The sequence below is a fragment of the Pogona vitticeps genome, chromosome 4 (genome assembly GCF_051106095.1).
Source record: "Pogona vitticeps strain Pit_001003342236 chromosome 4, PviZW2.1, whole genome shotgun sequence".
NCBI lineage: Eukaryota > Metazoa > Chordata > Lepidosauria > Squamata > Agamidae > Pogona > Pogona vitticeps.
The window spans coordinates 215,560,390-215,632,478 of record NC_135786.1 but is presented as its reverse complement, the minus strand read 5'-3'; the positions used below and the strand labels follow the sequence as shown (position 1 = coordinate 215,632,478).

Here is a 72,089-nt window from a genome sequence, read left to right as displayed (position 1 = left end):
TGTTTGGTTATCCTGATAGAGTATGTGAGATGTTCTAGGAGTAGTTTACCTTTGTCACCTTGCAGGGAGTTTTCATGACTGAGTGGGTGTCCTGAGCCCTAGTCTGATACTGTCCACCATATCACGTTAGCTCTACTTGTATGTACATCTCTCCAGTCATTTACTAATTTGTATCCATTACTTTTGAGATAGTCGAACTATATGTGTTAAAAATATGTGCAACATGGAATATTTTTCTTAGGGAAATGTGATAGCAATATTAATCTGAGAGACAACAGGATTCAGCAGGCATTCAAAACATGGTGGATGAATTAGCGTTTTGTCTTCCACCTTTTCAGTAAGGTATAAGCAGTGCTGGAAAGAAGAGGTCCGTATAATCCAGTGATGGCGAACCTATGGCACGCATGCCACAGCTGGCACGCAAAGCCCTTTCTTCTGGCACACAACAAACCTTTTGAAGTGGTTGCAGCTGGGATTCCCCCTTTCTCTTCCTGTTCTGGGTCCTTTAACTTCCTGTCCATCCCCATGATTCCCCCATTAACTTCCTATCCGTCCCCATGATTCCCCCCTTTAACTTCCTGTTCGTCCCGTGATTCCCCCTGAAACTGCCATTTCCTGTTCCAGTTCTGCTCTTCCGGGCAGCACGGCAGCCACTAGTTTCTTCCCCACCCCCTCATTTTGGGCACTCGAGCCAAAAAAGGTTTGCCTCCATCCATTCCATTTTCAAAGGAAACACTGGCCAACTTTAGCCAACTAATAGCAGACACTAATAACCAGAGCAGATCAAAGAGTTTATTCTTCCTGCTCTTGATTATGGTACATAAGGGGGCACAGTGATGGGGTTCAAAGCAATGCATGTTTTTTTTTCTCCATGTAGGGCTGTCAGCTAGTTAAATTATATCAAGGGCAGGAGGAGTAAATCAGATCTATAGGTAGCTGCCATCATTCTTCCTAAGCAAACTTCTTGGGGAAAAATGCCAATTTAGCCGGAATTTGCATCAAACGTCTCACCTAATAAATAAGCTTTCCAATGAAGAATGAGTTCATAATCTACTGTGATCTCTCATTCCCTATGGGAGCCATACTTTCAAGGTGAAAAGGGGACATATTGCATGTACCAAATATTTCTAGATCTGGAAATACTCTTGCATCTTCAGAGAAACAAGATACAGTGGTGCCTCGCAAGGCGGGTGCTCCATTTAACGACAAATCTGCATTACGACGAGGTTTTTACGATCGCAAAACGACGTTTTGAATGGGGGAATTTCGCTGCGCGATGATCGGTTCCGTTTCGGGAACCGATTTTCGCTTCCCGACAATCAAAACAGCTGAACGGTGGATTTTCAAAATGGCCACTGGGTGCTCAAAGTGGCTCCCCGCTGTGTTTAGGAGCCATTATTCGCTGCACAGGCACCCAAAAATGGCTGCCCCGTGGAGGATCTTCGCTGGATGGTGAGTTCTTAGCTGATTGGAACACATTAACCAGGTTTTAATGCGTTTCAATGGCTTTTTTTATTTTCGCTTTACAATGTTTTCGTTCTACAGCAATTTCGCTGGAACAAATTAACATCGTTAAGCAAGGCACCACTGTACAGTATATAAATCATTATGGAAGCATGTCAAAGCAAAGCCACTATGCTTGTACTTTTTTGAGTGAGCTGCTCTCATTAACAAAGAGAATGACAGATGCTGAATTTCAATTTCATCATACATCTCTTAGAGATTAAATATGCTGTAAAGCTTCTAATTATCTAGTCCACTGTTTTGTTAGAGCTTCTAAGCTGCATCATTGTATTTGTCTTCAGTGTGGAAGGGATTGTCACTCTCGAATTGGCCTTCTCAGCCACACTAGATGCTGTTCCAAGACCTCTATTCAGAGCACGTTACCATAGTCTCTTGAGACTAAAGGATGCCTACAGACTAACCTGCACCTTAATACTGCTCCCATAATTTAAGCTAAGTATTTAAGTCATTTTTCAGAGGAATAGAATTAATTTTTTCTAAGTTTATAGAACTTTTTCAGGTCCAGTTTTTTACTGTCCTTGCTTGGAAAGTAGACTAAGGTACCCTGGACACCTTTTTCTTTTTCTGCACGTGGTCAATTGATTGGTAAAAGAGGAAACAGAAACCTACTGATAGAAACGCAGTGAGAGGGAATGGAACTTCCCCTTTCTTCAAGTTTTTGTGTTAGCTTTCTTCCAATCATGGAAGAAGGCAGGAAGCATTTTGAAGCATCAAAAGCAGTAGGTACTTACCTATTGCTCTAAGTATGGGAGTTCCAAAATTGCAGTTTGTGTTCTGGAAAGGGATTTTGGTGCCCAGAAAAACAACTTCTAATGGTGAGGAAGCAGCTATGACCTCCCTGAGCTCCCCATGGGCTGTATCATACTGCTATAATAGGAATTATCAAGACAGCAGCAACAGCAGATACCATAAAAACAAGTAGATGTCTTGTATGTTGGCCACCTCTGCATGAATCCTACAGAAATTATCATGAATAGTGATCCCTCTACCTTGGAATCCTCCCTTACCTTAAGTGACCCAACAGAGCTTAAAACAAGGATTGGCACATTCCGAGGGCTGTATGCAGCTCCCTCACTCCCCCTTTCATTAACAATCTTTTTGAAAAAAGGTTTTGTGCCCTCTAGGGGTGTAGGAGGAATTTTGCCATGTATCGGGGAGGCTCAGTGTGGTACTATTATCGATAATAGTAATAATACAATGTTGTCAGGTCAATTCTGACTTATGGTAACCCTTCTCCAGGGTTTCTAGGTAGAGAATACACAAGTAATTTATCATTCCCTTCTTCTGGGGGCATCCAGCTTGCCCAAGGCCACACAGGCTGGCTCTTCCCTTAGAAGACACAGTGGGGAATCTGCCAACCTCTGGCTCAAGCTAGGCTGCTAGAGGGCACAAAGAGGCCTTTTCTGTTAAACTCATTTTTAAAAGCTAATTGTAGCACCTTTGCAAGAGAAAACCACGGGGTTTTTAAATATACATATGTGAACATTTTTCTCTTTGACCATGTCCTTCCTCTTGGCGAATTTGAAAAATGTTTTTGGCCCCACTGATAATTACCCTGTGCCTTAAAATTTTCTCAGTGGAAGATGGATGAGCCTTTGTTAGGGCCCTGAGCTAATGTCATGGGGAAGGGGAAGCGTGCAGACCTGAGAGCAGCACCCTTTTCTGTCCCCCAGTCACTCAGTGTCTTGTTTGTTTCCTATGTTGATCAAAGTTTTGCAAATGGAGAAGCTCTTCCCAAACTTCCATTTTTTTCTAAAGTTTTCTGTAAGTGTCCTGAGCCTGATTACAATGAGTCTTTTCCATAATTACAAGATTGAATGAGAAGATCCAATTTAGGTCAGATTTTCTACTAATTTTAGGATTAATTAATTCCCTGCTAATTCCTCTTAATAATCTAAGGAAGAAAAGAGATAAAGAATATTGGTTCCCTAGTGGTATCACTCACATGTCTTTTGTATTGAGGCTTTCTCAAACCCTGGAGGCTGTAAAAATGATATACTGCTTTGCAGACTTCATGAGGAGGATCTGCCTGGGCTGCTTTGGTAACTCTGTTCTGAGCAAAGCCTCTGTTTAAAGGTCAGATCTACAATCTGCTGTTTTGCTACGGACAAGCATCTCAGGAGCTCAAGTAAGTTGGCTTATATTCAGTTTGTGGCAGTTTATGTAGATGTGTTCATGGACTGCCCATGTTTTCCATCAAGTCAAGTTTATGCCTCAAATATCAGGGTATCGAGCAAGGATGGAAAGTCGATCTCTGTAGAGTTGAAGAGGGATAAGCTTTTGGGGAAGTCCTCTCCTTCGTGCAAAAGATGACCAAGGTTTTTGCTTCTAACCTAATTCAAAGTTAAGAAACCTTATTTGGGTGTTGGAAAGGAATCCACGCTATGGATTCATCACTGCCCAGAAAAGAGATAGGGATTTCAAAGTAGTATTCAGATTCCCTTCTCTCCTTCCAAGTCTCATAATTGAGGAACCAAACAGGTAAGCTCTCCTCATCGGATGCTTGCATTTCCACCTATTGAAAGTTCAGTGCAGTTTTTCTTTCATGAAGGAGAACTTGACCCAATAGAAGAGAAAGTTTTTTATGGGCATCCACGTGCTTCATCAGAACAATTTTTCCCCTCTTCAGTGTTTTAGAACCCAAAGAGGTGCCAAACGATGACAATAACCTCTCCTAAGCATATGTGCTCTAGTCTCATCTGCAGAAACGTCCTTAAGGTGTATTTAAAGGACAGTGCCAAAGAAAAATAAAAAGTGAAAAGCTGTATGTCAAGTTCAACTGATTTCTCAAAAATGTCAAAGTATGGAGATCAACATTCCCTCTAACTTTTTGCCCTGCTGTGCGGGAGTCTCACCCCGTGTAAGTGTGCGGTGGCGGGGTTCCAGCCAAAACCAGAATTAAATGGGCTCCAGCTCCAGATAGATGCCAGTGCACAACCCTGATGGAGCTCTGTGTGTGCGCGCATAGAGAGCTTAAAGGGAATGTTGATGGAGATTCTATAGGTCACAGAAACATTCCCACCATGAAACTTGACACCATGTCTGTTGACCCAACAGAAGCTTGCTTGCATGCCTCCTGTCCATGCACCTCTGATGAAGCAGTTCCAATTTCAGGCTTTTTTCCTTTGGTCTTCAGATTTCCCTCCTTTCAGTGAGGGAAAAGTATCTAGGACATTCTTCAAACTGACATTATTACTTCATCAAAAAGTCAAATGGTTCATTGCAACCTGTCCAATGAGAGCTGAGGATTGTCTCAGGCATAGCACAGGGCAGAACTATGTTTCAAGAATGCAGAAATTGTCAAAACTGCTCCAGACTCTTTCAAATCTTATGCCTCTGGACCAGCTGCAGCAAACAGCAGCACCAATGTCCCAGGAGGGAGGTCTGCCCTTCACCATTGCATCTAACATAAAACGTGTCGTTCATAAACTGGATGTCCAGGGAGTTCTGCATGTGTTACCAAAGATGACTGAAATCATAGGAAACCCAACAGCCTTTTTGTATTAAATAAATCACGAAGCTGGCTGGCAACTTAGTTTTTTCAGTACTTGGTTACAGGGCCAAAGGCTGGGAGTTCCTTTCCCCACACCTTCTAGAAAAGCCAGTTTGTGTTTCCTTTGGCAAGCTATACAGCCCTAGACTGCCCAGAAGGTGGCATTGGTCAACCACCTCTGTGTGTGCTGTACCTAGTCAATATACACAATGGTCACAAATTGGACATCAGAAACCACAATACACAGAAACCTGTCTCCAACCATTTCAATCTACCAGGATACTCTTGCAGAAGATTTAAAGTCACTTATTTAAGAACAGAATCATTACAAATCAAGAATACAGGGGGAAACCGCTGATATAAAATGTATATGCATGATAGATACTCATATAAATAGACTGAATATAAGCTGGCAGTGGAGGCAAACCTTTTTCGGCTGGAATGCCCAAAATGAGGGGGTGGGGAAGAAACCAGTGGCTGCCGTGCCGTCCGGAAGACCAGAACCAGAACAGGAAGTGGCAGTTTCAGGGGGAATCATGGGGATGGACAGGAAGTTAAAGGACCCAGAACGGGAAGAGAAAGGGGGAATCCCAGCTGCAGCCACTTCAAAAGGTTTGTTTCCACAAGGGTGGGTGGGGTGGCCGCTCACTCGCGTGCCAGAAGAAAGGGCTTTGCATGCCAGATGTGGCACGCGTACCATAGGTTCGCCATCACTGGCTTAGAGTGTTTAAATCATTACTAAATGCAGTGTTGTTTAGTCGTTAAGTCATGTCCGACTCCGTGACCCCATGGACCAGAGCACGCTAGGCCCGCCTCTCTTCCATTGCCTCCCAGAGTTTGGTCAAATTCTTGCTGGTAGCTTTGATGACACCATCTAACCATCTCATCCTCTGTCATCCCCTTCTCTTGCCCTCACACTTTCCCAACATCAGGAGCTTTTCCAGTGAGTCTTCTCATGAGATGTCCAAAGTACAGTATTGGAACCTCAGCTTCAAGATCTGTCCTTTCAGTGAGCACTCAGGGTTGATTTCCTTCAAAATGCATAGGTTTGTTCTCCTTGCAGTCCAGGGGACTCTCAAGAGTCTCCTCCAATGTCACAATTCAAAACCATCAATTCTTCAGTGGTCAGCCTTCTTTATGGTCCAGCTCTCACTTCCATACATCGCTACTGGAAAAACCATAGCTTCGACTATGCGGACCTAAATGCAGTACTTATACTTTTATCTAGTGCCACTTACTTCCTTCACAAACCCATCTCTCATTACAAGGCTCAAAGGTAAAAACTGTCAACATTCCCTACATTAACACATGTGGTTCCTGTGCTATCTTCTTTTATATATAGCTCTTCTTCCCCTCCCCCACTGCCGCCTTTCCCCCTCTTGAGTTTTTCACAGTCTTCACCTGCCACGGCTTCTCCCCACTCCTTTTTTGCTCACGCCTGGTTATCTGTTTTCTGTCTACTTGTAGGTATGTTTACAATAGAACCTAACATCAAATGTAGGTCATAAATTACTGCATGTGAGATGTAACCACACACCCAAGACTCTTAGAGCCAATGAATATTTAAAACATTTTACTCGTGCAATTGGTATTTCATCCAGTATTTCATCTTTTTCATATGCCTGACAAAGTGGACTTGTCCACAAAAGCCCAGATTAAAATATAATAGTCATTAAGGTACCACATGTTTTTGTTTTGTTTCTTTGGATTTTGCCTGTAGCCAGAAATTCCCAGAGATGGTTGCCATACATCAGAATCAATAACACATAATTACTATAAACCAAGGGTTTTGGGTGGGGAGAACAGTAAGTGCACAGAGTGCTTCTGTCTGACTTACTGCTCTAAGAGCAGTCCCTGCCAGTGGGCATGACAGATCATTATTTAAAGATGCAAATTCTGATCTAAATCATCAGTCACCTGATGATTTGCGGAGTAGGTATGTGAAATACAATTTCTGGCTGGACCAACATTCCTGCCTTCGGGGGAGTCTTCATCATCTGCCCTCCCTCCAGCGCTGAGTGAGAGACAACGTGGCTGTCCTGCTGCCAGTTGCCAGCCTTCCTGGGGGAGTTTGGTTTGGACTCCCTCGGCCTTGCAGGACTGGGCCTTCATTGCCTCTGGCTGCCCCACCCCCACCTCAACATCAGCCACCTGGCTCGGAGGGGAGAAGGGGCTTTAGAAGGGGTTTTTATTGTGATTATCAATTGCCATCAGGTTATGTAGGTAGAAACCCACAGTGGATCTGAAGTTACAGGAAGGGGGGAGGGCGTTGGAGGGGGCAGCCATTGAGGTGGTGCTGGGTAGGGGAAGGAATGGGGTAGAGTTGAACATGCCCACATAGAAGAGAGGTTAGATATCTTACATCTATCCCCTCTTCTAGTCCTAGCCCCAACCAGATGGTACCAGGTAACCATATCAGCAAATCCTCGAGCCACACGGTGCTGTTGATGAACGCCAGGTCAGTACAAAATAAAACTGTCCTCATCCATGATATAATTCTGGATGAGGGTGATGACCTGGCGTACATTACTGAGACCTGGGTGGGAGAGGAGGGTGGTGTCCCTCTCTCCCAGCTGTGTCCGCCTAGGCACTCGGTCCAGCACCAAGGTCGCTCGGAGGGTCGGGGAAGGGGAGTTGCTATATTCTATAGGAGTTCTATAGCCAATCTAAACCAAATCCCTTATGAATACACAGTGGAAGTAAAGAACAGATTTAAGGAACTAGATTTGGTGGACAGAGTGCCTGAAGAACTTTGGATAGAGGCTCGTAACATTGTCCAGGAGGCAGCAACGAAAACCATCCCAAAGAAAAGGAAATGCAAGAAAGCAAAGTGGCTGTCCAACGAGGCCTTAGAAATAGCAGAGAGGAGAAGGGAAGCAAAATGCAAGGGAGATAGAGAAAGTTACAGAAAATTGAATGCAGACTTCCAAAGAATAGCAAGGAGAGACAAGAGGGCCTTCTTAAATGAACAATGCAAAGAATTAGAGGAAGATAACAGAAAAGGAAAGACCAGAGATCTGTTCAGGAAAATTGGAGATATTAGAGGAACATTTTGCGCAAAGATGAACATGATAAAAGACAAAAATGGGAGGGACCTAACAGAAGCAGAAGACGTCAAGAAGAGGTGGCAAGAATACACAGAGGAATTATATCAGAAAGATTTGGATATCCCGTACAACCCAGTCAATGTAGTTGCTGACCTTGAGCCAGACATCCTGGAGAGCGAAGTCAAGTGGGCCTTAGAAAGCCTGGCTAACAACAAGGCCAGTGGAGGTGATGGCATTCCAGTTGAACTATTTAAAATCTTGACAGATGATGCTGTTAAGGTGCTACATTCAATATGCCAGCAAGTTTGGAAAACTCAGCAGTGGCCAGAGGATTGGAAAAGATCAGTCTACATCCCAATCCCAAAGAAAGGCAGTGCCAAAGAATGCTCCAACTACCGTACAATTGCACTCATTTCACACGCTAGCAAGGTTATGCTCAAAATCCTGCAAGGTAGGCTTCAGCAGTATGTGGACCGAGAACTCCCAGAAGTACAAGCTGGATTCCGAAGAGGCAGAGGAACTCGAGACCAAATTGCTAACTTGCGCTGGATTATGGAGAAAGCCAGAGAGTTCCAGAAAAATATCTACTTCTGCTTCATTGACTATGCGAAAGCCTTTGACTGTGTGGACCACAGCAAACTATGGCAAGTTCTTAAAGAAATGGGAGTGCCTGACCACCTTATCCGTCTCCTGAGAAACCTATATGTGGGACAGGAAGCAACAGTTAGAACTGGTCATGGAACAACTGAGTGGTTCAAAATTGGGAAAGGAGTACGGCAAGGCTGTATATTGTCCCCCAGCTTATTTAACTTATATGCAGAATACATCATGCGGAAGGCTGGACTGGAAGAAACCCAAGCCGGAATTAAGATTGCCGGAAGAAATATCAACAACCTCCGATATGCAGATGATACCACTCTGATGGCAGAAAGTGAGGAGGAATTAAAGAACCTTGTAATGAGAGTGAAAGAGGAAAGTGCAAAAAACGGTCTGAAACTCAACATAAAAAAAACTAAGATCATGGCCACTGGTCCCATCACCTCCTGGGAAATAGAAGGGGAAGATATGGAGGCAGTGTCAAATTTTATCTTCCTGGGCTCCATGATCACTGCAAATGGAGACAGCAGCCCTGAAATTAAAAGACGCCTTCTTCTTGGGAGGAAAGCGATGACAAATCTTGACAGCATCTTGAAAAGCAGAGACATCACCTTGCCAACAAAAGTCCGAATAGTCAAAGCTATGGTTTTTCCTGTCGTGATGTATGGAAGTGAGAGCTGGACCATAAAGAAAGCAGACCGCCGAAGAATTGATGCCTTTGAATTGTGGTGCTGGAGGAGACTCTTGAGAATCCCCTGGACTGCAAGGAGAACAAACCTATCAGTTCTAAAGGAAATCAACCCTGAGTGCTCACTGGAAGGACAGATCCTGAAGCTGAGGCTCCAGTACTTTGGCCATCTCATGAGAAGAAAAGAGTCCTTGGAAAAAACCTTGATGTTAGGAAGGTGTGATGGCAAGAGGAGAAGGGGACGACTGAGGATGAGATGGCTGGACAGTGTCTGCGAAGCAACCAACATGAACCTGACACAACTCCGGGAGGCAGTAGAAGACAGGAGGGCCTGGCGTGCTCTGGTCCATGGGGTCACGAAGAGTCGGACACGACTAAACGACTAAACACACATAGGAGTTCTATCTCCTTGACCAGGCTTCCTATCCCTTTGAGAGGAGGTCTTGAGAGCCTGGATTGTGTGTTGGGCTTATGAGACAGGCTGGGGATTCTGTTGGTGCACTGCCCACCCTGCTGCGTACCAACAGTTTCCCTGCCTGAGCTGACGGAGGTAGTCTCGGACCTGGTGTTGAGGACTCACAGGCTGTTGATGCTGGGGGACCTCAACATCCATGCTGAGACTGCCTTGACTGGGGCAGCTCAGGACTTCATGGCTGCCATGACAACCATGGGGCTGTCTCATTGTATCATCAGCCCAATACATGAGAAGGGCCATACCTTGGATCTGGTTTTCTCAACAGGACTGGAATATGGTGGTTTGGATGTGGAGGGGCTGGTTGTGACCCCATTGTCATGGTCAGACCACTTCCTGGTCAAGTTTAATTTATTAGCTTCTTTTCCACTCTGCAAGGGTGGGGGATCTATTAAGATGGTCCGCCCTTGGAGACTAAAGAAGTTGAATGGTTTCCTGAATGCTCTGGGGGATTATCTACATGATATGATCGGCGCTCCTGTCGAAGCTCAGGTCACCCTATAGAATAGGGAGAGGACCCGAGCTAAGCGCCCTCTCCCTGCACACAAAGCCCAAACAGCTCCTTGGTATACTTCTAAAATGTGGGCGATGAAGCGAGAGGGGAGACAGCTGGAGCACAAGTGGAGGAAATCCCACTGGGAGTCTGATCGAACACGACTTAAGAGCCCATTATTGGGCCTATTTCATGGCAATACGGCTGGTAAAATGGCAATATTTCTCCAGCTGTACCGCTTCCTCAGAACATACCGCTTCCTCCAGCAGACTTGTTTCGGGTGGCCTGGGATCTTTTTCAACCGGGAAATCTGATGGAGGTCCCAGACTGCTCATCAGCTCACTGTGATGAGTTTGCCATTCATTTTGAGGGGAAAATTGCTCAGATTCGCAGTGGGTTGGACTTCACCGTTACTGCGGAATCAGAGGATGTGTCCAGTGTGCCATGCTTAGGTCAAGTATTAATGGATGAGTTTCAATTGTTGAGACCTGAGGATGTGGACAGGGTGCTTGGATCTGTCCATTCTACCACCACTCCGATTGACTCTTGCCCATCTTGGCTGATTGGATGATCTGCCAGGGGGTTCGCATCTGGGTCCAGGAGGTTGTGAATGCCTCTTTGAGAGAGGGAGTGGTCCCTACCACCTTGAAAGAGGCAGTAATTTAGCCACTCCTAAAAAAGCCTAACCTGGACCCAAGGCTGGTGGCTAACTACCAACCAGTGGCGAAGTTCCCTTATTTGAGCAAAGTGTTGGAGCGGGTTGTGGTTGGGCAAGTCCAGGCACTGCTGAATGAAATGGATTTTCTGGATCCATTTCAATCAGGTTTCAGGCCGGGTTTTGGTACAGAGACTGCCTTGGTCGCCCTGTACGATGACCTTTGCCGGGAGAGAGACAGGGGGAGTGTGACCCTGTGGATACTCCTGGACCTCTCAGCGGCTTTTGACACCATCGACCATGGTGTCCTTCTGGATAGGCTGGCTGGGTTGGGAGTTGGAGGCACCGCTTTATGGTGGTTCCGCTCTTTCCTGGCTGACTGGTGCTGGGGGACAGTTGCTCTGTCCCATGGAATTTATGTCACGGGGTTCCTCAGGGCTCGATACTGTCCCCTATGTTGTATAACATCTTCATGGATCCACTGGGAGAGGTCATCAGGAGGTTTGGGCTGAGGAGTTGGCAATATGCTGACGACACTCAGCTTTATCTTTCGTTTGCCACCAATCCAGGTGAGGCGGTTTCTGTGCTGAACTCGTGTCTGGACCTGATAATGGACTGGATGAGGGTTAATAAATTGAAACTCAATCCAGACAAGACAGAAGTGCTGTTAGTGGGTGCCTCGCTGGACAGGCTGAAGGGCCATTTCCCTGCCCTGAATGGGGTTACACTCCCCCTAAGGGACAGGGTCCACAGCCTGGCGGTGCTCCTGGACCCCAGTCTAATTCTGGAAGCCCAGGTGGACTCGGGGGAGCCAGGGGGGCCTTCCTTTAGCTGCGGAAATTATACCAGATATGGCCCTACCTGGACGAGTGGAGTCTCATGACAGTTACACACGCACTGGTAGCATCTCATATAGATTATTGCAATGCACTCTACGTTAGTTAGTTAAATAAATAAATAAATAAATAAATAAATAAATACATACATACATACATACATACATACATACATACATACATACATACATACATACATACATACATACATACATACATACATACATACATACAATGTTAAGTTTCCTGAGCTATACAAATCTGTTTTGCCTCTAGAAGCTACCTCCTGTGGGACAGTTCTGCAGTAGAAGAGGTGACCTAACTGTAGATGAGTAATCCTGAGTAATATTCACAGCTCAGTGCTGTCTCCTCTATTGACAGAATGAATGTGGGGTTTCTGTTAAGTTCTTTTGTGCTCACCTTTCTCTGAAACCAGGTAGATCCATCCTAGATCCATCTTCAGTGTATAGGAGATATTTTTGTTGAGACAACCCAACTGATCAGATTAGATGAGAACTTCCTTAGGACCCCCATTTGTTCTCCAACACACTCTTTTGTTCCATTTCTTTACTATTTGTAACTTTTGATAACTGCCCCTTAGGTGTTGTTGATTTTTCTCCCTCCCTGCTTCCCTCCCTGCCTCCTTCCCTCTCTCTCTCTTTCTCTAAAAAGGGCCTCGTATCATCTTCAAGAACTATAATCCATCTCTTCAAATACCTGACATGGTCCCAATAAGCTTATTGAAATCTACAAAAGCTCACACTGGAATAAATGTGTTTATCTTAAAGGGCTACAGCAGCTTTATCTTGGTTTGTGTTGCTGAATCAGTAGCACAGCGACCTCTGACTAAAAGGATTTTCCTCTCTGATAGGTTGTCAAGCCTTTGATCTTTGACCTTGTCATTTGACTGAACTGTAGCTGAAACCGTTTGTGCCTGGCCTGCATCCTTGGTAGAAAGGAGTTACAGTTAATCCTTCATGTCTTTGGTAGAAAAATTGGTCTCTAACTCCTAGGCTTGCTTCAAATCACAAGTGATCATAAGTGATCAACCTCTAAATTCATTTTGGTGGTCTTATACCTCTCAGTTTCTGCCAATAGTACTGGGACTACCTTGTCATCCCTTCTGTGCTGAGATATGCGGGGAGAGGAGATAATGGGGATGTATAAGTGCATTTCCTAACTCAACAGTGTGTGTGGCTCTTGGGGCTTAAAGCTGGTCCATCCCTGTTCTTCCAGCAAGTGTTCTATTATGGGGGTAGACAACTTGTGGCCCAACATACATTGTTCAACCGAAAGTCCCATTAGCAGCACCTCTCATTAGCTTTATTGGCTAAGGCTGATGGGAGTTGAAGTCCAATAACATCCGGCTAGCCAAAAGTCACCCATCTTGGATTAAAAGAAGAAATCTGAGTTCATTCCAATTTAAATAAAGCATGCCAATCTAGCTAAGTCAAAAGTCACAGCACCTATCTTATTGTGAAGATGTATCTTAAACTTACATCACAGGTCAACAGGATTCACACCTATCTTTTCAAATAAAGGGGTTACACCCCATAAGGTAATTCCTAGATACTAAATAGCATCTAGGATTGAAAAACCTTCCATTATGGGGTTCACTGCGTAGAATGCTCTTACACTGTAGTAATGACAGGCCAGAAGGTGTCAAAATTAAAGCAGTGTTACACTGTGGCCACCTACTTTCTCCCACCCATGCTGATGTGTTCAAATCCAGGTTAGGTACAAGATACTGAAGTTGACAGGACTTTTGTGTATACAGATTGTTGGGGCCATTTTTATAAAACAGCAATTTACCCAAACTTTGATTTATCGTAAGTCTAGATGCTCAGTGAAAACCCTGCATTTCTCTAGTATTCAAACAGCAGGGTTTCCATACATGGGAAAATCTGATTTCTTCCCAGCCCCTCTGACTGCTAGATCCATTACAACAAAGTGCTATAGGGGAACATACAATGTCATAAGTGTTCATTACAACCTGCTGGCTTTGTTTTGTAAAAGGGCATATTTAAGAAGGAAGAAAAATTCTATAGCTTGTTGCTACTTTATGACATTGGGGGAGAGAACAATTCTTATAGCCCCAATAGTAGCAGGGGTGAGGTGAAGGTTTTTATTTGCCCCTTTGAATCTATATGTAGGTGATCCCTGCCCTTGTTGCTCCTAGGTTTCTTTCACATCATCACATTACTATGTTAACATCCCCAGGAATTTCCCTTCGAAATAAGGTGCATGCTTCCCACGTACATCAGTGAAGGGACATGTTCACCCAAGATCTAAACACCAACAAGGCTATCATGTTGTAGACTCCCCCCACCCCCAAGACGGATGCCCCATATATAGTATCAGTGGTGCTTTGGAATGGATGTGCACAGGCAACTTATTCTGCTGAATGTCTCCACAGTTATTTAGTTTTAAAAGCTGAATAAATGCTCATTTCTAGCAGCGTACTGAAAATAGTACTGTAGCTGGTTACAGCAATTAAATGTTACATAATTGTTCTTCAATAGCTCTGAGCCTGCTGTGGTATTTCCATCAAACCTCACAGACATTTCTGTTAGGTAATTTGACAAAGCTTGTCCAATCCCTACCTTTGCCACCCAGAGTAGACCTTTGGTCTAGATGGGCGGGGTAGAAGTCCAATAAAATAAATAAATAAATAAAATACCTCTGCTTTGGAAACTATGAGCTCAAAGTGAAGCTGGACTCAGAAGTGGGAAGGTATGGGATGGTGTCCTGCACCGGCTATTGTAAATTCCGTGGTGTTCCAAGGGCTGTGATTCATCCATCTTTTGACTATACACTTCAGAAGTAGTCTACATAAATAGCAAACGATACAGCTGCCCAGTCAAAGTGTTGCTTTCAACTTACAATGGCTTAAAGCATGGTTTTGACACCTTTGGCCCTCCCCATGTTTCAGACTTCAACCCACAGAATGACAAGGTTGAGAAACACTAATTAAGTCAACCTCCATATTGCCTAGCAATGAATTGTACTCCAACTCATCTGGAAGGTACCACTGGGATGAGAAGGTCTGCCCTAATTGACTTGAGGTGAAATTCATTGAAAGACTGCCTTTCTTTGTCTATTTCTACTAATGAACTGAGATCATCTACAGGAGCCCTTGCTCTCCCTCCTGGTACTCGTAAGGTTACAATATATGTGAGGGCTTTTTTTCTGTGGTATTCAAACCCCTCCTCTCCATGAGGACTATGTAATTCTGCTGCTGTTTAGGAGAGCAGTTAAAAATTAAAAATCTTTGTCCCCTCTTACGTAAATGTTTTGCTTGATGTCAGTTTTTCATTTTTTTTTCTCATTTATTTTGTTTAGTTGTTAAAGCCTCTTAGGAAGCCAGCTGGATAGCTCAGTGAGCTGGAGCACCTAATTGTGGAGCCAGGGTCAAGCATCTGATCCCTGCTCCGGCCAGTGTAGCTATCCTGTGGTCTCAGGTGAGTGACACAGACCAAGAATGCCCTCTTAGCCATCCTGTGTATTCTATTCCTAGAAAACCCCAAAAAGAGTTGGGGTCAGAACAGTCAGAATCAACTTGACAACACACAGTAAACATAATAATAATAACTAATCCTCTTAGAAAGGAAGAGAAGATTTATATATATAAAAAACCATCCAAGCCTACTCGACTTACTTAACCTCAACCACACCTCCCTTCACCGATTCTGGAAGAGTCTTCCAGAGAGGCTCTCAATTCTTTGTCGGAGGTGGAAGATCCACTCTCACTGCTACCTCCTGGCCAGGCTCCTGTTTCTGTGGTGAGCCTCTCACCTAATCTTAGCCTGTCAGTGGCTGATGTCCTCTCCAGCCTGGCCTTGGCCCATTCTAGCCCTGCATCTTCAGGGCAGGCAGTTATGGTTCAACTTTCCAACTCAGAGTCTTCTCCGCACCGGTCTCCTCCTCACAAACATGCGTCGAAAAGACGTCATCTCTTACTCGATTTCCAGGATCCTCCACATCGAGGGTTTTACTACCCCCAAGAGCCTTCTCGATATCAGCTTCAGGCAGACTACCGAGATCCTTATTATGTTGAGTATGACCGATACTGGAATCGCAGAGATGATATCAACCCGCATGCTGGACCATATTATTATGATAAACCAAAGATACTGTGATATGCATTCGCTTATCCACTGAGCCTTCTCCGTCTCCATCACCATCTCCACCCCGACATCAACATCAGGCTCATACATCCAAGCTTCACTCCTCTCTTCTGGCTCCTTTGCATGCCAAATCAGCTCTCAAGCGTACTTCTTTGCGTTCAGCAGAGCAACCTGTCTCCAAACGCTCCCATACATCTTCTGTGTCAGTTTCTACTTCTCACTCTCACTTGCATACCTCATCTATTCAGGTCACTACCACCTATAAGGGACCTCCCCCTCCTCCGCCTGACACTGACAGAGGGTTGTAGACTCTTCCAGTTACCACATCCAAAACCTCGGCATCTAGACTTCGACAACGGTCACCCTCTTCCGACTCCACCGTTTCCGAGACTCACGACCCTCCCTCGGAAATTTCTCAGGAGTCGCCCTCCAACTTGCCTACTCCCAATTCCGATGTGGTGGATAATCACTTTCCTTCACCTTCTGAGGACTTTACATCCTATTCTTAATTTATAGTCCACATGGCCAAATCCCTTAAGATTGAGGTTGAACAGCCTCCACCTCCAAAACAGGACCTAGTATTCGATGACATCAACTAGGAGATCGACATCGGGCTCAAGGTCAGTTTCACCAAATCTCAACTACAGCCCTCTCAAACCACGGACTATATAGGGGCTCGCCTTGACTCATCTCGGGCCAGGGGTTTTCTGCCCCAGGAGTGAATAACCAAACTAAAATCTGCAATAAATCTTTTTCATCCCCTCGCTCCAGTCTCAGCACATCGAGCCCAGCATCTTCTCGGCCCCGTGGCTTTGACTACATCAGTCATCCAACATGCCAGGCTCAAAATGAGATCCCTTCAAGCCTGGTACTTTTCCCTATTCGACCCGATGATCGACACACACCCCTTTAAACTGTTGACGGTTTCCAGGGATTAGCTCACCAACTTACCTAGTGGACCTTCCTCCCACATCTCACAGTCGGTCGTCCATTCGCTTCTCTCCAGCTCACGATTCAGGTCACCACCAACTCCAGCCCCACAGGACGGGGCGCTCTATTTACCTTTCTGACAGTGGTGGACTTTTTGGGAACTGAGGGGACTTCAGGTGGGTGGAGCATGCACACTATGGGGAAATGTCCTACTAATCGCATGTCTTTAAGCTCTAGATACTTCCGAGAGGTCCTGCGCAGGCGCAGAATAACCCATTTGTGTGGATTCACAGAGGACCACTTGAAGAACAATGGTTACAGGTAAGTAACCTCTCTATGTCTTCTACCAGAATTTGTATAAATACCTGTCTTTAGGAACTAAATCCTGAACTCCTAAAAACTTGGAAAATGGGGGGGGAGGAGTGTAAAGCCAGTCTAAGAAAGAATCCTCTTGAGTAGCTCACATCTAGCAAATGCACCAAGAAATGACCAGCATTCCTGCACATTTTAAGGGTCCACAATCCCTAGAGTGACAAGACTGTGGGTGTAAAGATGGAGATGGGGGACACTGTAGTTTCATAGGAAGAACACTGTCTGAATAATTGTGTCTTCCTTATCAATAAACACCCACACCCACACCTAGTTTGATATACTGTAAAGCTTAAATTATGAAATAGGCTCTGATGAGTCGTACATCTGAAGTAAATCAGTACTGATACATTTTTATGTATGTCACATCATTAGAGGGAAACAAGTTGTGTGGAACTTTTAGAATGTTATGAATAACTTCCACCAAAATTCTGGCAAGACCACAGAGTGAATGCCATTAAGATCACCTAGCATGTTTCCGACAGGGGTTGTCCACAGAGTAGTGTTGTCTCTTCTTGTTCTGGCGTTGTTCTGGTATGTTTTGTTTAAATCTGAATGGATTGTCCCTGTCCACATATAAGGACGGTATTTGTTACTGCATGTTCTGGGATCTATTGGGTTATCCCAGTACTGCCTGTCCATGCACATGCACATGCACAGCTGTTTTAGTCTGTCGCAACAAAAACATAAATGCTAAGAAATTTATTACGGCATATGGTCTCGATCCACAGCCCTTGCTGTAAGAAATCTGCTTGTGTTATTCAACACTTTCTTCCTTTGCTTTCTTGGCTTTGCATGTCCTTTTGAGCATTTCTTACCCTAAATCCAGTCCTAAATTACAGCTGCTAGAAAGGAATCTAGCAGTGCTATTCAGATTTGCCCCATGCTGTGACTGAACTATTAGCACGCCCATTTCTGTACTCTTGATGTGTGCCCTGCCGCGTCTGCAGCCTCCCCACTTCCAAAGTTTCAAAGCACTGCACAGTTTTAGGCACATGGCTCCCATTAAAGAAAATCAACAGGAGCCAGAAAAATAAAATTCCAGGTTCCTCTGCCCTTTACTGCCTAAGGAAAGCCCACGGGAAAATGGCAGGAAATTCTCCATACCTCACAAAAAACCAAAGTTGTCCAATCAGCTTTGCTCTTTCGTAGCCACGTCTTCTGAATTTTCTCCCATTTTTGTTTCCTTTAGGACATTTTTTCTGACATGGCAACCCACAAGAAATATATACCCTGTGGTAGAAAGAATGGGTCCTCCCAGATCCCTACCTCTCATTCTTCTGAGACCTTCCCCCATTCCAGGCCAAGCCAATATTGACCTCAGATTTAATTTTCAGCTGATATTTTTGCCACCTGTCCTCAAAATTGATGGGCCTTGTTTTTAACATTTTCCCTTTGGTTTGGAAATTTGTCTCCACATGCAGATGATGCGGTGCAGTCCTGAAGGGACAGAATGGACTGCACCGGTTTGGATCACAGGTGAAGGGAAAGGGTTAGGGTTTGTTTTTAAGTCCACTTTAAAAGCTTTTCATACATTGTGCTCTACCACACTGGGAAAGAAGATTCTAGCCTAGCCCTCTTCCCCCTACACCCCGTTTGCCATTTTTCAAAACTTATTTGAAACTGTACCCACCCACCCTGCCTAATGTGGCAGAGAATACAAAAATGGCATATATGCACACACTGACCTGGTACAACTCCAGATACAACTTCCATCCCAGCCCTAGTCAGTATAGCCAATGTTGAGAGACAAGAACTGCAGTTCAGCAGTGCCTAGAGGGCCACAAGGAGCCTCGTGGCTCAGTGGTTAGACGGCTGTACTGCAGCCAAAACTGTGCTCATGACCTGGGGTTCAATCCCAGTTTAGCCAGCTCAAGGTTGACTCAGCCTTCTATCCTTCCGAGGTCGGTAAAATGAGTACCCAGCTTGCTGGGGGGGGGCAATGTGTAGCCTGCATAATTAACTTGTAAACCGCCCAGAGAGTGCTTGAAGCACTATGGGGCGGTATATAAGCAGCACGCTTTGCTTTGCTAAACCTGTTTTAGACCCAAGATTTAATGGTCCAAGGGAATTGGCTTTTAGATGGCCATAAACATTATTTCCACTGTGATGCACAAAAGTAATATTTCTATTCCCCTCACAATGTCACTTTGTGCCATGCAACTGCTCATACATTTTCAATATAAACATTGGTTTGGCCACTCTGATCATTTCATGTCTTAAACTCACTCAAAGCCTGACACTACCACAACAAAAGGAATACTGTACAATGGCATTTGTGTTGCAGTTGTGATGCTAAACACACTCAAGTTGAAATTAGCTTTTTTTTTAACCTTGTAGAAATACATGTTTTACAAACAAATATAATAAAATGACTATCTGTAACCATGGAGATCACCAGCCAGCTACTCCCTGTTTTTTTTTAATGAAAAGATGCTGCAGTGAACAATCATTCCAACTAACTTCAGCATGCTAAAGTTGGGCCAGTTTACACTCATGATATGCCAGCCTGGATAAGATATACAGATGGAATTGGAATTGTTAAAGATTTTCCACACCAGGTTTCATCATTGATCAAAACAGAAACTGCAGCCAAGAAATCAGATGATAGAGACTTGGATGGGCAGCTGCGAAAGAACTAGGAAAGATCCTTAAAGTGTAAGGAGGTGTCACTGGAATCCAAGGCCAAAATCATGCAAACAATAATGCTTCCATTTATCTAATTCAACCTTTCAGTTTGTTTCTATATGTCTGACAAAATGGGCATGTCCATGAAAGCTTACATTAAAATATAGTAGTCTTTAAGGTGCCACATGTTTTTGTCTTGTTTTCTTTTCCCTTCGGATTTTGCCTAATATCTCATTTACAACGTACAGATGTGAGAGATAGACATGGGAGGAAAGCTGACAGGAGAAAAAAAATTACTCATTTGACATGTGGTGTTGGAAGAGAGGTATACAGATATTACACCAGAAAAACAAGGAAATAAGTTCTAGATTGAATTAAGCACTGTGTTCAGAATACCATTACAAGTGAAGGAAGCAGAATTAATTATTGAAAAGAGATTGTTAACACTGGTCTTCACAGAAACCTTAATTCTATGTGTGGGGAGATACACTAGAGTTTCTTAATGATGAAGGGAAAGCCCTCTATACATTCTTATTTGTTCTGTTTATTCATATTGGTTCCATTTATTCATATTGGATTCTTTAAAATCCATGACCATGCCAGCTGCAGGGTTCTGGAAGTTTTACTTGTCCAAAAGAGGAACTCTGCAGCAGCACATGTGGGTAAGATAAATTCTTTCCTACTCAAATAATTTCTTTTTCTCCCCACAAACCTCAAATACATTTCTTTGATGTGTCTTGGCCATCCCATCCCATAAGGATAATTCCAAGTGTGGTGTAGTGGATAAGAGTGACGGACTAAGACTCTGGAGACCAGGGTTCAAATCCCCACTCAGCCATGGAAACTCACTGAGGGAGTTGGAATTGGTAAAACCACTCCTTAAATATCTCAGTTACCTTGAAAGCCCTATTAGGGTTGCTATAGGTCGGTTCCGACTTGAGGGCACAGAACACACACATTCCATAAGGGGATCTCTGGCTGCTGAATTAGTGAATATCAACAATTCAAGAAAGGGCTTGTGTTTCTTTTGTTTTGTTTTTTGAAAAATAAATTGCCCATTCAAGACTATACAATGTTCAAATACTTTGCATTACAACAGAGATAGCTTGCAACAATAGATTGTTTCTGGAAAAAATGCATTTCTTTCCCAGCTGCTGAGAGGATTACAGCTGAACTCGGGCAGATAATGTCATAGTTCAGAAACTCCCAGAGCTTTGAAGCCATGAGCCCTGGTTCTACTGCATCATTGACTGCTGGGCTGAAAGGTCTGTCACCTCTCAGCAAGGGATATGGCACCTGGGGCTGACAAAAATGACAGTCCCACAACCTTTAGAGAAGGAAACATTCCTCACCTCAGTACGAATTAAGATCAGCATCTCTTTTTCCAAGGGGGAGAGGGAAGAGGAGAGGAAGAGGGGAGAGAGAGAGAGAGGTAGAAAGAGATAAACAAACACCCAATCCTATTATTTATTTATTTATTTATTTATTTATTTATTTATTTGTTTATTTGTTTGTTTGTTTGTTTGTTTGTTTGTTTGTTTATATCCTAGTCGTTTTTTTAGCAGTAAATGTTATATATGTATTCAACACAAAGGCATCTGAGAGACAATTAGAATACAGTAGGTTGCTGGGGGAAGGGAATATTAGCTTTGCATAGCTGAACAGTGATGCTATTATCTCATCAGCCTAGCACCGGCTGAGGCAGGACTATAAATAGCGACAGTAATGGCTGGGAGTTGCCACTTGGCACTGCTGTTGCTGGCCACTTTGCTCCAGCTCTGGTTCAAGAAGCTGGGGAAAAGGGCTGGGATTGCAGCCGCCAGCGACGGAAAATACCCATCAGCTCATTGATCCTCTCCTCCTGCACAACAGGAGGCCACAGAACATCACACTGAAGAGAACAATCTGATAACTGGGGATTAATGTCAATTAATACCAATCTACCAAAGGGGTAGAGAATGGTGCAGAACTTATTAACAGTGGAGAACCTAAAGCAGCTCAAAACAGGAATTAAACACAGAGCTATAACTCTCAGCAAGATGTAGCATTAAAATACAAGTAAGCTATTAAAAAATATTCAATTTGATGAATTTTAAAGTCAATGGGGGGGGGGGAATTACCATCCCTACCCAAGCCTGTCCATGCTAAATTTAAAAAGTAGTTGTCTTCCAGTGGAGAATAGCCGAGAAGGACCCGTCTGGACTTCCTCAGAATAAGGTTGCTACATCTCTCGGGGCAAATTGTAGTCTCCAGGAACAATATGTCCCTCCGGTTATCAGGCTGGGAACCAGATTACAGGGCAAACATTGCCAGAGGAGGGGATAGTTAGACTTTTGCGAAGGAGGTGTCTTTACATCTATACCCATTCTCAGCAGGCACCAGGGCTGGTCAGCTCAGGACATAAGATATCTGTACATGTCTTGGCCCTGCCCAACCTGGACATAGTAAAAGCCTGGAGGAAAGGGGGGGAGGGCTCAAGAGTTCACATACTTGGCCCCATCGTGCCATTTTCAGCCCGGCAAAGAGTGGAGGGCCGGTTTTGCAACTTGGAAGCTTTTTTGCTATTTCAGTCCTGGCAGAAACGATGCAAGGCCTGGGAAAGAACACTCCCTCTGGGCTGGTAATGAGCTTCCCACAGGCCCCAGCAGCACAGACACACTTTCCCATATGCTTGTGTGCTGTAGGTAAGGCAGCATCGGACGCCAGTCCTACTAGAAACGGAAGCAACCCTTGAAGCTGCTAGGACTATTTTGCCACCTGGCTGGTCACTGGTTGCGGGGGGGGGGGGGGACCATTTTTCTTCAGACTCTTGGTTGCCTAGTAAACTGGTTAGCCAGGTTTCCCTGCTGGACTACTACACTCTGGTTCCATTCTCACAATCAGCTGGCTTACCCTTGCCAACCCCGGTTTGGTGACAACCACGACATCCATCCTGATCTCAGGTTTTGGCCCTGCAGTCTCAGGGAAGGGGAGGACTCTGGCCTGGCACCCCAACCAGATGAGACCATACACTGAGAAGGTGCTTGCTCTCACTCTCGCTGTTAGAAACATAAGCTTACAAAGAGGCGCATGCGAGTGGTGGGACAGGATGCAAGTCCTCAGTGAAAGTGCTACTTCCATGGCACGACATCTTTACTGTCCATCTGCAGCAGCTGGGTGAGGATGTCTCTTTCACTTCGATCATCCCCTGTGCTACCAGCCTGCCACATATCCTTTTTGCTCATTCTGGAATCACTCCTTAACTGGATCACCAACTGTCAGGAAGCAGAAGAATCAATCACTTTGGAATAGATCTCATATTTGTGTCAATTTTAACTGTAAGCTGGCTTTGCAAGCAAGGCCATTCCAAGAAAACTTGCCGCGGAGACACAAGGACAAGCCCACACCCTGCCTCTCCCCTTTCCATTTACAAAAGCCAACTGGGCTGGCAGCGGACTCTTATCTCAGACGGTGCCACAAGACAACACCCTGCGCTGCTCTACCCAGCCAGTTGGAGGGTGCACACAGCTTTGTCCTCCAACTCACCTGCGTACCTCACATGCACCGTTCCGGGAGTCAATGCAGAATGAAAGCTATGCCAGTGACCTAAACTGAAATCCTATCTTCACCTCCGTCTATGTGTCTCTCAGATCTCAACAGGTCTTACATGTAAGCAGACAGGCACAGGTTTGCACTGTTAGTAGCTTTAAACGGTCTCTGGCTTGAAATGTGCTAACTTTCACAAAGCAATGGAGGAAATTGTAGGCCGACAGAGTATTTTTTGTGTATCTGTCCAGAGAGAGGACGTTTTCTAAAAAGCTATCAAAAAGCTCCATACCTTTAAGAGATAAATGAGATGACTATGGATAGATGTGGTACTGACAGGTCAATTTAAAAAATGGAAAATGTGCCGGATCGATTTTAAAAAAAACGTTTACAAGGAACTCAGTCCTGCTTTGGACAGTACCATTGAGAGCCTTGCTCTTCTCTGGAGCCAAGTACATGTGAAGTGTGATGCTTTGCATTTATAGGGAAAAGTTTAATGTACAAGGCGTTATGCAGTGAATTATGTAGTCCTCTTGGATCGTGGGACTTGCAACTAGAAAACCGTCTGAGAATTCTAGGAATGACAACATTTGGTTTTGCTGGACTCTCTTCTTTGTGTTCATGGGCTTTCAATTAAAAGGCTGCTCTCTGGTGGCAGAGAAGCAGAAGTGCGAAGCTGGGTATTGTCTGAGGACAAACAATGTTGTTATCCCTGTTTGTGAGCCTGGGAAAGTGTCTTCAAAGATGGTCCTACAGACAGCACCTCCCAGCAATCCAATCTGGAAAGCAGGGGTAAGAGAAGGGGAATATAGAAAAAAAATTTTGCAAAAGGAGGTAGAAAATAAAGATATTATCAGGGCTCATTCAGTCTGTCACAGGAGTAGGAAAGTTCCACAAACTACACAGCTAATTTTTACTCCTGGACCACAGCTAGGCTGCACATGCATAAGCCTGGAACACATTCCAGCTTTGCTGCACCTCCAAATTAACCACTGAAATTTGAACAACAATCCTCCTTCCCCCCCCTTTTTTTACAAAGAAAAAGTTGCAGAGGAATCAAGTACCTTGTTTACAAGCATACTTTCCAGGAAATCACAGCAACACAACTGTACTTGGATCTTGTTCTTGGAGAGGAGGTTGCCTACCTGTAACTGTGGTTCTTCAAAGGGTATTTTGTGAACAAGCATTTATGGGTTCTAAGTCTGCTCAGAGCAATCTTCGGAATGTTCCAGAGCTCTAAAGCCTTAAGGTTTTCCCTCCCACATCTTTGTCTGCACATGCTCAGCCACTCCCTAACAGCTCAGTTCTCCCTCATTAACCACTTATAATAATTTTAGGACATGACAGACTGGAAGGCAGAGGAGAGCATTGTATGAGTTCACAAATGACCACTCAAAGAACCACAGTTACAGGCAATCAACTTGTTCTTCTTCTTTGTGGTTTCTATTATTTACTGTACATATATGGCCAACTTACTAAAGCATAATTGATTGGTGAGCTGTCACACCAAAACTGAAGACAGGACAGCATGTCCAAAGCAGACATCATACCCCACCCTCATAACTAGTCTATAATGCATCAAAGCATTAAGGGCTGTGATTGGGTTGTTGCTCTAAAGTCATGCAGCTGTTTATCCTTAAGGAATTCTGCTGATGTGGATACTGCTCTAGTGCAATGGTTCCCATCCTTGAGTAACCCTAATGTTCTTGGACTGCAGTTCCAAGAAACCCTGGTCACCACAGCTAGTAGTGAAAGGTTCTGGGAATTGTAGTCTAGAATGCCTGGGTTACCCAAGGTTGGGAACCACAGCTCTAATGGAATGCCTTCTTGTCTGATAGCTCATATGACAACCTGACGGTGGATAACACCCATTTTGCAAATCTTCGAGTGGAAACCAGATACTGCTTATGAGGCCCATGGTAACAAATAGTCATTTTGACTGGCAACATCATTTGTCCAGGATACACAGAAAGCTAGAGCGCACCTTCATGTGTGCTGTGACATTGAGGGAGAGCTATTAGGGAGTGGCTGAGCATTGTGCAAATGAGGTTGGGCCATGGAAAGCTTTAGGGCTTTAGAAGATTGCTCTGCACAGTCACAGAAACCATGTGTGTGAGTCACAGAGGCCACAAAGAGGAAATGTGTTTCCACCATTGCTGTATCACTAAATGTTGGCAATCTCAGTAGCAACAAAATTAGATGGCTAGGTGGTTGTATATGGTTCATATATCCCTTCCCCTCCCCACCCCACAGTTTATTGGGACACAGAAGGTGTGGCTCCCCACACACATACAGTACTTTTATATATATATAAAAATAGGCAGTTCCAGTATTACTAATCCTCTGCCTTGAAGGCCACCCATCCTTCCACAATGCTTCACTTGGAGCACAACTACTCACCTTTAATACTCTACAACAGTGGTTCTTAACCTTGGGTAACCTAGGTGTTCTTGGACTGCAATTCCCAGAAGCCTTCACCACCAGCTATGCTAGTTGGGGCTTTTGGGATTTGCAGTCCAAGAACACCTGGGTTACCCAAGGTTAAGAACCACTGCTCTACAAGAAGAAAGAGAAAAGCAAATTGAAGGTTTCCCCAATTTAGCAATTCCAGGCAGAATCAGCACAATGCTGCAATATCTATAGTTCCAGTAAGTTGCATCATGACATGAACTTATACATGTCACAGACAAAACAAATACAGTGAGTCAGACTGTTGATGCACCTAACTCAGATTTTGAGAAAGTTACTTTCCTAGACTCCAGCACCCTGGTCTCTAACCAACTGAAGATTAAGAATTGTGACAAATGCTCAAGTTCTCACCTTTTATTATCAGCAAGTTGTATGTGTTGTTTTTCATGGGCAAATGGGTCAGTTATGGGAGCATATTCATGATTGCCCATGCTGCAAAACAGTTACAGTAGTACCTTGGTTTACGAAATCAATGCGTTCTCCGGGTCGTTATGTAAAGCGAAAATTACGTTAACCAAAATGCGGATTGCCATAGGAATGGGGGTGGTGCTATAAACCTCCAGGCACAATGGGTCCTGGGGAAACTTCCTTCGCAAGCAGAAAAAAAAGGGGGGAAGGGATGTAAACCGAGGCATTATTTTCTATGGATTTCCGCTCGTAAATCAAAAATTAAGTTAACCAAAGCATTCATAAACCAAGTCACTACTGTATTCCTTTGGATCAGGGGTCTCAAACATGCAGCCCGGGGGCCATTTGCAGCTCGCCAGATGATAGTTTGTGGCCCCTGCCTTGCTTGCCCCCCCTGAAGCACCCACGCATCCTCTGCTGTCAAGAGTCAAAAAAGCCTCGCCTCACTCACCAGCTTCTCCTTTGGCAAAGCGATTCTGTGAGGGTTTTTTTTTTTTTAATTTTATGTCCTCCTCCCCCCCCCGGCTAGGCGGTTGCTAGCACTCCCTCCCTTCTCCGCTTCTTCGGCCTCCTGCTGCTGCTGGTAGTGAAGAAGGAGCCGCAGGGGGTCGCAACCCTCACGCAACCCTCCTCCTCCTCCTCGGAGCCCCAGCCGGGCTAAGGAAACTCCTGGGTGGCTTCCTCGGGCTCTTGCTCTGCTTGGTGCAAAATCTGATGCAGCCCAGCCTCACCCAGACTCTGCCTCCAGCGGCCCCCAGGTAAATTGAGTTTGAGACCCCTTTGGATGAAGATGTGGCACGCAAAAATTTATTTTGTAACACTGAAACTAGACTTAATGATAAAATGATGATGCCCAGATATTTCAAGAACATCACTGGATGCAGAAACTTGACACTGGTTAGATTTAAAAGACATATTTTTTAAATGGGAAAATAAGAAATTTCAAAGAAAGAATGCTCAAAACCTTTCTCCTCTGCAGCCTCCAGGCAGCTAGAAAAGATGCCAACATTTCACCCTGCAGCTTACTTATTATTTTAAATGAAAAAAAAGAGTGAAATTTTAAATTAAAAAGAAGTTCAAGACTTTCTTCCATACAGCTGGCTGGTAAATGCACTCCCATACTGCTCATCTTCCCGTTATGTTACAGCACAGTGAGTTGTGATAAGGCACAGCCTGTTAAAAACAGCTCATTTTAATAACAGATTGATGCCTGAGTCCCTGAATGCCTTTCTAAAGCTAAGTTAGTTTTTAATGCTTACTTGCTTTTAATTATTTATTTGTACTTTAATTAGTGTATAGTTTACTTGCTTTTTAATGTTTATCTTATTATGTTTTTAATTCTATTCTTTTTAATATTGTGAGCCACCTTGGATCCCCTTATCAGGAGAAAGACAGCCTATAGATAAAAGAAACAAATATTAGAGGAGGTTTTTGGAACAGAGCTGTTTAGTAAACCACCCCTTCTGTGACAGAGTCTAAAGGGATTGTGGAGGGGGGGAGAGGGCAGGAAGGTCAGCAGCAATCCCCGCAGCACAGTGGTTGCCAGCCTTGGGTCTCCAGATGTTCTCAGATTAAAACTCTCTGAAGCCTTCACCGCTAGCTGTGCTGGCCAGGATTTCTAGAAGATGCAGTCCAAGAACGCCTAGGTTACCCAAGTTTGGGAACAACTGAATTGGGCACCACTTACATTTCTCACAATGCCTTGATACAACAACACATTGTGGGCACAAAAGTGCATTAGACGGAACAAAGTAATATGGCATTCACCAAACTGCTGCAATAGTCCTACTTCATTAGGAAGGGGTGAACTGTGGGCCACAGCAGCTGTCCAACCATGCCAGCTTTAAATGAAATGTCCTGTATTTTTGCGCCTTGGTCTGGCATGGCAGATAAATTAATCCTATCCTCCGGGAATGGGGACTGGTGGCTCCCTTACTTTGCACTGGCGACTTGACTTGGACTTGACTTGGGGGTTTTGTGGGGGGACTTGAGACTTGATTTGCAACGGAGGCCCATTTGTCTGACTTGCACTGTCAACTCCCTATGGGCCCGCTGCCCCTCCCCAATGCTACCTGCCACCGCCCCATTCAGAGACAGTGGGCTGACTTCGGTTCCTGGAGCTAGCCCCGCTGCCTCTGCCCATGCATGTGCTGACCAGCTGATATGCTGGCACATGCCCAGAGACAACGGGCCAGCTTCAGGAATGGACGTTGGCCTGCTGTCTCTGCGGATGCTGCCCCTGGGACTTCCATTCCCAGAGCTGGCCCACTGCCTCTGTCCATGCAAGTGCCAGTCCCCTGACAGGCGGCAGCAAGAGCCCAAGTCTTTGGTAGCAGCAAGTTCCGAGTCCCAAGCCTTGGGGGATGGGGCAAGCAACTAGAGGCTCGAGACTCGGGACTTGGTACCAAGGTCCTGGACTTGGGGACTCAGGCCCCAAGACTTGCTAATGTCCTTACTATCTTCACCCAGTCCTGACTCAACTGCTTCCAATCAATGTGGATAACAGAAAAGAGGCTTAGTCTATTCTTCCCCAAGAGAAGCACCAGTGGGAGCTTACCTTGAAATGCACGGTTCTGATAAGTGATTTATTTATTTAATCTACCCCAGAGTCCCAAAAATGCTCAGAGTGCTGTTTACATAATAAAAAAAAAAAACATGTAGCAGTTGCATTCACCCAGGACTGGTTTGGCCCTTTGCTTTATTCAGGAAGAAGCTCTGTTGGTGCTACGCTGATTCAACTGTTTATACAAGGTGTCTGTGGTATTATTACTTCCCCTTTTGTTTTATGAGCCACTGAAAATTAGTTAATGTTGCAGAAACAAAGTGGGAATTCGCCAACTTGCAAAATACTTCCTTGCATTCTTTCTCAGGTCAGCTGAAGAACTGAAAAACAAACGATAGACATTTTTACAATAGACAAGTGTAATTACTTGCAATTAGTAAAAAAGAAAAAGAGTTTCCTCTATATCCCTAGCTTTGCGCCCCACCAACAGTTTTACTTAGAACTGGCAGCGCCTCGCAGATCAATACGAAACAGTACGTCCAGACTGAATAAGCCATAGAGTGCTATCGAGAACACACTGTATCAGCTTAAAGAAGTTGGCACTCCCTTTAAAAAAGCAACGTGTACCTTTCTTATCTTGCTCGCACAGATCTGAGGTCTTTTAGTTTTCACAATAGCATTTCGGTACATGACACAGCATTACTGACAATTTAAACGGCAGGAAAAAAGAAGAGAAATTCTGTGGCACTAGAACCAACAATGTGGCAATGTGGCCACAAATGAAGAGCAAAATAAGCTATTTCCAAAGTATGTGGATATGTTATGGGTGGGGGGGGGGAATCTCTTGCACCCATTTTAAATTATTTTTAATCTTGATTAATGTTTAATTATGTTTTAATATAGCTTTGTATAATTTTTTTAAACCTGTTATTGTCTAGTTTTAATTGTGAGCCACTTTGAGTCTCCTTTGGAGAGAAAGTCAGCATATAAATAAAATAAAATAAACTGATTTGTCAAATCACTGTACCATCTCTTTTAATGTGCCCCCACAGCCACTGTATGTCAGCCTGACAATGCCTCCACAAGATACTCAAGGTACTACGACTTTGACAAGATAAGGAAACTCCATAGTTGTCAGGCCGCCCTCAAGGGCACTTCTCTAAGTTAGCTCAACATTCAGACAGTTCACAAAATGAAGAATTTGGCACTAAAGGCCCCGTCCTGGAGGGTTCCCTGATCCTCAAGAGAAGTTGCCTGAGGAGCTGTCAGAAGAACAACATGGGATACCTTGCTACCTGTCTAAGCGCTTCTCCCTCAGAATGATCACTTGTCCCACTTGCACTTCATATACTGTACTGGGATGTTAGAGGTTGCCACCGCAAGGGAAGCCTGAAAATCAACCATGGCAAAACCAGGCTTTCCCTGTGATGGTTGCATTGTTATGGAATTCACCTCTTGATAGAAGGTGTGACTGGTCCCTTTCCTTCTCGGCTTCAGAAGATAACTCAAAATGTGGCTGTCCACGCAGGCCTTTCAGTGGCTTACCCCAGACTAATTCGGTTTTTTGATCACCTATACTTAAAGTCATACCTTTTGTTTAATTGTACAGCTGGATTTCAGCTGTTATTTTCTTTAAAGATGGAAAATTCAACTACCTGAACTCTTATTTTAATTTGCTAGCAACGTCACAGAAATTATACCTTTTGAGAGAGTGTAATATCCAAACTCCTACCCTTTAAACATCCTCCATTTTAAGTACAGAAGTAACTAAAAGCAAACACCATTATCACAGGGCTTCCACAGACAGTATACAGTGTTCATTCCAATTATTCCCCCCCCACCTCATGCAATTAGTTCCCTGTACAGTATTCTTGTGGTAGGGCTGTGACAAAAGTCTTACAGAAAAACTGACGAGGATGAAAATGCTGCTGAACCTTTGAAGGTGATACAAAAGCAGTTTATGGCCCATATCTTCAAGACCTTTTTCAAAGCTGTGCTATATGATGATAATGAAAACTCAGTAGGATACAACAGTCAAAATAGGATTAATAGCAGACACATTGAATAAACTGGGTAAAAAGTGAGTGTGATCCAGCAAATTCTCCAACTATAGCAAAAGCTTGCTTTGCTTTTAGACAAAAAGCTGCTATCCAACTGGTTTTTGGACAATAATATCAAACTTCCAAAAAACAAGGCAAGATTCTAACTTTAAGAACAAAACATAGAATGTACATATAGACCTAAAGTAAGTCTAATAATAATTTCCTTTAAACTTAATAGCTTTGTTTAATAAAGCCAAATAAGTATTTCAGCCCAGTTCTGTTATTTCTGTAATAACTAGAGACGGGCACAAATCAGAAAAATTGTGATTCATGATTTGTCAAGGTTGATGAAGCACAAATTACAATTCTTTTTCTGCTGAATCGATGATTTGTCAATTTGGGTTTTTTTTTAAAAAAAATTAAACCCTTCTAAAAAGCATATTTTATACTTTCTTCTACCATCCCTCCAAGTTTGGTTTCAGACATCCAAGTTATATATCCACAAAGTGGGTCCCCACCAAAAAAAAGTGTCATTTAGCAACTGGCTTGGGGAAACCCAATCTTCAGCAGACTTGGAGGACTGTAGAGGAGAGTCATGGGAAGCTTCCCTGTGATTCTGGTGTCTCTAAGTGCCTGGAGGGGGGAATTTTATAACCAAACAAATAAATCAATTTTTTTAAAAAATTAAAAATTGATTTGTATTTGTCGGGGCATTGATTTGTACTAATACAAACTGAGGAATTAGCAATTTTTGAATGAAGCTTAGGGTCTCGATGTGTTTTACTTTATTTATTATCCAATATGTTCATTTGTTGGCTTTCATCAAAGGAGCATACGCTGCTCCCCTTCTTCCCAGGTTGCTCATCCACAATGCACATCAAGACAACACATTGATCAGGTATCCAGGAAGTAATCCAGCTTTGGCTGGACAAAATGTCTTTTATTTCCTCCCACATGCCTGGGAACTCTATACTTTGAAACACACCCTATTTTTTTTTCATTCTTCTCCCAGTATTTTCTCTCCTCCTCCTCCCAGTACTCCCCCATTCATCTTACTAAGCTGTGGCATTTTAGCCTTCCTTCTCAAAGTGCCAGGCACACTTTTCCAGAAGCTGGAATCCCACCCAGCATCTTTGTTTTTGAACAGAGTTCTAAGCCCAAGCAAGGAAGCAAGGCTGCCTGGAGGCCATTTGGAGAAAAGAAGAGTGTTCCTTGCAGTTTGTGTCCCCTCCACGAAACTTCATATCTTCCAAAACAATTATCACATGATAACTCACAATTTGAAGGCCCTCCAGGCACAGAAGGAAACCATAGGTGTGAATCACAGAGACCACAAAGAAGAACTACAAATAAGCACACACTTATTAATACAATTGGGCCTCTCTTTTTCTGGTGGTAGGTTTCTTTCTTTTTAAGAAGCTTATTAAGTATCACTAAGTTTGACTCACAGTTACAGCAGCAAGGGAACTTCAGTGTACATTGACTCCATGATGGCCCCCAAAGCATCCAGTAAAACAGGCAGGCAGGGGCACTGAAAAGAGTGCCAGTAATGCTTAGCAGCCACAGAGACAGAGCTACGCAGAAAACATGGCAGGGGAGTAAAGTAACCAATGCAAAGGGGATGCCAATAAGATTGGTGAAGGCACTTCTAGCATGCTCTGCAGTTTTTCTCATGCCTGCCACAGGCTTAGTGCTGCTCGTCCACACTTCGCCGAACCTCAGAAGTTGAAGAGTGGTATTTCCTAATTCTCATTAACTTGGAATACCACATCACAGAGTCATGGCTCAAAACTTACCTCATACAAAAAATAATAACATTGATTTACAGTTGTGGCAGTGATCAACGAAATAAGTGAGAGCCAATATGGTCTAATGGATGATGTGTTGATCTATATTCAAGTCCCCAGTGAGTCATGAAATCGCCTGGAACAACCTTGAGCCAGTTCATTCATTCATATTCCAAAGTTAAGGATAGTCGATTGCTTAAATTAGAAGACCTCTAAAATATCACAAAGAGAAGCTACCTTTTAACTTCTGAAGGCATCTTCATCAAGCTAGGCATTACAGAGCTGGGGGTGAGGTAGAAGAAACATTAAATTTTAATACTCATGACTAAATAGATATGTCAGGTTCTTCTGTTTAAAGCAGTGGTTCTTAACCTTTTTGAAAGAAATGCCCCCTTGAGCCATTGAGGAAGTTATCATCGCCCCCCTCTTATTTCTTATTATATCTTATTTATTTATTTGTTTGTTTGTTTGTTTGTTTAAGACACTTAAATCCAATGACCCCTGAAAACAAAATTCAATTCCAAGAAAATGAAATGCCCCCAAAAAGTAACATTTAATGATTTAGTTGCAAGCGAATTTTAAGACTCAAAAAGAAATATAAAAAGGGCATAAAATGCAGGAACTAAAAATTTCAAGACGAAAACTCTGAAACTAAATTAAGATAGGAGGAAAATATATATTCATGCACATTGTAAAAAGGCTGCAGCCATCTTCACAGGTTTGGCTTGCTCCAGTGCCCTCTACCGCCCCCCTTCTGCTCCAGTGCCCCCACGCCGCCCCTTTTCGTTCTACCGCCCCCCTGAAAAATGAAATCGCCCCCTGGGGGGCATTATCGCCCAGGTTAAGAACCACTGGTTTAAAGCACATTTCAAAAATGGAATTTTCTTAGCTTGACCTACCTCACGGGGCTACTGTCAGAATAAACGGAGAAGGTAGGACATAATACACCTGATAAATAAAGATTAACAATGAATCAAATACATTTTCAACCTGCAAAAAGCTATAATAATTAGTATTTATTTACTTTAAGGATTTTATTTTAAAAAACAAAAAATTATAAAGCATAAGGTACATGGACCGTGCTTTATAAACAATTACTTGCAGGAAGACAGAAGATTTCCATGGCAGAGTTATTCAGTGTAAATTTTTGACATCTTGCCAAATCCACAGGGTCACACAAAATCAATGGACACCAAGGTAAAGCAACATTTTTATTAGCCAGTGGGCAGCTCCCTCCCTTTTCATCAAACCTGTATCCAACAGAAAAAGGCAGAACCTTTTCCTTCCACAGCCCAGCAAGGAAAACTCAGCATGTGCTGTAAAGATGTAAAACTGTCAGGCTAAGTAAAGTTAGGCAACTAAATAAATTGACTAATTTCCAAAGGTGCATGGAGATTTTTAGTGTTTCAGGAAAAATAGCCCACATTTAAAAGTACTGTTTTATGGGCATTGTCACTGCAGTGCCTTTGATCTCAAGTTATAGATGTATTTGAGCTTAAAAAGAAACTGGAAGCATTCAGACCATTGCTTGAGATAAATTTCCAAACGTTATAAACCAATTCAGGCCTCCCTCGAGTCTCAAAGAGATTGGTTGTCCTAACATTTAGGACTTGAACTCTGTAACAGTTTTAACACACAGCTCATTTGTATCGTAAAAGGGTTTTGTGTACTAGCCTTTTAAGATAATTTTAAAACCCTTTTTATTTTTTAAATGTCTTGCTTCTCTCGTTAGAAAATACATGGCATCTATTCCAAAAATTGAGTCTATTCTTTCTATCTCTATTCTAAAACTGCTCTCTTTTCATGCCTGAACGCAGTTTTCAGTTCTGAATTCTCTGTGGGGTTTTTTTTTCTGGATAGTGTTTAATGCTTGGGTGGCCAGCCTGCAGTGTGGGTACCCCAAATGGCCCCAACAGCAGGAATTTGCGGTATGCTGGGACAGAAGCAGGAGGCCCCCAAGAAGGGTTGCTATGACATAGTATTAAGCCAGCATTCCTACTTCCCTTTCTCACACACTATCCGAATCTCTGCTCATGTACAAAATTACAATAAACCATGGGGAAAAAGTCGTACATTTATACATTTGCTACATTACATCGTGTTTTGCTTCTAGCGAACTCATGACAGTGTACACAACTCTCTTCCTGCAGCCACCTTATCTTCACAACAAGCTTGTGAGGTAGATCAGATTGAGAGAGCACAGTTAAAGATCATCCAGCAAGTTTTGTGGCTCTTTGAGAATTTGAACTCAGATCTCCCAAAGATGACTTCACCATACTCATCAAAAAGACTGGCCAGTGATTCAGCAAAAGGCTCAAACACTTTAGATTTCAAACATATCTTTTTGTCCCTTCTCTGAAAAGAAAATAGTGTAAAATTAGGGAACCTGTGCCAATTCAAATGCTGTTGGACCATAAACCCACTAACTTCATGCAAGCATGGCTCATAGCTTGGGATTATGGGAATCGTAGTTCAACAATATCTAAAGGGCTGCAGAATCCTCATCTCAGCCACAGAACTTTCATCCACAGTTTTCCTCTTCAAACTAGGCAACACTGCAGTATCATGTGTTTCAGGAACTGGGCTTTTATCCATGAAAGCATATGCCTTAATCAAAACATGAAGTATTTAAGGAAGTATTTATTAGTATAATAAGACTAATGTGGCTACCCTCTGCAAACTATATCTTGCTATTTACCTCTTAGGAAGCCACAGCATTGACTTTATTACATGTATACCTTACCCCCACAAGAGCTCACGAGCCCTATAAAGTAGATTAGCTTGAGAGAGTATGATTAACTGAAAGTCACCCAGTGTGTGTTGGGCTGATTAGTAATTTAATCTTGGGTCTCCCTTCCCATATCCAACATTCTAACCACCATATCACACTGACTCAGAGTTTAATTGAAAAAAAAAAGCCCAAATGGCATCTGAATTGGGTAGGAAACAGTGCTGGTACAACATCCATTCAGTTGAAACCCTATGGTTATGTGGTATACCACAGGCCTCATTCTTCTACTCCCTGCTGTGTATTTTGCTAACTTTTTGAAAAATTAAATATACAAATATTTGCTTAGCTTCACCTGAAGGCGAGATATAAAGCTAAGCAAATAGGCTTACTCTCCAGGCATTCATTTACACTATGTTTAAGGCCTTGTTCTGTGTTATATTTAGCTTCATGTTTTATTAAGCTACGGACAGAACAGAAGACCTATTCAGATATTATTTAGCCCAGCACTGTGAACATGTCCCGCCCTCTCCATTGTCCCATTCTTCAATGTACAACAGTGAGTCTGCAGAGAAGATGTTCCTTCTCATGTGAAGGCTCTACATGCAAGGAAGGAAAAACTGGATCCTTGCTCAAAAGTAGAGCCTACCTTTGAACAGCAGTATTTTCATCTTACAGACTCATCAAAGCAGTGGGCAGGGCTAGGTGCTTCCCTCTATATAAGGACACAGTAAGAGGCTGAATAATGGCTGAACAAAGCTAGAGATATATTGTTACACCATTGACTTGGCTGCTTAACAATGCAATTGTAATGCATTAGCCTAATCCAGTGATGGCTAACCTATGGCACACGTGCCACATCTGGCACGCAGAGCCCTTTCTGCGGGCATGCAAGCCATAAATCGCCAGATGGCTACTCCTCCCACCGCGGCCAAGCTTCAGGAGGCAGCTGCAGCCGTGGTGCTGGTGCTTCGACAGGTGGATTTTGTCTGTTTGTTTGTATGTATGTATGTTTGTTTTTCGAGTTTGGGCACCAGGCCCAAAAAAGTTGTTGCCACTGGCCTAACCATACTTCGAATATCTGTCAATTATTATTTTGGACCAGAATTCCAAAAAGCACTTTTTCCTAGTACTTGATCTTTAGCCCTTATAAAATGGAACTCTCCCATGAATTCTGAATGTATTTATTTATTTATTTATTTATTTATTTATTTATTTATTTATTTATTTAATTTCTATCCCGCCTATCTGATCATATTAGACCACTCTAGGCGGCTATGTATGTATGTATGCCTTAGGCTGCTAGCCCATCTAGTCCTGTATTATTTTCTCTGTCTGGCAAAGATCTCCAAAACCTCAGCTTGCCAGCACTGCTATATGCTCTTCTTCAAGAAGATGATGTGGGAGTGAATCTAAGTCCTTAAACACTCAGTATGTTCCATCACTGAAGTCCAAGTCCTCAGTTCCCTCTCCCTGTGCCACTTCACTGCATCACCTCTTTAGCTTTTGGCTCTGTCCTCCTGTTAAAATGCCAGTTAAAACACACACTTTATCTTTCTGCCATTTTGAAGCAGATCTCTCTCCTGCATCTTTTCCATTTCACTCCCCTTCACTTCCCTGCTTAATTTTGACTGTAAACATGAAGGAAGAACCTTTGTCTTCAACTTGTTCTAATACATATGGTCTAGCTGTCATGTAAGTGTGCACATATTTTTCTGCATCTTTTGCCCACTGCATCCTCACGAAGTGCCTCCCTGGTATCCTCCCAATGGAACCCCAAACTCAACGATCTGGCAGAGGTTCAAAGGAGACAACAAGATGGGAAAGTTACATTGCATTTCGTTCATCCAGTGTCTGGATGCAACCCACAGTATATGAATTACAACCGATTCCAGGATCCATTCTAACAGACTCTCTGCACAACCACAGGAACCTGTTTATGCTTGTTATCCACAATGTATTCTCTTCTAAATACTAAACCAAATTCCTGATTTTGCTTAATTTCCAACTTCCTTGCTATCTCCTACATACTTTGAGCCTAGTTGTACCTTAGGCCTACTTCTACTGCCATTCAGATGGGTTCCCTCACAAACCAGAATTTGCAAGGACTTCGCTACAGTTTCAGTACTTAACATCCACTTGCAAAATCCAATTAAAAACAGCAACATGATTATTTTCCTTCTGTTAATTTTCCAGAGCTGCATTGCTGGTTGCCATGGAAAAGACTTATCATTAGCAGAAACAAGAAGAATTGGGGTTTGCTAAGATAATGAGAAACTCCGGAGTTCATTGCTCCATTGAATAGGATCTATCTGAATCAAAGCATGAACAATAGCTGGTTATTTTTTACTTTTGACAAACCCAGATAAAAGGAAAACCCTGCTTTGAGGTTACAGCAGAGAGCTAAACATACAGGACTAAAATATTCTATTAGTATCCCAACATCATATCATGTTCTCATGCTACTGGCAATGACACCAGACAGACTCCAGATAGTGGCAAACTGGGGATAATGAGAGATCTAAGCAAGAGAAGAAGACGACAAGAGAATCTGGAGGAAAACAGGTGGGGAGGGACTATTAGATTTATCACAGCTCTTCTGCACAAGAATAACAGTTAATAGCATTGTTACAGTATGTGTTATGTTATATGCTATATATGCTAGAAGGGGAATATAGAGGCAGTGACAGATTTTACTTTCTTGGCCTCCATGATCATTGCAGATGGTGACAGCAGCCACGAAATTAAAAGGCACCTGCTTCTTGGGAGGAAAGTGATGACAAACCTAGACAGCATCTTTAAAAACAGAGACATCACCTTGCCAACAAAAGTCCGAATAGTCAAAGCTATGGTTTTTCCTGTAGCGATGTATGGAAGTGAGAGCTGGACCATAAAGAAAGCTGACCACCGAAGAACTGATGCTTTTGAATTGTGGTGTTGGAGGAGGCTCTTGAGAGTCCCCTGGACTGCAAGGAGAACAAACCTATCAATTCTGAAGGAAATCAACCCTGAGTGCTCACTGGAATGACAGATCCTGAAGCTGAGGCTCCAATACTTTGACCAAGGAGAAGACTCCTTGGAAAAGACCCTGATGTTGGGAAAGTGTGAAGGCAAGAGAAGAATGGACAACAGAGGACGAGATGGTTGGACAGTGTCATCGAAGCTACCAGCATGAATTTGACCGAACTCCGGGAGGCAGTGGAAGACAGGAGGGCCTGGCGTGCTCTGGTCCATGGGGTCACAAAGAGTCGAATACGATTTAACGACTAAACCACAAAATATGCTATGAAGTCTCATCTAACCTATGGCAACTTGAATAGGGTTTTCAAATTGCGTGGAATATCGAAGGGTTGTTTTGTCAGTGCCACTCCTTCTAGTGAATTTTTATGACCAAGAAGGGATTTGAACCCTTGTCCTGAATCCTTATCCATCATTCCATCGACTATACCATGCTAGCTCTTTTCGTTACTTTTCCCACTTCCAAGAGATAGGACGTTATGTGAGTTCATTGGCAAGTGTCCAGTTTCCCACAGGGGCAGGTAAAGAGCTTAAACATTCCTATAGGCAGCAATCCTCTGCCCACATCTAATATCCAAAAGGCATTAATGTGATCTTACACCTGCCGCCCTGATCTCTTTTTCAAAATACAGATTCTATGCTTCTTTATTCTAAAAGCTTCTTTTGAATTGTTTATTAATATATGGAATTCAAGATGCAACCACTAACAGAACAGCAATCCTAGAGCTGGGTTCAACTCAAGAACCTGTGGCAGGCAACACCACTTCTATGTAGCCACTTTGGCGTACAATGCTACATTGCTGATATGTCAGTCCCACAGAATAAGATAGTACAGTATGTGCAATAGAGTTGCTGTTTTCCAGCTCTCCAAATCTGAACACCCTGGTTTGCATCTTGTGTAAATTATGCAATCTTCTTTGAATAATATGAAAACTAAGGGGTTTTCCATATTATGCAAATAAAGCACATTAATTGATGCATTGTTTTTCTATCAATATGTTCCAACCATGGTATAATTGATCTCAGAAAGCTAGTATGCATACAAGAGTGTTGGATATGGAAAAAGGGAAACAGATGGGGTTCTGGTGAAATTCTCATGAGATGGCTAGATGTTTTTGTTTTGTTTTGGTTAATTCTCTGCTCCTATTAATGGCATGAACCGTTACAGCTCCACAATAATACCACAGGACTCCCTATTCATGACACGGTGATACAGTATATAATTTACAGGAAGGGGGGAATGCAAGGAAAAGTGAGGGCAAACAGCATAATTCACACCATTGTTTTCTTTTTAATATTTTATCATGACTAGAAAATATCCTGAGACCCAGTGTGGTATACTGTTTGAACTGTTGAACTAGGAGACCTGGATTAAAATCTGAAGTTGGCCAACTTGGAAACTCCCTGGGCAGGTGACATGGACAAACTACAGTGGTGCCTCGCACAACGAGCGCCCCGTAGAGCGATGAATTCGCTCTATGGGGACGTTTTTTCGATCGCTAATGCGATCGCAGAGCGACGGCCCCAATGGGTGAAAATTGCAGAGCGAAGGTCAGTAAGCGGTTCGCTTACCGACCTTCGCTTTGCGACCCGCCAATCAGCTGTTCCGCGGCTACTAAATAGCCGCCGGAAGCCCCAAAATGGCCACACGCAGCGTTTTCGCGCCCTCGTTAAGCGAGGGGAGGGTGCGAAAATGGCTGCCGGCCATAGAGGAACATCGCTGTACGGTGAGTAAATCAGCTGATTGGAACGCATTAAACTAAGTTTAATGCATTCCAATGGCTTTTTTCTTTCCGTACAGCGATGTTTCACACAGTGAGGGTTAATCTGGAACGGATTAACCTCGCTGTGCGAGGCACCACTGTACAGTCAACCCTTGACTTACGAATGGCCTGAGTTACAAACATTTTGACTTACGAACCGCTCTCATAGGACAATATTGACTTGACTTACGAACTTAGATTTGAGTTACGAACTGAAAAATGCACGGGAGGCAGGGAAAGTGCAAAATTTGAACTTTCAGTTAACCGTTGGCCAGTGAAGAGGGTGCCTGTCTGCTTCCTCGCTCTTCCCAGCGTTTAGAGAGTGGAATGGGAGACTTCAGACTGCCTGGTATTGCCTGGACTATATTTTTATTTTTAGCTATTTTTGGATTTTTTACATTCTTTTTTTAAGCAGAGCAACTGCCTGTTCTGGGTGAATACACTGTATGTTTTTACTTTACTGTATGTACTGTATAGGGTTTTTGCAGCTTGGTGGGGGGGTAGGGCTAGGTGGGGGTGTCTTGCAGTGTTTTAAAGTATCTGTGCCTGTGGTTAAAATATTCTTTGAGTGTGTGTGCTGTTTGTTCAGGAAGGCAGGCATTTTTGTGCTGGAGGAATGGTTGCTGGATTTCTATACCTTGCTGTTGGGGGGTTATGTTTCTGTGCTCTTCTGGGCCTTGCAGTGTGTATGTGGATTTAAGAGTCTTTAAAAATCAGAAAATATTCTTTGAGTGCATTTTTGTGCTGGAGGAATGGTTGCTGGATTGCTATGCCTTGCTGGGGGGTTTATGTTTCTGTGCTCTTATGGGCCTTGCAGTGTGGATGTGGATCCAGTCTTTTAAAATCAGAAAATATTCTTTGAGTGCATTTTTGTGCTTGGAAGAATGGTTGCTGGATTGCTATGCCTTGCTGGGGGGGGGGGTTATGTTTCTGTCTCTTATGGGTCTTGCAATGTTTTAAAATGTCTGTGCCTGTGCTTAAAATGTGGATCCAGAGTATTTTTGTGCTGGAGGAATGGTTGCTGGGTTCTGTGCCATTCTGTGGGGGGAGGGGAAGTTACCGCCCCTTGACCTAAGAACCAAAAACAGACGGAACGGATTAATTAGTTTTCAGTGCATTCCTATGGGAAATGTTGATTTGACTTACAAACTTCCTTCCGGAACAGATTAAATTTCTAAGTCAAGGGTTGACTGTACTCCTTGAACATACCTTTGTGATCAGGTTCAGTATCATTTTTTAACAACTCCTCATTTTGCACAGGAAATATCACAGGAGACGTCTTTTTAACTTTCACAACTTCATATTTATTGATTACATGTTGATCAATATTGTTCATAATTGGATCAAAGAAGCTTAACTCGGGCAACAGGCCATAATTGTCCAACACAAATTCCCGTCCCCCATCCATGGAACTTACGGGGGTGCTGGGCCAAACTTCTCCATGTCGGTGGGTTTCTGGAGAGCAACGCTCCGCACTGCACAAATGGTGCCACAGTATGGGTGCCTAGCCCAGTCTCCTTCAGGGGGAGGTGTGTTGTATCTGGAATCTGGGCAAATCACTTGACATCCTCTACCTTTGTTCTTGGGGAAGACTATGACTGACCATTCTAGCATCTCTTGTCTCACCTCTCCTGTTTCTTTGGTTGTAGGCTCCGGCAGCAATCCTCCTAACTTGAGATTCAGAAAATCCCTCAATAACTCCTGCGTCTTAACTCTTTCAGACTCCCGCAACCTCTCTAGTTCTCTCTTGCGCTTCGATAATTTCAGTTCGACCTCAAACCGTCGCTCTCCCTGATTACTTATACTGTACGCTCCTCCCAGACTGACAGCTCTTGCTCCTACCTCTTCTGACTCTGCCACTCCTCCACCAGACATATTTCAAACTTCCCGCCTCGCTCTGTTTTCACCTCCTCCTTAGCTAGGTTCTCCTTCAAGTCCACTTCTACAAAGGCACCTTCTGGCTTCCTTACTCCCTTTTCTTTCTCTTGCGACGGCACACACTCTCCAAGACCTCCTTCACAACCTTGGAAATCCTATTATGGTCACCATAACTCAAAAGCAACTTGATGGCACACAACAATGGAAAATATCCTAGCTTAATTTTCTTTGTTGTATTCTATATTTCATGCAATTAAATCCACCTATGTACTTTCTCTCTCAGACACAAACACTCATGTCAACCTAATTCCAAAGTTCTCAACCCCACTAACAGTGTTTTTGTTTCACTGCTATGAGTTACATGGTTTTAGAGCATGAGGATCTATAGCAGAGTTTAAAATATTGGACTATGCCATTCAAAATAACTCAGCCAAAAGTCATTGATCATGTTGGCTAGGAAATTCTGAAAGTTGTGGTCCAGCTTTGCTAATCCCTGTTTTCTAATGAATTACAAATACATCAATTTCCTGTGCATTAAACCATTTAAGTAGGGTAGCTATCTAATAAGTAGTTCAAAGAGCCAGAGCAAGACAAATACATGTAAAATTATCTAATAAAAAAGAACAATTTCTTTATCATTGTTTGAAACCTATTTTTAGATATCGAAGACTCACAGAATACATAAGCTCCAGAAGAACAATAATAAGCACAAGCATCTATTTATTTAGATTTCTCCTCTTTGTCTTCTTTCTTACTTGTTTATGTCAAATCTTGAGGGCAGCACTTAGCTAGACTCCCATAAGTTTTTGAAAAATAAAGGCCATGGAATAATACACTCACAGAATTATAAACTGTAGATCTAGATAGGACCCTTAGAGCTGTCAAGTCAACCCACTGCCAAAGCAGAAAATTTAGCAAGGTACTGTACATAAGAGTTTGTAAAAATTCCTTTTTGGACTACAGCTCCCATAATCACTCAGTATTAGCAGATGTCATAGATTCCAGGATGCCACAGGTCTCCTGAATCACTTACCTCAGAAGCTTGATCTGGCTGTTTCACCAGAAGAACCAGTTTTTCCTCTGTTTATACTGGAATGCCATCTAAATGTGTTGGCCTGACAATAAACGTAAATTTAATGTGCACACATTGAAGCAATGAAGGAAGTACAGTAGTCAAACCCCAAAAGACACCCTAACATCTGGGGGCTAACTTCAGCATGAATCTTAATTAGAATGGCCCATTGAAATCAATGGGACTCTTGTAAATAGAGACAAAGTCTCACTAATTGCAATGGATTTTGCCTGTAGTCAACCACCAAACTAGCAGTACATGAGCCACAATGAAGAATAAAACAAGATAAGGAACAAATAGGTGACAGCAATTTCTTAGTGAACAGAATTTTAAAAATTGAAATAATAAGAGTTATGCAAAAAAACCCCACAAAGTTTAAGACATAGTGAAAAAAGATTCAGTGACAGCACTAATTCATGATTTAAGGAAAATGTTGGAAAGCTAAAGAGGAGACATCAAAACAGATAAAACTCCCTATGGAGAAGTTATAGAAAAGCTATACATCTCCATGGGGCACAGCAGAGATCTAATTTATACTGTACTAGGAACAGCTCTTTTTTATCCATACCTGCTGCAAGCCACTTTGGTAACCCACCCTAGTTCAAGAGAGGATTAAGACCATTTTAACCTGATAAAAGTTTATGACAAATATCAACAAGATTAAAGTTTTCTTTTTTTTAACCTGTATCAACAAGGCTAAACTTTAAAAAAAATCCAAGGCAAAACTCTCATTCTTCACTTCTCAGTCCCAACACATTAAACAATGACTTTCCACCTCCCTGCTCTAATCTCAAATTCCTTTTATACTATAATTGCCAGATTGAAAAAATAACTGCGCGTGCGCCAATGCAGCCTAATGTCACATGCTTTCGCCAATTTTCATGAAATCACGTTCTTTAGCAGAAAAGCTTACACTCGCTGCCTATTATCACGAAGTTGTAATAGGTCCCTGCGCATGCGTCTCTTACAAAAGCTCGCTGGATATTTTTCAAATCTGGTAATAAACCTGGCGTGTCTCCCTTCATTTCAGGCTTGCCCTTCTCCCCCTTCCTCCACAATAGCCTTACAATTCTGCAGACCACTGTTTTACAGCCATCAACTGCCCATGCGCGGTCTATTGCCCTAATTAGGGCAGCCGCGTCTTCCCAGAAAGCGTGGCGTCAGACGCAAACGGCACGTGACGCTGCGCCGCCTCATTCTTCCTCTCTCTCGCCCTACCATTTTTTGTATTTTGGGGCGACGCTTGCGCACTGAAGCCTTTCCGTCCGTGGCGTGCTGTACGGTGGAGGCGGCTGGGGGCGGGGCGGCTATATATAGTGCGCGGCCGGGGCGGTGGCCTCCCCCTTGTCCCCCGGCCGCTGACGGTGCTGTGTGCGCAGTGTGTGTGCTCCGGCTTTCCCCGGACACACCAGCTCCGCCGCACCATTTATTACTAAAAGAAAAAAAAACCTTTAAAAATCCAAAAAAAATCTTAAAAACCCGAAAAATCATTTAAAAAAAATCCCTCGCCTATCACCCGTCCCCACCTGAAACCGGCCGGTTTGGTATAAAATAACCCGGTGAAGCGAAGCGAAGTCCCGGACCCGGCTCAGCCGAGAGGAGACCCGCCCGAAAGACCATCCCCAACGGCAGAAGCAGCAGCAAGAGGAGCCCACCGCCGAAGCAACAGCCGCCACCCGCTTCTCTTCCCGCCCGCGGCAGCAGCAGCAGCGGCCTCACTACCGCCGCCGCCGCCACCAGCGAGCGCTTGAGCCAGCCGCCAACCGCCGCCGCGCAGCCGTTGAGTTTCGAACCCTCCGGCTCGTCGCGGCCTCCTCGGCGCTCGCGAGTCTGCTCTGCCTCCTCATCCCCCCCTCCCCGTTCCCCCGCCAGCATCATGAACCCCAGCGCCCCCAGCTACCCGATGGCCTCGCTCTACGTGGGGGACCTGCACCCCGATGTCACCGAGGCCATGCTCTACGAGAAGTTCAGCCCCGCCGGGCCCATCCTTTCCATCCGCGTTTGCAGGGACATGATCACCCGGCGCTCTCTAGGCTACGCCTATGTCAACTTCCAGCAGCCGGCCGACGGTGAGAAGCCGGGCGTGGGTCTCGGATATTGGGGGGGGGGGGCTTTGAGGTAGGCGGCTGGGGTGTGTATGTCGGGGGGAGAGTAAATATGAGCGGCGGCGTAGAGAAAACTTTAGGATTGTTTTTCCTATTGCCCCTTCCCTGCCTCCTGATCTATGGTGGGCCTACCTTGATGATCGGCCACATGGTGTGGGGAGAGAGCTGTGGGGCCGGTGGGGGGGCATGAGAGCAGAAAAGCAAAGCAGTGGGGCAACCGAGACCAAGGGAAGCCGTGTAGTGTGTGTGGGGTTTTTTTTTTTTCTGATTTGGGGAGGGGGCGATTCGGGCCAGGGCGCTTGTCGAGGGGGGGAGTTTTCGAGGTGTTTTCCTCCGCGTCCGTCCCACCTCGAACTGCTTCCTGTTCCCGGAGCCATGTTCTCGCCCCCCACGAGGGCTGGCAGCCGCACATGCCTCGCCTTCCGTTCCCTTTCTCCTCCTCTCCCCCCCCCCTCACGCGAGTCATCCCCGGAGCATCCATTTTACGGAGAGAAGCCGACCTCCCGCACTCTCGGGCCTGCCTCGCGGCGGCCCATCCTATAATAAAGGCCTTCGGTTTCTCCCCACCACCACCCCGCCCGGGCCGCTCCTTCCTGAGGTGACATTCAAAGTCTGAAGGGAAAATGCCTGAAAAGGGACGGGGCGCGGTGGGGAACAGGCAGACAGGCGCCGAAGACCAACTTTTTGCGCCTCTTTGGAGGCGGTGGGACTGACGCCCGACACCCTCGAGGCTGGCGGGCGCCGGCGAAGGGCGGTATTCCGCCAGGCCTGTTTGCCTCGTGGCGGAGGGATGACTCCACGCCGTCGACACTGAAGGCGAGGATGGCCTCGTCAACCCAAGCCGGGCCTTCCCCCTTTGCTTCCTCCTCAAGGGCCTCCGCGGCTTTCTCGGAACCAGCGCGGTCACGAGGCCCAGCCTTGGACAGTCGGTGGCAAAGGCGTGTCCCGCACTCTTTTTTTTTACCCAGTCAAATCGCAGAAGGTTGAAGTGGAGATGAAAGGCCTCTTAGAGGAAATGCCAGAGTAATGAATACTTTCAAATGGTGAGGGAGGAAGTAGAACGAATTAATGTGATCCATGCTAATTATGTGTTCCAGAATGGTCTATTTTTGCCTCTTAATTTGTTTATATTTATACACCACATTTCTTCCCTTCGGAGGACTTCAGGTGGCTCACTACAACATCAAAATCCTACAATAATAAGTTAAAAATACCACACAAAACTGTATATTAAACAATTGGACTTTGATCACACTACCCAAAGGTCTCCGCCCAGAGACCTTTGGGTAGTGTGGGCAGCATATAAAATAAATAAATAAATAAAGATTCACAACAATTACACGTTTTAAATCTACAATTTTAAAAAAACCTAACCACCATTTATTGCTTAACCCCCTGTGTTAAAAGGAAGTTCTCCCTTAGGACAGAAGGACAAGAGGGAGGGGGGCAATCTGGCTTGTGCAGCAGAGCATTTCAAAGCCTGGGAGCAGCCCCTGAGAAGGCCCTCTTGTGTGCTCAACAAAACAAAGGTGGTGGAAACAAGAGAAAGGCCTCAAAAGATTTGAAAAGCCTTGTAGGTTCATGGCGGTGATTCAGTCCTTCGAATAGCCTGGACACAAGATATTTAGGTCTTATGGGTAATAACCTGCACTTTAAATTGAGTCCAGAAACAATCTGGCAGCTAGTGAAGCTCTTTTAATAAAGGTCTTATATGCTCACTGTAACCATCGCTAGTAGGCAGTCTGGTTGCAGCATTTTGAACTAGCTGAAGTTTTCAAGCACTCTGCAAAGGTAGCTCCACCCAGAGCACATTGCAGTAATCCAGATGAGATTGGCTGCCCAGAACGATGGTATAGGTTGTAAATTTATAGTCTTTGTGCAAATGTTTGGAGAGGAGAGGCTTTTTCAGACATTTTAACAGTTCCAGTTTCTTGATCCCTCCCGCAGGTCTTACTTTTCATGTTCATCAGATTTGTTAGCCCATGGTCAGAGATTATGTTCTTAATCTATTGTTTGTACAGTACCTAGAAAGCATGAGGCACTTATGTGTAGCACCACCAGCTATGTCACATAGTTGTAGTAAGTTTCCATAGCTATCTTGTTCCCACAAATTCACCAGTGCCAACTAAACAAAGAAAAAACTTTTACTTGGATCAAATAATACTTTTTCAGCTTGCATGTTTTCATGTGATTTTTAAGAATGAAGATGAAAAAAATCTGTCTTCATTGATTCTAATCCTATATACTTTAAAAGTATTAATTAGTTTGTGTACATGTGTCCAAATTTACCCCAAAGTGGGCTTATTTCTGTATCAGTTTCTCTTCAAGGATTCTCCTGCTTTCTTTCTGCTAGCTGCAATCTCTTAAATGAACTGGTCTGTTCAGCAGGTGATTCATTCAAGTAAACCTTTGAAAAATTTGATAAAAGAAGCATTTAGTTTGTACTTTTAGATGTTTTTACACTTTTCCATAATCCCTGACCCATTGGCAATGCTGGCTAGAGCCACTGAGAGGTGAAGTCCAAAACATCTAGAGCCCCAGATATATCTATCCCAATAGAGGCAGCAATTAATAAGTAAATGGCCACCTTAGAAAGGCCAGTCACTGAATTAGATATACTATTTGTGCTTTGGAAAATAAATCCAACTTGTTAAATTTTATAATCACAAAAATTTAAAGATGTTAGCTTTAAATCTTTGTGATTATACCTTCGCTAGGAAACTATATACAGTGGTGCCTCAACTTACGAATGCCCCTACTTACGACCAATTCAACTTACAAACAGCTCCAGCTGCAAAAATTTTACTTGCAGCCAGAGCTTTGATTTGCGACTAGTAAAGGCAGGGGGAAAAGGCGGGAAATTCAGACCGTTGGTGACGAAGAGGCTGCTGCTTTGTAGCCCTTTCGCCCCAACGGTTAGGTAAAGGGATGTGGTGGTGGTGGCCCAGCGCCAGGAGGCTGAGCCTGGCTGGGATGCTCCAGCCACTTGCCTCCCGACGGGCTCCAATGAGGCCAGGGGCAGCGCTCCTCTCTGCCCTCCGCGGGCTGGTGCCCGACGCCGCCTCCAGCTCCAGAACCAGCGCCAGCAGCTGTTCGCCGGGGTGGCTGGGTTGCTCCTTGCCACCCCTCCGCGGGCCATCAGTACATTTGAATTTCCCACCATTGGCCCGGCCACCCCAGCAAGCAGCCGCTGGTTCTGGAGCTGGAGGCAGCAGCATCGGCCTGCGGAGGCCATCGGAGGAGGCATGGGACTGCCTGGTAAGGTAAGGTACAGTGCCGGTTTTTGGTTTTTAAAAACTCTTCTGGGTCGGTTTTTCAGGGCCGGGGGGTGGGTGGGTTACGTTTATGTGTTTGTTTGTTTTTTGGCTTGTTTTTTGTATTCCCAGCGTGGGGCTTGCAGTGTTGTGTTTTTCTTCCGGCTGGAACGGATTAATCGTGTTCCCATGCGTTCTTACGGGAATGCATGCCTCGACTTATGACCATTTCGGCTTACATTCCATCTTCCAGAACGGATTATGGTCGTAAGTTGAGGCACCACTGTAGCATCATGCGTTATACAGATAATGTCACATACAGATATTGGGGGAAACACTTATTCAAATGATTGGAGGACTCCTGTGTGTGATAATACTGAAATAACGGAAAATTTTTCTCAGCCAAATGTTGTATTATTTGAAGCAAAGAACTTTTCAGAGTTTTAAAAATAACTTTATTAACAGATTCTTGAAAGTACATTCCAGTGGAAATTGTTTGTCTTTTTGTTAGGGTAACTGCATTTAAAGCAGCATTGCAAATGGAGCCTTTTTGAGCCCTGCCACAATCTTTCTCCATCCCTATCCCCTTCAGTACTGATTCAGTAGGCATGAAAGGGGGGCTGTTACAGCAATGCTGTGCTGAAGTGACATTTCCTACTGTACATTCAGTGCTTGGAAGAGGCAGGCAGAGGCAACAAAATTCTGAAAAGCTTAGTTTTGGGAGAATGAAGAGAGGATTTAGTGACTGGAAGGGAAGAAGTGATGTCAATTAAATGTCTGTCTTGCTTGCTTGATCTTGTTCTTTTATACTTAGCTTTCAATTGTGGGGTTTTTGAGGAAGTAGCTATGTTAGTTTGTGCAAGCATATCAGAAAAAACAAAAAAGACACCTTAAAGGCCACTTACTGTCTTTTAATGTGAATTTTCTTGGATCAAGTCCACTTCCTCAGACATACGAGTGAGATTATATACCTATTCTAGTTATACATGGCTCCATGACCAGGTCACTTAGTTCATTATCTGCATCCCCACCTGGACATGGAGCCATGTATACATAGGACAGGCATATAAATTCACTTTTATATAAAAAAGGTGGGCTTGATCCACAAAAGTTCACATTAAACTACAGCAGTTAGTCTTTAAAGTGCCACAATGTTTCTCTGTGTGTGTGTGTGTGTTTTAGTTTGTTTTTATACTGAGTTTTTGGATAACTGTAACAAGAAATTGTTTAGAAAAGTAGGATTTCCTACAAGATAGTGAGAAAGTGTACTGTAGAACTAAATTAAAAGAACATGTCTGTGGTATATGTTGTGAATAAGTTGGGGTTTTACTTCTGGTTCCTAGCCTGCGTTTGATGCAGCCTGACAAATGTTTCCCTCCGTGTTTTACTTTGTCATGTAGGACAGTGTAGTCTTCTGAGAATGCAGCAAATTGAAATAATATAAAATTTTGTACAGTTAAGGAGGCCAAGAGCAAACTTGATTTTTTAGCTTAAGATGCAGGCAGGAATAATGAATTTTCTTTGCATTCACTTATGATTAAAATAATCTAACACAAATTCATTGTTTTTGCAGCTGAGAGAGCTTTAGACACTATGAATTTCGATGTTATTAAAGGCAAGCCAGTCCGTATCATGTGGTCTCAGCGTGATCCATCTCTACGTAAGAGTGGTGTTGGAAATATCTTCATTAAAAACTTGGACAAATCAATTGACAATAAGGCTTTGTATGATACATTTTCTGCTTTTGGAAATATCCTCTCTTGTAAGGTGAGTTGGAAGGGAAATGGAACAGTGCTTTGTTACTCAAATTAGAATAGTTGTATTAAGATAGCCTCACAAACCTGTAATGCTTGTCTTAGGTTGTATGTGATGAAAATGGATCCAAAGGCTATGGCTTTGTACACTTTGAGACACAAGAAGCTGCAGAAAGAGCTATTGAAAAAATGAATGGAATGCTGCTTAATGATCGCAAAGTGTGAGTATGCAAGTTATCTCCTGGGAATTAATTCCCAGGGTTGGTTTTGGACTAATGAGTTCCACTGCATACAAAACTAGAGCATCTAGTTTTCGGCCAAATCTAATTATTCAATTTCTCTTTGACAGCTCAAAACTGTTTTCGAGAACCTTCAGACCAGTATGGGATATGATGTGGAGCTCTCTGTAGTCAATAGAGAGTCAAAGAAAATAAGTTGTTCCAATTTGTGTGAGAGAAAGTATTTTTCTGCTAATGTACAACCACCACTGGATATGGTTAAATGTTGAAATGCCAGGTTACCAAAGTCTGTATATAGAGTGTTGGTTTAGATCAAGTTGGGCAATCTCATGCTTCAAAAATATTTTGGACTGTCTTTCCTATTAGCTCCAGACAGCATGTTCAGTCGTCTGGGATTATGGGAGTTGGCATCATAAGAGCCTGTTCCTGTTTTTAGGTTGTTGGAAATATACATGAATGATAAGGGTAGTACTTGTGTTGCACAGGAGCTGTGAGAGAGACAGTTATGTCACAATTGGGAGCAGTCATGTTTCCATGTATGAGGAAGCATAATGGAGTAGTATGGGTGCCCCATTGTGAGCTGTTTGTCTCTCAAGACAGGCACAAAACAGGAGGCTAAGTATTCTGTTTCACCATCTGGAGGTATGTGCTATGGCAGCCACCTTCATGCAGGGAACGGGCATAGGGCATGGGTGAGCATCCTTAAGCTTTTTACTGCATAAACTACTTGTTCATAGAAAGTGATCAGTTTGTTATAATTAAGCAGATTTTCACCTTGCTTTTTAAAACTAGATTTGTTGGAAGGTTTAAATCTCGTAAAGAGAGAGAAGCAGAACTTGGGGCTCGTGCCAAGGAATTCACTAATGTTTACATCAAGAATTTTGGAGAAGACATGGATGATGAGAGGCTCAAAGAACTCTTTGGCAAGTTTGGTAATGTCATTTTCTTTTCATATAAAAATGAACTAAGAGTCATGTGAAGGTGTGCTCATACTCGGTGATGCCATTGTGCATCCTTATGAGAACTTTTGCTTTCCCTGAGTCAGACTGTGATCCTTTTGACTGGAGATGCCATGAATAGAAATTACTATCTTTTGTGTAAACTTGTGTGTGCTCTTAACATTGAACAATGATCTGTTGCTTCTGAATTTCAAATTTCCTGCCTCTAACTTGGGCTATCAGCAAAATTACTAGGAGCTTCCATTACTTTGGATTTGAAACCCAGCTTGTTTCAGATCCTGGTAAACTTGTAACTGTCTTAAGATTATTGCCTGTTCAGCATTCAGATAAATTTGGATAAGATGAGCAACAATCCAGAACAAAAGTAATAGGTAGAACGGGTATGATTCCTTAGCTTGTTCCCAGTTGCTTATTCATAGCCATGCAGTTTAAGGTAGTACCTTGAAGAGGATCAATGAAAGAAAGGAAAACATTCTGGTGTGCTATACTAAAAGCCAGTTAATTTAATATAGAGCAGAATAAAATCTTGAATGTTTGTACTTAATTTCAGCAGAATACCGAAGATTTATTGGTGTACAAGCAGTCATTATAAATCTCAGTTTCTTCCATCCATGATTGTAAAGTTGATTTTCTTATTTGATTAGGATTGCAGTGTACCTGAGATGTCCAGAATGAGTGCAACAAGACAAAGCAGAGTTTGGCACTGTTGTTTGTCAGACTGTTCAATTCTAACTCCAGTTGAAAACTTGATCTTACAAATGGGGCATTGTCTTAACTGCAAACAGTTTTTCCAGCGTTCTTATTAAGCTATGTATGTTCAGATTACATTATCTCACAGGGATCTAAAGAATAAATTTGACAAATTTTGTGTACTTTTCAGGCCCTGCCTTGAGTGTGAAAGTTATGACTGATGAGAGTGGGAAATCCAAAGGCTTTGGTTTCGTTAGTTTTGAAAGACACGAGGATGCTCAGAAAGTGAGTCTTGCTTACACAGCCTGATGATAAACTTTGTGGGGAACTCTGATTAGCTACTAATTAAGACTAGTTTTTACAGCCTTTTTTTCTTAGGTTGATAAATGAAAAACAGTTTAGGGTCTAACTGTCCTGCTCTGTGTCCTCATATATTGAGCAATTTACTTTTACATATAGTTGGTTTACTAATGTAGTTTTATAACGAGCCAAAGAATATCAGTTTCTCTTCTGAATCTTGTCAAATCTCCATTTCATTGGAATATTTTATATGGTCCCCTCTTTTGACAGATAGAAGCATGTCTCAACCTGCCATGTTTGTGTTTCTTCTCACTTCTTGCCTTCTTTAATTCTTAAGATTTCTGGTTGTTTGTGGTATTCAATACTATATGGACTCAACTGTGACAAACATTTAAAAGTATCTTTTTATTTATGAAGGCTGTAGATGAGATGAATGGAAAAGAACTCAATGGAAAACAAATATATGTTGGCAGAGCTCAGAAAAAAGTAGAAAGACAAACAGAGCTCAAGCGCAAGTTTGAACAAATGAAGCAGGACAGGATCACCAGATACCAGGTAAATCTTCAGTGGAACAAATAAGGTTTCAACCTTGTGTTGTATGTTTTATCCGTTGATCACCTAACATGTTCAATCTAATTTTTCAGGGTGTAAACCTTTATGTGAAAAATCTAGATGATGGAATTGATGATGAGCGCCTACGTAAAGAATTCTCACCATTCGGCACAATTACTAGTGCAAAGGTAAAAAAAGAATTCAACAGGTCATGCTTCTGCAGAGTAAGGAAGAAAGAATTGCTCCCCCACCCTAATTTCTTGAACAAATTGTTGGCAATTCTTGTTGTAGCTAACTTGAATCAAGTTTCAGCAGATAATTTTGTGTCTGTGCAGAATTGTTTACAGTAAACCGGCTGAAATCCAGTATTGCTTGGAGTAGGCCCTTTGATTCAATTGAGATTTAGTAAGTCACCTCCTCAGTAATCTCCATTGCTTCAGTGCACCAGTGTTTTCTGCACAAAGAAACTGACAAATGGTCAGTGACTTCATGTATTAGAAAAATATTATGGACCATATGGTAGAATACTTTGACTTGCTGTTTGAAATTAGAATTTTATTTGCCATGTTCTGTTTTCAAGATAGCATTTTATTTTGACAGGTCATGATGGAAGGGGGCCGAAGCAAGGGCTTTGGGTTTGTCTGCTTCTCTTCACCAGAAGAAGCAACCAAAGCAGTTACAGAAATGAATGGCAGAATTGTGGCCACCAAACCATTATATGTAGCCTTAGCCCAACGTAAAGAAGAACGCCAAGCTCACCTTACCAACCAGTACATGCAGAGAATGGCGAGTGTGAGAGCAGTGCCCAATCCAGTCATCAACCCTTACCAACCTGCACCACCTTCAGGTTATTTCATGGCAGCTATTCCACAGGTACAGTTTGAATGGTATTGCCTATTGTATCTAATGTGTGCAGCTGTAGTGGATTGCTGGACATGTAGGGTATATTAAAGTAGCCTGGATCTGGTCTTTAGACAGCTCAGAAATTTTTACATAAGACCAGTTAAAGTTTGGCTATGAATGGAATAATTGTTAATTTGTTTTTCTTGTTTTTCTTTTACTATAGCAGGGTACTGAGGTTGAAATAAGTAACAAACTAATGCAGTGTTGTGTTTTGACAGACTCAAAACCGTGCTGCATATTATCCTACTAGCCAGCTTGCTCAGCTCAGACCAGGTCCTCGCTGGACTGCTCAGGGTGCTAGACCTCATCGTAAGTAATTTGTTTTGTAAGGGGCAAAGTTGGGCCATTATTCTCTCCAGAACACATTCTTAATTCTAATTTACCTTGAATGCAGCTTTCCAAAACATGCCAGGTGCCATTCGCCCTACAGCTCCCAGACCACCATTCAGTACCATGAGACCAGCTTCATCACAGGTCCCACGGGTGATTTCAACACAGCGTGTCGGTGAGTTTTGGAATGTAATTACTTCAACTGATCATCTTACTCCAGTTAATGTATTCCATTCAGCTGTTCCAAAGGTTTTACATTTCCGAAGTTAGTAAATTTTTAAAATATCATTTTAAGTTAGATGGCAAAAATTCATTGAGCAAAGTTGGTTTGCCATAATTCACTACCAAGCCTAATTTTTTTTTCCAGCTAATACATCAACACAGACCATGGGACCACGTCCTGCTGCTGCAGCTGCTGCAGCTACTCCAGCTGTGCGTACTGTACCACAATATAAGTATGCTGCGGGTGTACGTAATCCTCAGCAGCACCTCAGTACACAACCTCAGGTTGCTATGCAGCAGGTAAGCATAGCAGTTGCACCAGGGCTTTGAAAATCTGTGTGAGCATAAGATCTTAAAATAGGTCAAAGCAAATTGTGCAAGGTTTTAAAATCTCCAGATCTTTGCATCAGACAAGATGCAAGTAAAAATATGGTTTGATGGAAAATGAAATTGACTTGACAGTATTAGACCAGTATTAGTAATGCTCTGCCAGTGTATTTTGGCTTGCTATCCATTACGAATGGAGGTTGTGGAAACAAATCAGCGGTGCTTCTCGCACAAGGAGATACCAAATCTTACACAAGCACCTAAATTTTAAAAAATTACAGAACAAGCATTATTGCTTGAAACCATAGGTCATCACATTATATCAGTAGCAACACAAAGCATACATAGCACTGACCTAAAATGTTAAACAGAATGTTATGCAAGTATGAGGAGGAAAATATTATGCCCTGATGTATTTGTGGTATCCTGAGATGGAATAAGGGGAAAAGAAAAGTTTTCATCTATTCATATGAGACTTTCAGGTGATGAAATGGTATTTATAGGTTATCCTAGAGACATGCCGAGAGCAAGAAATACAGAAAAAATTGTTTCTTCATTTTTTGAAATAGTATGCAGTATGTTAGGGATAGGCAAAATATGGGCTGGCTACCATCACACATGACTGATTTTGTGACCCCTGGAATTAGTGCTGCTTTTTCCAGTACAGAGGTTTTCTTTTTCAACAATTCATTTGTAACCAGTGTATTTGGGCGCATGAACATGTTGGTGTTGAATGGGAGCAGGGAAAGCAACAAAATAAATTACTGCTTGATTGACAGTTTCTGTGCAGCCCAGGAAATCAAGGTAGCCAAAGGTGTCCACACATTGTAGGATCACAGTTACATTATAACAGTCTGAAAGTCTGCAGAGCTAGGTCTGCCTAGGTATGGATTAAGTAGGTTTAATTTGTGAGGAATTTCATTTCAGGCCTAGTTGTATTGAGCAGGAAACTCAGACCATAAAAACATAATTGGTGATATTGTTACCAGATCTGTTGATTGCAATAACAGTCTCTTTCTGGTGATTTTGTTGGCCTTAAGACTGATGTCAGTTTTTGTGTTTCATCAATAACTTTGTTTTTATTTCAGGCTAGATACAGATGTAGTTCAGTGGATTAATTTTTGTTAGTATACTTCCAGTGTTAAAATAGGTTTTGCTGAGTGCCAGCACAAACATTTTGGCAGAAAAAGTATTCCATTATTTAATTTATTGAATGTTTGTAAATTCTAGCCTGCTGTTCATGTACAAGGTCAGGAACCTTTGACTGCTTCCATGTTAGCTTCTGCCCCTCCGCAAGAGCAAAAGCAGATGTTGGGTAAGTCTGTATTTGACTTAGATTGGAGTTTATTTGTTGGGAGTGCTGGGATGCATGTGCAAGGAGTAAAGCACCTTTGAAACTAGTTTCATTCCATAAATGTTTGCATAATAGCTTGCTCGTTGCTCTTAAAAGGTTGTTTTGCTATTTTTATTCTTCTGCTTGAGGGAAACCATTGAACAGGCAAAATAAATTTTTGGTTTTCATGTATTATACTACTGTAAAGTGTGAAAGAGCCCATGAGCAGAAATGCCATTATTGTATAGTAGCACACATTAGACCTATCAAAACTAGTTCTTTTAAAAATGCAGCTTGTAATTCGGTTGGAATTTCCTAAAGGGGAGAAAGGAAGATAGCTACCAATGGCCCAGTCAACACAGACTGGAAGCTGTGCATGGAACAGATTTATAGGAGCCAGGGGTGGAGGCAGTGGTAATGCAAAATGTGTATTCAAAGTGTGCAGGACATAGTGGATGAACCTTTGGGGTAGGAGACAAGAACAAAGCAAAAGTGATTGCTTAATAATCCAAACCATTGTAATGGAGTCACTTTATTTTAAATGATAATTTCTGTAAACAGTTTAGAAATAGTCTTGTATTCTAATACAATCTGAATTTCTACTCATAAATTAATTTCTTCTGCTCTAAAGGAGTAAGTATCTGAAGTATATAAGTGGCTAGAATGTCTCAGTTTTAAAGCAGCAATTAATAACCAGTTCCATTCAGGACAGATGAGCAAATTATGTTTGAGAAGAAAGTATAGATCTTAAAAACTTGGTTATCTGTTTTCCAGGCGAACGCCTGTTCCCTCTCATTCAAGCCATGCACCCTACTCTGGCGGGTAAAATCACTGGTATGTTGTTAGAGATTGATAACTCCGAACTCCTGCATATGCTTGAGTCTCCTGAATCTCTTCGTTCGAAGGTAGGCGACTTCTTTGTATCAGTGGTCCTTTTTGCTTTTTCAGTGCCTCTTAAGATGTTGAACTAGTGTTTACCTATATAGAAGTGTTAATATATATGTATATATATTTAAATCTTAACTAGGTTGATGAAGCTGTAGCTGTACTGCAAGCCCACCAAGCTAAAGAAGCTGCTCAAAAAGCAGTTAATAATCCAGCAGGTGTTCCAAGTGTCTAATGTAAGTGTTCTTGAGATTGCACTACAAATGCAGATATGTACTATGCAATATGTATTATCTTAGGGAAGATGTGAGCCCCTTATTGATGGAACACATCTCATGTTTGCTACCACTTTCTTCTAGAAGCAGAACATTATAATGAACAAAATTCTCACCTGTTTTGAGATGAATTTTTTTACCATGGACCATAGGGAAACTTACAGCTTAACTAAACTTAGTGTCCTTGGATGGTATTGCTGCTGCATCACCTGTCAGAAGTCCACAGAAATATAAGAAAATATTTCAGTTTAAGGAGGGGAGCCTTATTATATGACAGGTGATTTACAAAGTGTTGGAATGTCTTATACATTTTATTTGCATTATTGTTTTTAAATCAAAACCAAGGTGATCTGAGGGTAGGCGTAAGGGCTTTAAACTTAACAAGAAAAACACTGCATTCTGTCACCAATATTTTCTCATACTTCTGCATATTGTCCTGGTCATACTTCTATCTGTTCATTGGGATGTTAACAAGTACAGTGGTGCCCCGCATGACGATGATAATCCGTTCCATAGAAATCGCTGTCTTGTGAAAACATCATGCGAAAACAGTTTCCCCATTGGAATGCATTGAAACCTGTTTAATGCGTTCCAATGGGGGGGGAATGGTCATTTTGCAAAGATCGCCCATAAGGAAGCCATTTTGCAAAGCGCCGATCAGCTGTTAAAATGGCTGTCCTGAGAAGCATCGGTCCTGAAAACATTTGTTTTGTGAAGCGTTGATCAGTGCCAAAGTCATCGTTTTGTGAGAAACGGCTTGCGAGGCACGGGCCCAGACATCGTCCAGCGAAAATCGCCCATTGGAAACACTGTTTTGCGAATTGCTATAGTGATCGCAAAACCTCATCGTCATGCGGATTCGTTGTTTTGCAAGGTCGTCATCTAGCGGGGCACCACTGTATACTGGGAGAAAAGAGCTACTGTATGTCATAAAATGGCCAAAGGATTAGATGTACAGTGGCACCTCAGTTAACGTAATTTTTGGTTTACAAAGCAAAATACATTGAAAATAATGCCTTGGTTTATGGGTTTTTCTGGGTTTTTTTGGTTTATGAAGAAAGCTTCCCCAGGATGCATTGTGCCTGGAGGTTTATCGCGCTGCTACCTATTCTTCTGGCAATCCGTGTTTCGGTTTACGAATTTTTCGCATTACGTAATGTCCCATAGAACACATTAAATTAGAAAACTGAGGTACTACTGTAGATGTTTCTTTTGCTCTTTTTTCAGGCAGCTTTGAGACAGTAAACATAAACATGTAATGAATTATTCCTGTAGGCTGGAGTTCTCTCTGAAAAGAAGTGGCAGCATGTTTGCATTTTATTACATCTGTGTCAGTCCAGAGTATATTGCACTGCCCCTGAGTAACAGTCAGGATATAATATAGTAAATGTGTTTTCCAGAGGAGTTGTATTTCCCTTATTAAGATTTGCATTTTCTTGCTTACAGGTATGACTACGTATTATAATTTCGCTTCACCGAAGAAAAAAAATCTAAACATGGAAAAACTACTAAATATTGAGAAAAACATTGCAAAATATAAAATAAATAAAAAAAGGAAAGGAAACTTTGAAGCTTATGTACACAACAAATGCCAGGACTAGCAAAACAGTCCTAGATTACCTATTGATTTAAAATACAAAAAAAGCGCAAAAGTTTGAAAAAACAAATTAATGTTTTATAAACCCGGGGGAAAGAATTTTCAGCACAGTACAAAAATTTAAAGCATTCCTTTCTTTAATTTTGTAATTTACTGTGGAAAAGCTCAGAATATCACTACTGTTGTAGTTAACAGTAAGGATTTGATAGCTGAGCAAAGAACCATAATTTGGATTATAAAATTCTTGCTTTAATAAAAATCCTTAAACACTGATCTTTTCTTCTTTTTTTAATTGCTACTGGGATTTTAAATTTAGAATCAATACCACCATATATTAGAGATTTTATTTCAGATGAAATTTACCTATGGACGTCAGTGGGCACCAAAACAAGTTGAACAGCTGAATTCATAGCTTCTTGGTAGCATGTTTCAAAAGCCAAACATGCATATACGTGCTTGACCAAGTGAATCAATGTTTATCAAAATGAAAGTGGAAAATAGATTTGTATACACCTTGCTTTTAAAATGAAGGCGCACTGGAATTTAGTAATATATGCAGTTTTTAATTACTTCTGGCTGCAGGCTTTAATTCTACCCAAAGTTTAGAGTTGATGGTTTATGAAATCAGATGGTGATGGGATGCAGGTCTGTGGGCTTTAAAAACAGCTGTTTGAGTATACAGTTGTGATGGCTCAAGCTGTGCTAACTGATAATAATGTTGCTTGGTGATAGCAAGTACAGTCACTTTTCCATACATTGATCTTTTGCTTTCAGTATAGGCAGCCACATGTGCTTGGAGTCATTTCAGAATGCTTATCCACATTCCTCTAAATATGTCCCATGCATGTCAGTTAGCACACAACCAGCTCTCCACAGGTAGCAGACACCTCCACAATCTGAAGTGCTATTGCATATATAACTCCTTTGTTTCAGTGTAAGAAATGTAAGGTGCTGTGTGTATCACTTCAGTAGTAAGGGTTGTGCTTCTCAGGTTGAGGAGGAAATAAGCATTCATGCATCCTGTAAGAGCAGGAGTGTATTTTGAACCCTGGAAAGCTGGGAAAACCAGTTGTGGGTGCGGTGCACCAGAGGGAGAAGCATATTGAGCAATTCTTATGCTCTGCTCAGAACTGTAACCTGAGATGGCTTTTCATAGTGGGAGATGTCATTACATGAATTTACATGTCCCTTAGTGAGACATTTTCTTTTTATCATTAAAAAATAGTTCAGGAAGTATGAATTTTAGCTTAATCTTTGTTTGAATTGTTTTGTTGCCATCCTAGTTTGTGCTTCTTTTTACTCTCTATACATTTGAACACCTTAGTGTGTAGTGGCCCCTTCAGTACAAGAACATAATTCATCTGAATATACAGTTATTTGAGCAAATTGCCTATTTCACCTCTTCACCTAGAATCAACATTTCCATTCCAACATCTGTTGTTGGAAAACAAACATACAGTATTTGAATATTGAACTTCAGTTTGTAGAGTTATGTCCCATCAAGTCGCCTTTGATTTACGATGATGCTGAGTGACCAGAAATGGATTGTGAGGATGGCACAGTGAAAGACTAAAATCCTACAATAAGCCTTAGTGTAGGCCTGTATTCTCCAAGGCAGCATTCAAAAAACAAAACAGATTTTTTCTGCCCACCTGATGTTAAACCTTTACCAATCATAACTAAAGTTTGGACATGAAACCCACTATCTTTTTTTTTCTTAAATTGCCACGCTCTGCCTCACCCAGCCTAATACAGTCTTACAAAATTTGAAAGCTTGTCTGTGTTTTGTATATGTATTGAAGAACACTGCAAGCTTGCCAGAGAGCCCGTGTGGTAGAGTGGATAGAGTACTGAACTGGGTCTCACAAGACCTGGGTTCAAACTAGAGATGGGGTATTTGTATACAAATATCTCCGTGCAGCTGGGCTTAACGAGGGGCTGCCCACTTGTGTGTCTGGCAGCGGCCTCCATCTTCCTTCCAATCACTCCCAGAGCCCCCACTGAGCTAGCTACTCCTGGCAATGGGAGAGAGGACGAGTCTCTGCAAGGCTGCTGAGTTGCTAGCAGGAAGAGAGCAGTGCTCCGAAAGTGGTATACTGTATATGAATACCTCCATCTCTAGTTCAAATCACTCAGCCGTGGAAATTCACTGGACAGTGATCATGGTAAACACTCATTGAGCATCTTACCTAATCATTTAGAACTGCAGAACTCAAAGTGACCATATGGATCATCAAGTTCAGCCCCTGTCAAGAAGCACAGCGGGAAATGAAAACCCTGTCAAGGTCACCATAGGCTGGAAGCACCTTAACTGCATGCATTAATATAAGTGCCAGTCAACATTTTGTCAGTACACAATAAACCATTTCCATAGTGTATTTTTAGGCACAGCACAATCTTATCTAGAAATACTATTGCTATTATGCTCTGCATCCATTCCACTGGAGGGGAAATTATGGTCTATTATAATAGAACATGATAGTACACTACACTTTCAAAAATGTAAAGGTGGAGAACCATTATAAAGAACAATGGGGTATCAGTGCTTCGTGATTTATTTGTTTTGAGTGTCTAGACTCTAAAGTACAATATTGGCTTTCAGAAAATTACGTAGCCTAGATGTTTCTTCTCAGAAGCAAAGAGAAGATACTTTGTTATATATGGGCTTCCACGGTTGGTTTGTAGCCCTGATGTACATGTACCACTGGATGGTGCTGTCATCCACAAAAAATTGCATGCTTAAAAGAGAAATTACCCTGATAAATACCCAGCTGTTGGTTGAGTATATGTGTCATAAAAGTAACTGATGCTTTGTGGTACATCTACCTGGCTCCATTTTCACTCATACTATAGAACTATCCAGAGCTGATATATGAAGGGTCTCTTTCCTTTGTTCATTCCCCATTTTATCTCCCTTAAAGCTTATTACAGCTCTTTGTGCCTACTGTGTTTTCTCAGCTGTAAAGAAGCTGCAGCATTAAGACATCTTGGAGGAAAGTGAAGCCTGTTTTGGTTTTTCTAAATCCCCACTTCCCCTCTAATGTTTAGGAAAGAAATGCAGAACTCTCATTTTCCTTTCTCTAATGTATAAAGTAAAATTTTGAATGAATTTATCTGAGGAAAAAAAATACACTGAAGGCCCATCAGTGTATTTTCTTTAGATAAGGGTAAACTTCTCCACTTCCAGATACAGGCTTAACTCCCATTAGCCCCAGCTAGCACAACCTTTGTTTGTAGGAGATGGTGAGCAGTTTATCAACATCTGCAGAATCACAGCTAAAGCTAAGACCTTGTGGTTTTATTTCCTCAGGTCAAATACATGCCAGAAGAGACTTGAGAACTAACAAAATCATCTTTCTCTTTTATAGTATCAGCCCACTAGCAGTAGAAGAATATAAACTACATGAGGAAGGGAAAGAATGCCCTGTTAAAATTATCAGGAATTTGGGGGCAGCAATCCTTCATGGATTGCTGCCTTGTCATGGCGAAGGGGCTTGAGTAACTCAGAGAAGCTATGGGCTATGCCGTGCAGGGACACCCAAGACGGACAGGACATAGTGGAGAGTTCCGACTTAAACACAATCCACCTGGAGTAGGAAATGGCTATGCCACTCCAGTATCTTTGCCAAGAACGCTCCATGATCAGAAACAAAAGGCTGAAAGATACGACACTGGAAGATGGGCCCCTCAGGTCGAAAGGCGTCCAACATGCTACTGAGGAAGAGCGGAGGACAAGTACAAGTAGCTCCAGAGGTAATGAAGTGGTTGGGCCAAAGCCGAAAGGACGCTCAGCTGTGGACGTGCCTGGAAGTGAAAGGAAAGTCCAATGCTGCAAAGAAAAATACTGCACAGGAAGATCTATGAATCTCGGGAAGCTGGAGGTGGTCAAACAGGAGATGGCAAGAATAAACATCGACATCCTGGGCATCAGTGAACTAAAATGGACAGGAATGGGTGAATTCAACTCAGATGATTATCATATCTACTATTGTGGGCAAGAATCCCATAGAAGGAATGGAGTAGCCTTCATAGTCAACAAAAGAGTGGGAAAAGCTGTAATGGGATATAATCTCAAAAATGATAGAATGATGTCAATACGAATCTAAGGCAGACCTTTCAACATCACAATAATCCAAGTTTATGCACCAACCACCATTGCTGAGGAGACTGAAATTAAACAATTTTATGAAGATTTACAACACCTTCTAGAACTGACACCAAAGAAAGATGTTCTCATTCTAGGGGACTGGAATGCTAAAGTAGGGAGCCAAGAGATAAAAGGAACAACAGGGAAGTTTGGCCTTGGAGTTCAGAACGAAGCAGGGCAAAGGCTAATAGTTTTGTCAAGAGAACAAGCTGGTCATCACAAACACTCTTTTCCAACAACACAAGAGGCGACTCTATACATGGAAATCACCAGATGGGCAATATCGAAATCAGATTGATTATATTCTCTGCAGCCAAAGATGGAGAAGCTCTATACAGTCAGCAAAAACAAGACCTAGAGCTGACTCTGGTCATCAGCTTCTCATAGCAAAATTCAAGCTTAAACTGCACAGAGTAGGAAAAACCACTGGGCTACTCAGGTATAATCTAAACCAAATCCCTTATGAATACACAGTGGAAGTAAAGAACAGATTTAAGGACCTCGATTTGGTGGACAGAGTGCCTGAAGAACTTTGGATAGAGGCTTGTAACACTGTACAGGAGGCAGCAACAAAAACCATCCCAAAGAAAAGGAAATGCAAGAAAGCAAAGTGGCTGTCCAACGAGGCCTTAGAAATAGCAGAGAGGAAAAGGGAAACAAAATGCAAGGGAAACAGGGGAAGTTACAGAAAATTGAATGCAGACTTCCAAAGAATAGCAAGGAGAGACAAGAGGGCCTTCTTAAATGAACAATGCAAAGAAATAGAGGAAAATAACAGAAAAGGAAAAACCAGAGATCTGTTCAGGAAAATTGGAGATACTAGAGGAACATTTTGTGCAAAGATGAACATGATAAAGGACAAAAATGGGAGGGACCTAACAGAAGCAGAAGACATCAAGAAGAGGAGGCAATAATACACAGAGGAATTATATCAGAAAAATTTGGATATCCCGGACAACCCAGACAATGTACAGTGGTGCCTCGCATAACGTTTGCTTCGTTTAACGTTTTTTTCGCTTAACGTTTATTTTTTCAGAGTCAGATTGTGCTTCGTATAACGTTTTTCCCTATGGGCGATTTTCACATAGCGATTTTGGGACCATGCTTCGCTTAACGTTTTTGGTTTTAGGTCCCCTGCTTCACTTAACGATGTTCATTTTTTCAATTACAAAAGTGTCTTAACATGTTGAAAAACGGTTTTAAATGCTTGGAATCATTAGTGCACCTTCTAAAATGTGTGCATACTTAATTTGGCGTTGATCTGACTTTTCGTTAATTTTTTGTGAATTTGTTTCTCCCCCATAGGAAACAATGGAGCTGTCAGATTTTGACAGCTGTCAAAAGTTGGGGGGAAAATTCACCATAAATTAACGAAAAGTCAGATCAAAGCCAAATTAACTTTTGCATCCGTTTTAGAGGGTGCAGAAGCTAATCCAAGCATTTAAAACCATTTTTGACCCTTTTATGACACACTTAAATTTGCAAAAATTGACTTCGCAAAGCCATTGAAATGTATTGAGTCGGCTTCAATACATTCCAATGGAGGAAACATTGTATCGTTTAACAATGTTTCCTATGGTTTTTTTCGCTTAAGGACGGCAATCCGTGCCTATTGGAACGGATTAACCGGTTTCCAATGCATTCCTATGGGAAATGGTGTTTCGCATAAAGTTTTTTTCGCATAAGGTTTTTTTTTTTGGAACCAATTAAAAACGTTATGCGAAGCACCACTTTAGTTGCTGACCTTGAGCCAGACATCATGGAGAGTGAAGTCAAGTGGGCCTTAGAAAGCCTGGCTAACAAGGCCATTGGAGGTGATGACATTCCAGTTGAATTATTTAAAATCTTAAAAGATGATGCTGTTAAGGTGCTACATTCAATATGCCAGCAAGTTTGGAAAACTCAAGAGTGGCCAGAGGACTGGAAAAGATCAGTCTACATCCCAATCCCAAAGAAGGGCAGTGCCAAAGAATGCTCCAACTACCGTACAATTGCACTCATTTCACAAGCTAGCAAGGTTATGCTCAAAATCCTACAAGGTAGGCTTCAGCAGTATGTGGACCGAGAACTCCCAGAAATACAAGCTGGATTCCGAAGGGGCAGAGGAACTAGAGACCAAATTGCAAACATGAGCTGGATTATAGAGAAAGCCAGAGTGTTCCAGAAAAACATCTACAGTGGTGCCTCGCACAACGAGCGCACCGTAGAGCGATGAATTCGCTCTACGGTGACGCTCTTGCGATCGCTAAAGCAATCGCACAACGATGGCCCCTATGGGCAAAAATCGCAGAGCGAAGGTCGGTAAGCTGCTCGCTTACCGACCTTCGCTTTGCGACCCGCCGATCAGCTGTTCGGCGGGTAAAAAATGGCCGCCGGAACAGCCGAAAGGGGCCGGGGCGCAGCGTTTTCGCGCCCTTGGTAAGCAAGGGGAGCGCGCGAAAATGCTGCGGAAGCCCCGAAATGGCTGCGCGCAACCATTTCGGGGCTTCCGGCAGCGTTTTCGCGCGCTCCCCTTGCTTACCAAGGGCGCGAAAACACTGCGCCCCGGCCCCTTTCGGCTGTTCCGGCGGTCATTTTTTACCCGCCGAACAGCTGATGGCAGCCATTTTGGCGCCCTCGTTCTGCGAGGGGAGGGCGCGAAAATGGCTGCCGCCTATGGAGGAACTTCGCTGAACGGTGAGTTTGAAAGCCATAGGAACGCATTGAACAAAGTTCAATACGTTTCTATGGCTTTTTCCCTCCCGCACAGCGATGTTTCCCACAGCGAAGGTTAATCCGGAACGGATTAACCTCGCTGTGCGGGGCACCACTGTACTTCTACTTCATTGACTGTGCAAAAGCCTTTGACTGTGTGGACCACAGCAAACTATGGCAAGTCCTTAAAGAAATGGGAGTGCCTGACCACCTTGTCTATCTCCTGAGAAACCTATACGTGGGACAGGAAGCAACAGTTAGAACTGGATATGGAACAACTGATTGGTTCAAAATTGGGAAAGGAGTACAACAAGGCTGTATATTGTCTCCCTGCTTATTTAACTTATATGCAAAATGCATCATGCGGAAGGCTGGACTGGAGGAATCCCAAACCGGAATTAAGATTGCCGGAAGAAATATCAACAACCTCCAATATGCAGATGGTACCACTCTGATGGAAGAAAGTGAGGAGGAATTAAAGAACCTTGTAATGAGGGTGAAAGAGGAGAGTGCAAAAAACGGCCTGAAACTCAACATCAAAAAAACTAAGATCATGGCCACTGGTCCCATCACCTCCTGGGAAATTGAAGAGGAAAATACGGAGGCAGTGACAGATTTAAATTTCTTGGGCTCCGTGATCACTGCAGATGGAGACAGCAGCCACGAAATTAAAAGACGCCTGCTTCTTGGGAGGAAAGCAATGACAAACCTCGACAGCATCTTAAAAAACAGAGACATCACCTTGCCAACAAAAGTCCGAATAGTCAAAGCTATCGTTTTTCCTGTAGTGATGTATGGAAGTGAGAGCTGGACCATAAAGAAAGCAGACCGTCGAAGAATTGATGCCTTTGAATTGTGGTGCTGGAGAAGGCTCTTGAGAGTCCCCTGGACTGCAAGGAGAACAAACCTATCCATTCTAAAGGAAATCAACCCTGAGTGCTCACTGGAAGGACAGATCCTGAAGCTGAGGCTCCAGTACTTTGGCCATCTGATGAGAAGAGAAGACTCCTTGGAAAAGACCTTGATGTTAGGAAAGTGTGATGGCAAGAGGAGAAGGGGACGACAGAGGATGAGATGGCTGGACAGTGTCTGCGAAACAACCAACATGAATTTGGCCCAGCTCCAGGAGGCAGTGGAAGATAGGAGGGCCTGGCGTGTTCTGGTCCATGGGGTCACGAAGAGTCAGACACAACGACTAAACGACGAGACGGGGGTGGAAATTAGCACACCCTAAATAAGATGATCCTTGGAAGAAGCTCAGATGCATTCATATCTACAACTAAATTCACATCATATTTTCTTGTTGTATGAAGACTTAGGTCATGCTAACGAATGGGTATCCTTTCTGGTTTCTTGTGTTTCTCCACCAAGAAGGAGAAGTGAATTAATGATGGGAGACTGGCTTATTCCAGGAGGAACTCTTATAATCCGACCGATGTAGTGTGACAGAAAGGTCAGATTAGTTGACTAAGAGCCATACATGGCTTGCAGGAGAGATACGTGGATCTAAAGAATGGCGTGGAATGGAAACAACTGTTGCACAGTTTTACCAAAGTGTGTGCAAGCATCAATCAAGTGCAGCTCATGTGCTGATAGAACATATACACTCTGTTTGCTTAAGATCGTGCATTAGTGGAAGAAATCCTTTGGGTTTACTCCTTACATGATACAAAGTTACAGATATGTTGAAAGGCACACCTGGATCTAACCTAGAAGATTTTTATTCTATGCATAAATCCTGCCAATATATAACACCTAAAACAGCAAACTACTGCTTTTTTCCAAAATACTTTTGTTGTATATCTTTTCAAACTGGAGGTTGTGGGCCTCATTATAGAATGATGAGCAGACTGGCAGGTGTATCCAGGAACTATTCCTCTTTTTCCTTCAGTAGTAAGATCCACCAACTGGACTCTGCTACAGAAGAATACAGGGCACGGGAGTGCATTGTGGGCAACCAGAACTAAACAGCTCATATCTGCTACATAAAATTCCAGTTTGGAAGAATCCTATTCCATCCACCCAATTTCTTCACTTCAAAAACACACGTAGAACGAGAGATTTTATTGTTGCCATTGAACAAACAGCGGAAATCCTTGCTGATACAGTATAAGAGATTTACCCACAGATCTCCAACTAACCTGCATCCAACACTGCCTTAGGAACAAATCTGTAAGATTGACATAAAGGGGGAAAGGAACAGGATTTGTCAAAAGAAGAACTGGGATATATTTTAGAAGATAAACCTACCTTTGAACTCTTCCTAGAGGCTCAAATGAAGATGTTTTATGTATTCGCAAAGATGTTTTACATTTTTATTTTCATATGTCGTTAACAGCCCTGTTCAGGTCTTGCAAAGACAAGCTCATGGATTCCTTTATGGAATCAATCCATCTACACCACCATCTTTCAAATGAATCAAATTTTTTGTCAGCTTGCTTCACTGTCCAGCTTTTGCAGCTAGCTGTATATCAGATGGATGATCTTAGCCTTGGTCTCTAGCAATGCATGCTTCCACTTGAAGCTCTTTACTAGTTCCTTCACAGCTGCCCTTCCAAGTCTTTATTTTTATTGAGCTGGTTTTACTTTGGTACAGAACATTTTAAAGCCTCGTGGCACAGTGGGTAAACTGCTGTACTGCAGCCCAAACTGTGCTCACAGCCCGGGGTTCAATCCCAGATAGCCAAACTCAAGGTTGACTCAGCCTTCCATCTTTCTGAGGTCGCTAAAATGAATACCCACCTTGTGGGTATAATTGCATAATTGTAAACTGATCAGAGAGTGCTTTAAGCACTATGGGGTGGTATATACTGTATGCAGCACACTTCAATTTTGCTTTTTTTAAAAATGCATCTTTTCTGTTTTGCATCCATCAGAAATACTTTTGGCTGTGTGGGTGAGCAGGCTGGCCATAAAGGAAGATTTCCCCACCTTTTGCCTTCTCTATATATATTCTTGTAGGGACGTGGTGGCACTGTGGGCTAAACCACAGAAGCCTGTGCTGCAGGGTCAGAAGACCAGCAGTCGTAAGATCGAATCCACGTGACGGAGTGAGCGCCCATCGCTTGTCCCAGCTCTCGCTAACCTAGCGGTTCGAAAGCATGCAAATGCAAGTAGATCAATAAGGACCACCTCGGTGGGAAGGTAACAGCGTTCCGTGTCTAAGTCGCACTGGCCATGTGACCACGGAAGATTGTCTTCAGACAAAACGCTGGCTCTATGGCTTGGAAACGGGGATGAGCACCACCCCCTAGAGTCGAACACGACTGGACAAAAATTGTCAAGGGGAACCTTTACCTTTACCTATATATTCTACCATGTTTCCACCCCTGAATCAATTAAAGAGGTATCTGCATAAGTCAGTTTCATAACACAACACTTCCTGGCTCAGGAACCGAAGGCATAAGTTAGAGGTATCTTATGTATTTCCCAACATGCCTATTGTCAACACTGCACTGCTTTTAACAGATTTCTTCAAGGGAGGATACATTGCCCTTTCCAATATCAAGGTTCCTTAGCAGAAGTAGGAAAACTGGGCTCAGCTCATTTGCAAAAAGACAGGCATTCTGTGAACACAGTCTCACATTTAGCATTAACCCAGAGAGAGTGAATGCCCATTGTTCTCTCCTGCAAACATCCTCCATCACAGCATAAAGCACAACATTTAGTCCTGGGCTTCTATCACTGCTGTTGGCAGCTGAGCTTGTTTGTTTTAAAGCAGTTTCCTGTATAACTCAGAGCAAGACCCCTCCTACCTTTCAGAACTCCATCTCTTCTGTTTTGGCACCCAGCACGCCCCACACTCTAAAAGGAAAAAGCAAAGTGTGCTGCTTATATACTGCCCCATAGTGCTTATATATCTCTCTCGGCAGTTTACAATTTAATTATTTGTAAATTAAACACTCCCCCCCGCCCAGCAAGCTGGGTACTTAATTTACTGACCTAGAAAAGATGGAAAGCTGAGTTAACCTTGAGCCAGCTACCTGAGCCAGTTATGAGCAGAGTCTTCACAGCAGTACTGTATTGCAGTTTAACCACTGTGCCACAAGGCTCTTCTACACAGTAGAACAGTATCCGTTTGCTGTTAGACCTTGGGTTGTCGTTGTTTTTAATAGTTTCCAGAATTTCCCCAACCAGCAAGGATACTGCCCATACTTGCTGGTGGATTTGGGGTGTTACTCCTGACAAATCAACATTTCCAAGCTCTGCTCAATAAAGGTATCTTGCATTTTGATAATAACTTTGACTACTGCATCTTATTTTAACACCAGTTGCAGCTCCTCTGCTGCTTGTTGTGTGCTTAGAGTCAGCATTTTCCCTGATTAGTGTGCTTATTCAGCAGTTCCCAGTGTTAATTTCATTTCTGGGGCATCTGGTTTGCCTTGCTGCACCAGTACAGCCAATAACAACTGGCCACTCTAGCCACGATCCATTGACTAGCCAATTTTGCAGATTTTCTCTAGCTTTCTGTCTCTTTGGCTGCAATGCATCATTTGCTTTGCTTTTTATGAGAGGTGTTGCAGCTAAGCAGTAGCTGAAAGTTCACAGCATGGAAGCCTTTCTATCCAATCCCAGTTGTTCTTCATTAACTGTTACTGTATTTGAAAATTATTTTATACATAAGAGTTTTATTTTCTTTCTTGCTCAGTTGCCACTGATCACACAATTTCACATGATCCAAGGCTACCTTGAAAATTTGCTAGCGTAAAGCCTGTCTCATTTTACACACTACTTTGCATTCTTTTCATGAGCTAAGGTGATGGGGGTAATGTTGGCTAAAGCTAAATTGGCTCTTCATTCATTCATTCATTCATTCATTCATTCATTCATTCATTCATACATACAGACATACAGACATACAGACATACATACATACCCCATGTTCTCCTTAAAAAGACCCAAGGCAGCTTGCATCATTAAAAGACTGTAGAAAAGCTAACAGCAGTGTGTATACAAATACTGTACTAAAAAGATCAAACAAATACCACAAGATAATCATAAGCAACACCAAAACACATTCAAAGCAGTAAGGTACAACCATTAAAAAAAAAAATCAGGCATTAAATCACTCCAAGAAAGCCTGCCTAAAGAGAAAGGTCTTTGCCTGCTTTTAAGACTTCCATCTCCAAATGGGAAGCTCAGCTTTTCTACTGGATGTCACTGCCATAAGAGAGTGATGTAGTCTTAATTTTATTATAGGTAGGACTAAGCACATATTCAGTGGGGTGAAGAAGCAGCTTTGAATTCTGTAGCAAGAGTATTTGAACAAATTATGAATATTTCCTCATGTAGTTGTTTTGCACAACTTCTTCCTGATGCACAATGCCATTTAAGTAGACCTTTCCTTCTCCCCCACTCTCATCCCGGATACCTCTCTACATCTTCTTGACTGTCCCTGAGTCCTTCAGAAGAATGTTGGGACTGCAAAGAGAACAGAAATCTATTCTGCCTACACTGTCTATTCCACTGGTGGACAAACACAATTGTGCACAAACTAGGAAAGGACAACCAAGCTTAATAGAGCTGTAACAGAAATCTCATAGAGCATGGAAGCATGTCTGCATGTCAATAAGAATTAGAACTTTGCTTTTTAGTAGCAGAAGCCGAGCCTTTCCCGGGATAGTTTGCACACAGTGTAACATTTTATGCTTCTGTTGTGATTGCATGGAATTGCAGACACACAACTGTACACAAAGCCCTAAATAGACTGAAGCAAGAAAAAAGCACAGAAATTCGAAAACATGTCCAGAAACAAAGACATAGTTGCTGGAACTCCACGTTTTATAACTTCTCCTGTTGAAGTGTTCTGTAGAACTCAAAACCTCCCCTTATTTGTAACTCTTTAGTGATCCAATAAAAGTATCACCTAGCCCAGAACTGTCATTCTGCTCCACTTTCTTAGCCCCTTTTCCTCCAATCTCAAAACGTTGTTGCTTTTTTTGTCAAATGATGCCATTCCCTGAGATCAAGCTAAATATATTCAAAGAAACATTTTTCAAGGGTTATATGGTGGGCCCCACAACAACTGTACTTGCACCTTAATTTTTCAGTTTTAAAGTAAATTTTTAAAAATGCTACAGTAAGTTGGGAAGAAGGAAATTAAACAGAGGCAGTTCCCCTCTTCCTAAAATGCTCATACCTTAGGAGGCAACTGATGGAGATGCAGCAAAAGACCGAAGGACAGTGGTGTGCATGTGTATGTGCATGCACCATGTGTCTGACTTGTGCCTCAGGTGCAGTGGAAGATGCTGCCCCTCTCTAGTCTTCAAGGAAGTCTGATGACACCAGCTTACTGGCAGAAAGCAGCAATGACTTAAAATAACTTTAAGTGAATGTGAAAGAAGAACGTACCAAAGCATGACTGCAGTTGAACATTGAGAAGCTCAGAATCACGTCTAACTGAAGAACTACACAACTTTTATACTGACAATGAAGAAACTGAAATTGTTCAAGACTTTCGATATTTTGGTT

The 72,089-nt window shown here is 42.6% G+C and overlaps 1 protein-coding gene and 1 long non-coding RNA gene across 4 annotated transcripts; one reads left to right on the top strand and one right to left on the bottom strand.

The window, feature by feature from the left end:
- Window positions 1-28,925: 28,925 nt before the first annotated feature.
- On the bottom strand, window positions 28,926-44,140 carry LOC110074804 (uncharacterized). 2 transcript variants are annotated; one of them, XR_013545344.1, is made up of 4 exons: window positions 44,021-44,140; window positions 43,014-43,095; window positions 33,493-33,541; window positions 28,926-29,144 (listed from the first exon to the last, which is right to left on the bottom strand). It is a non-coding gene; the product is annotated as an uncharacterized LOC110074804 (long non-coding RNA). The 2 variants fall into 2 exon arrangements; XR_013545345.1 differs by lacking the exon at window positions 33,493-33,541 and having other exon boundaries at window positions 44,021-44,127.
- Window positions 44,141-44,418: 278 nt separating this feature from the next.
- PABPC1 (poly(A) binding protein cytoplasmic 1) lies at window positions 44,419-59,050 on the top strand. Of its 2 annotated transcripts, none has more exons than XM_020785411.3 (15): window positions 44,419-45,121; window positions 49,985-50,178; window positions 50,271-50,386; window positions 51,197-51,327; window positions 52,244-52,338; window positions 52,771-52,908; window positions 52,998-53,093; window positions 53,506-53,778; window positions 54,027-54,117; window positions 54,203-54,313; window positions 54,506-54,660; window positions 55,918-56,002; window positions 56,795-56,925; window positions 57,048-57,141; window positions 58,627-59,050. In XM_020785411.3, the coding sequence occupies exons 1-14, from the start codon at window positions 44,929-44,931 to the stop codon at window positions 57,138-57,140; spliced, it is 1,902 nt and encodes a 633-aa protein (XP_020641070.1). In that variant the 5' UTR covers window positions 44,419-44,928; the 3' UTR covers window position 57,141; window positions 58,627-59,050. The 2 variants fall into 2 exon arrangements, with proteins under 2 accessions (XP_020641070.1, XP_020641069.1); XM_020785410.3 differs by having other exon boundaries at window positions 51,197-51,336.
- The last annotated feature ends 13,039 nt before the right edge of the window (window positions 59,051-72,089 follow it).

Bases quoted from the DNA above. Each gene is read 5' to 3' on its own strand.
- PABPC1 (XM_020785410.3), top strand. From the start codon at position 44,929: ATGAACCCCAGCGCCCCCAGCTACCCGATGGCCTCGCTCTACGTGGGG. The intron at 54,661-55,917 runs GTAAGCATAGCA...TGTAAATTCTAG, and splicing joins CTCAGGTTGCTATGCAGCAG to CCTGCTGTTCATGTACAAGG. The intron at 56,003-56,794 runs GTAAGTCTGTAT...TCTGTTTTCCAG, and splicing joins AGAGCAAAAGCAGATGTTGG to GCGAACGCCTGTTCCCTCTC.